At 33.6% G+C, this 72089-nt stretch overlaps 3 protein-coding genes across 3 annotated transcripts; 2 read left to right on the forward strand and 1 right to left on the reverse strand.

The window, feature by feature from the left end:
• The first annotated feature begins 18816 nt into the window (after window positions 1-18816).
• Window positions 18817-20436, forward strand: LOC107926786 (receptor-like protein EIX1). Its single transcript, XM_041104326.1, has one exon. The coding sequence runs from the start codon at window positions 18817-18819 to the stop codon at window positions 20434-20436; it is 1620 nt and encodes a 539-aa protein (XP_040960260.1).
• Window positions 20437-36644: 16208 nt separating this feature from the next.
• On the reverse strand, window positions 36645-37516 carry LOC107926801 (ethylene-response factor C3-like). The gene has a single exon (XM_016857722.2). It carries the CDS (start codon window positions 37478-37480, stop codon window positions 36701-36703), a length of 780 nt encoding a protein of 259 aa, XP_016713211.1. The 5' UTR covers window positions 37481-37516; the 3' UTR covers window positions 36645-36700.
• Window positions 37517-41127: 3611 nt separating this feature from the next.
• On the forward strand, window positions 41128-41843 carry LOC107926802 (ethylene-response factor C3). Its single transcript, XM_016857723.2, has one exon. The coding sequence runs from the start codon at window positions 41160-41162 to the stop codon at window positions 41841-41843; it is 684 nt and encodes a 227-aa protein (XP_016713212.1). The 5' UTR covers window positions 41128-41159.
• The last annotated feature ends 30246 nt before the right edge of the window (window positions 41844-72089 follow it).

Raw genomic sequence — 72089 nt, forward strand, 5'->3', positions numbered from 1 at the left:
TGTACCTGGGACTACGCCGATTTCGATAGCTCCGTATCGTATGGCACCAACCGAGTTAAAGGAGTTGAAAGCTCAGTTGCAAGAACTGACGGATAGAGGTTTCGCTCGACCAAGTTTCTCACCTTGGGGTGCACCAGTATTGTTCGTGAAAAAGAAGGACGGAACCATGAGGTTGTGCATTGACTATCGTCAGCTGAATAAAGTGACGATAAAGAACAAATATCCGTTGCCGCGCATCGATGATTTGTTCGACCAACTGAAGGGAGCCTTAGTGTTCTCAAAAATATATTTGAGATCGGGCTATTATCAGTTGCGAATTCGAGATTCAGATATTCCCAAAACTGCCTTCAGAACGAGATATGGTCATTACGAATTCTTAGTGATGCCGTTTGGGCTCACTAATGCCCCTGCAGTATTTATGGATTTGATGAATCGGATCTTCAGACCGTATTTGGATCGGTTCGTAGTTGTGTTCATTGATGACATTTTGGTCTATTCAAGAGATGAGACCGAACATGCTGAGCATCTGAGGCTAGTGCTGCAAATTTTGCGGGATAAGCAGTTTTATGCTAAGTTCAGTAAGTGTGAGTTCTGGTTAAGAGAGGTTAGCTTCTTGGGTCATGTGGTATCCGCGTCGGGTATTCGAGTTGACCCGAACAAAATTTCAGCCATACTTGACTGGAAACCTCCGAGAAATATTACTGAAGTTCGGAGCTTTTTGGGGCTCGCCGGTTATTACCGACGATTTGTCAAAGGTTTCTCGATGATAGCCACACCAATGACGAAGCTACTTCAAAAGGATGTTAAGTTCGAGTGGACGGAGAAATGTCAGAAAAGTTTCGACCAACTGAAAACTCATTTGACTGAAGCTCCAATTTTGGTGCAACCCGAATCAGGTAAAGAGTTTGTCATTTATAGTGACGCATCCCTACTTGGATTGGGTTGCGTATTGATGCAAGAAGGTCGAGTCGTGGCCTATGCGTCGAGACAATTGAAGCCACACGAGAGGAATTATCCGACCCATGATCTCGAACTAGCTGCCATCGTGTTTGCTTTAAAAATATGGCGACATTATCTGTTTGGTGAGAAGTGCCATGTATTTTCGGATCACAAAAGTCTCAAATATTTGATGACTCAACGAGACTTGAATCTGCGACAAAGACGTTGGCTTGAGTTGTTGAAAGATTACGAGCTTTTCATTGATTACCACCCGGGAAAGGCTAACGTGGTTGCGGACGCCTTGAGCCGGAAGTCATTGTTTGCTTTACGAGCGATGAACGTGCATTTGTCTGTTCTACCAGACAATGTGTTAGTAGCTGAATTAAAAGCTAAACCATTATTGACTCACCAAATTCGTGAAGCTCAGAAAGTCGATGATGAATTGGTTGCAAAACGGGCTAAGTGTGTTCCGAACGAGGAATCGGAGTTTCAAATTGATGATGATGATTGTTTGAGGTTCAGAAATCGTTTGTGTGTTCCAAGGAATTCGAAACTCATTTCGATGATTCTGAACGAAGCCCATTGTAGCCGAATGTCAATTCACCCGGGGAGTACGAAAATGTACAACGATTTGAAACGTCAATTTTGGTGGCATGGTATGAAACGAGACATCTCCGACTTTGTTTCGAGATGTTTAATATGTCAACAAGTGAAAGCGGAACATCAAGTGCCTTCAGGATTACTCCAGCCGATCATGATACCCGAGTGGAAGTGGGATCGAGTCACAATGAACTTTGTGTCTGGACTGCCATTGTCAGCAAGTAAGAAGGATGCGATTTGGGTTGTTGTTGATAGGCTGACTAAGTCGGCTCATTTCATCCCCGTACGTACGGATTTTTCATTGGATAAACTAGCTGAACTGTACGTTTCTCAAATTGTGAGATTACACGGGGTACCCGTTTCTATCGTGTCGGATAGAGATCCGAGATTCACCTCACGATTTTGGAAGAAATTACAAGAAGCTCTGGGTACCAAGCTGCATTTTAGCACTGCTTTTCACCCCCAAACCGATGGTCAATCTGAGCGGATAATTCAGATACTTGAGGATATGTTGAGATGTTGCATCCTCGAGTTCAGTAGTTCATGGGAACGGTATTTACCTTTGATTGAATTCGCTTACAACAATAGTTTTCAATCAAGTATTAAGATGGCACCTTACGAGGCTTTGTACGGTCGTAAATGCCGTACACCATTGTTTTGGACCGAGCTCGGTGAAAGTAAAATTTTCGGAGTTGATTTGATTAAAGATGCTGAACAGAAAGTAAAGGTAATCCGTGAAAGTCTGAAGGTAGCCACGGATCGTCAGAAGTCGTACGCAGATTTGAAACGAAAAGACATCGAGTATCAGGTGGGAGACAAAGTGTTCCTTAAGGTTTCACCTTGGAAAAAGATACTCAGGTTCGGCCGTAAGGGCAAGTTGAGCCCAAGATTCATTGGGCCGTACGAAATCTCCGAACGAGTTGGTCCGGTTGCGTATAGATTGATTTTGCCCCGGAGCTTGAAAAGATTCACGACGTCTTTCATGTTTCGATGCTTCGACGCTATCGATCTGATCCATCGCACATAATTATCCCATCAGAGGTTGAAATTCAAGACGATATGAGCTATGAAGAAGAACCGATGCGTATCCTAGCTCGTGAAGTGAAGGAGTTGTGAAACAAAAGAGTTCTGCTAGTAAAGGTGTTATGGCTCAAACACGGGATCGAGGAAGCTACTTGGGAGACCGAGAGCTCGATGAAAGAACGATACCCAAACCTATTTACCGGTAAGATTTTCGGGGACGAAAATTTCTTAAGTGGGGGAGAGTTGTGACAGCCCAAAGTAGACCCTAGTCGGGAAGTGGTTTCGGGACCGCTAAACCGAGTCACCGAAATGTTTGAATGTGATACTTATTGTCTAGAATATGTAATTATGAATGTGTGAAAATTTCAAGCTTCGATTTGGTTGATTGCATGTGAATTTAGTCAATAGGACTTATGTGAGAAAATTCTAAAATGTGATAGGTCAATGTGTGAGGACCTATTAGTGCATGTGGACAAAGGGGGGACTTGCATGTCAAATTCCCCCCTACTAGTAGTGGCCGGCCATGACAAGCATGGTAGACCAAGTTTGATGGCCAAGACATGTCATAGACATGTCTTGTTGGTGCATCATGGGTGGAAAAAATAAAATAATGGGCATGGAAATTAAATAATGAAAAGGAGTATGGTGAATACAAAAAAAAAAGAAAAATGTGTGTAGTTGTTTTCTTTCCCCCCCTTTTGCCGTGAGCTAAAGAAAAGAAAGGAGAGAATTTTTGTTCATCCTTTTCTCATCTTCATACTTGCCGAAACTAGAAAGAAAAACAAAGAAAAAAAATTTCTCATCCTTTGGTTCATCCTTGGCCAATAATTTTAAGGAGGAAGGAAGAAGAAAGGTGAAGAGGTTCGGCCATGCATGTAGCTAGGCTAAGGTATGTTTGATGATGTTCCATGAGATGCATGCATGTTTTAGTTGTTAGCTTGAGTTCTACCTAGCCCATGGTCTAAATCTTGCTATGTGATGGAAATGACACTTGACCATGGATGCATCATTCTTGGTTGATGTTTGATGTGGTGGTGATGAGACATGAGGATGAGTTAAGATTCGACCTAGGTAGAGGTTGTGTTAATGCCATTGCATGCTAAATATGAAGCTTGTTAATGATGCATGTGATGATGACTTGATGATTCTTGAACCTCCTTTTTAGCATTGTTGTGTGAGCACATATGTGCATTGGTTGCTAAATGGAGAAGAATCGGCTAGCAAGTTGTGTGCTAAGGCCGAATGTAACTTTGCATGTTAATGAGCAATGCATGTGTTAAATTGATGGAAAGGGGGAGGATGCTTTACTAGTGTGTATATGTGTGTATTAAGTGTTGAAATCGACCCCAAAAATAGACATGCATATTCGGCCAAGGGGGAAAAATTAGCTAATATGTTGTGTTGATGCATGATTTCACATGTATGTGACTTTAATGTCTAATGTATAAATATGGGCTAAGTGCCTTGTGTTCATCTTTTCGATGCCTAAATGATGAAATCAATTTATTTGTTTAATTAAGCTCAAGAGCAAAGGGGAAATAGATCCGATAAAGGGAAGGAAAAAGTGGTCGAATAGTTAGCGGAATCGTTCGACAACACCCGAGGTAAGTTCTTGAGTAAGAGAGCTTAAATTACGATGTGATTAAATCATGTTTTAAGCAAATGAAAATCATGCTCTATGTGTGGCTATTGAGCCGAATGTGCAAGGATGATATGTGCCTTGTGTTTGAGTTTTGCAAATGAAAATGAAATACGAATGTGCCATGAATTATTGTTAGATGTGCGAGTTATTAATTCCGGGTTAAGTCCCGAAGGCCTTTGTGCGAGATACTAATTCCGGGTTAAGTCCCGAAGGCATTCGTGCGAGTTTTAAAATCCGGGTTAAGTCCCGAAGGCATTGTATGAGTTACTATAACCGGGCTATGTCCCGAAGGCACTTGAACGAGGAGCTATATCCGGTTAAATTCCGAAGGTACGTGATTTTGGTAATGAATGAGCTTGCTGTAAAATTTCAGCTAATACTCGAAAAACATCCCAATATTGGGATATGTTACGTATGTGTTGAATTTAATCGAGCTCTTACAAATAAATATTCGCTCAGTTGATGAACGAGCTACCGGCCTTCGGCTAAGTTGGTCTTTTGTGTATGTACATAAGGGTTAACGTTGTGAAGTAAGTTTGATATCGGAAAAATTGTGTATTATGAAATATTCCATTTAGCTAAATGTGTGCTATGCTTTCGTTATGCTGGAATTTCTTGCTCAAAACTTACTAAGCATAAATTGCTTACTTCGTTCCATTGCTCCTCTGTTTTATAGATTTTTGGCTCTCCAGCTATTGGACTCGGGATCTTGAAGTCGAAGTCGCCCACACTATCAAAGGCTCTTTTGGGTACTCTTTTGGTTGAATTTTGATATGGCATGTTTAGGACGACCCATTGTTGTTTTTCGAGTACTTTATGTGATGTATAAGTTTTGGATAGCCATGTGAAAATGGCTTATATGTGTTTAAGTATAATGTTATAATCATTTAGTGTGGATATGCTTGACAAGGATTGGCCACGGGGATGGTTAATCACTTTCATAAATTGTGCTATGTATGCAAAAAGGGCTAGTTGAACCATGAAATAGGTAAAGCCTACCTTAAAGGTAGATGCTGACAGCATCAGTGACGTAGATTTGGAAAATCACTAAAAATAGTAGGAATGAAATTAAATAGTGAATAAATTATGTAAACAAACCTTGAAGAATCTACTTTCATAGGAAAGTAACGAAACAATCATACGGACAGTATGTTAAGAGATATTAAGGTTCTCGTGAGACAGGGTCAGAGCGGGTTCTGGGTTCCTTGTTCCGACTTTGGAAATTGATTATAAATTAACCAGAGATAATTAGGAGTCATACCATATATGTATAGATTCCTCTCTGAGTCTAGTTTCTATAGAAATAAACAGCATCAGTATTGGAGCCCTGTACAAGGAGATATCCAAGTCGTAATGCGCAAAGGTCAGGGTAGTCGATTCCTGTAACATGGGAGACTTTAACTAATAAACTGTACTAATTGGCCCGATCAAAAATTCTAGAAAAAAATATGTAGATGGGCATATGAGTCTAGTTTCAGGGAAAAATCACGAAACTGATTTTCGAGTTGTGAAGCTCAAGATATGATTTTTAAAGCGACTAGTACACAGATTGGGCAGTGTCTGGAAATTTTTTCAAAGTTTGTTAACACCTCGTGTTCGACTCCGGTGTCGGACTCGGGTTCAGAGTGTTACATATTTTGCCCATTCCAACCTTTTACATATTATTATATATTATTATTTACATGAAGTTTTTCACTTCCTATGTATTACTTATTTTAAATTAATATATGTATATTATTTTATATATTTTAATTTTCTTTTTGTATAATATTTGCTTCAAAATTCATCTAAATACTATTATTTATGTAGTGTTTATTTTATTAACTTTATTTTGAATCGATCACAAACTCACATATATTGTTTGTTTTAAAACTTTTGTACGTATAATTTATTGATTATGATTTCTCCTCTTGCTATTAATTCTTTAGTGTATCTTTTAAATTTGATTATTAATTCATTAAATTTTTGAATGTTGATATTGATATTGACATAATGTATGATTGAGATTATTGTTGCTATGCTTGTTTGTATTTATCTATTGATTATTTGTTATTCATTAGTGTATGTTATTTACAAATTATCACTTCTCGTTGAACATTATCATTCCATCGCGCTTTATTTTTCTCAAAAAGTTACGTTTAATATGGTTTAAGTTTTAAAATCATTCAAAAGTATTCAAGATAACGCAATACTCGGCATTTGGAATCTTTGAGAGGATTGAGCCCTAACGTATTGGGTTCCAATTTTCCTCGTTGAATCTAAATAATCAAGAATATTCTTTAATCAAAACACATAAATAAAAAGCTCATTCTCGGGAGCTCGATACGTTGTGTCCTAATGCATTGAATATAACATGTTGTTTTCTTGAGATGAGGATTTTTCTAAAAAATAATAAATGCAATATTCAATGTTTGGGATTTTGAGAAATTGTGCCCTAACGTATTGGGCTTCGATTTCTTCATCTGACTTAAACAATTGAATATCCTTTTAAATTTCATTGCATGAGTTTTTTAAAGGACAAGCTCATTTTTGAGGATGTGAAATATCATGCCCTAACCCATTGGGTGTGATATTTTCTCTCTCCGAAATGAGAGGGTCTTAACATTTAATTTGATTTATACAAGTTTTTTTAATACAAAGATCATATTTTAAAATCTTTTCAAATTTTCGACACTAAGACATTAAATAATCAATTTGGTACCAATTTTGGGAGTTATGAGGGTGCTAACCCTTCCTCGTGCATAACCGACGCCCGAACTTGTTTTCTCAAATTTCGTAGACCAAAATCGTTATTTTAGTAAATCAAAATGTTTTATTAAAATCTCAAGGTGACCCGATCACACCTCGAAAAAAGATTGGTGGCAACTCCACTTTTGTTTTTTAAAGTCGACTCTCGTTTTTCAAAATAAAAAAATGGTTTCGACACAACCCTTGTCGAATTTCTAACCACGTGACACGTGCTCGTAATTTAAGACTTCGACAACTTTGTGATCTGAAAATCCAAACTCAAATCAACGACCTTAACCGTGTGGGTCATTTAAATTCGATCACTGTCTCCCTTAGCGGAACCCAACTAGCTTTTCCTACCTAAACACGCCAATTTGTTCGCAGGATTTTGAATATAGCATGGCTGACTCAACTTCCCAATTATACACTAAACGATTCCAACCCAACGCTCGCTTTTTGAATTGAAATCGAATCAACTTTAAAGGACAAATTTGTACTATCCCATATACCAGAGAGACAATGAATATCAAATTGCACAGTATTTAGTGTGGCTTCATATCTCACGATTATTTTGTCGAAGCGGTAATCAGACTAAGGCTAAAAAGGGGTTTAGTTAATCATGAAAAAAATCATGCTTGAAAAAAAATAGTTTAAATGAAATTGTGGAAAGTGGAAAGGGGGGGCTTGGAAGGCAAATAAGCCAAAAGAAAAAAAAATTGAAACTACATAATAGTATAGATGCTAAAAGGAAAAAAAAGAAAAAAAATTATTTAATTTCCATGAGCCAAATGCGTGTTTAATTGGCTATAGTCACTTCCAAAGAACAAGGCTTTTTTCGAATAAGCCAATTCATTTGGGATCCTGCGGATCCACTCTTTTTCCTATTCAAAGATCAACCCTTTGTTTCTGTGTTTTCACACCGAGAATTCTTTGCAGATAAAGAGATGTCAATGGGGCTTCTTACTTCCCAAGCAGATCCTCCCACATCTATATATAAACGCTGGTTTATCAAGAATATGCAAGAAAAGCACTTCGAATTATTGATTCATCGCCAGAGATGGCTCAGAACCAATAGTTCATTATCTAATGGATTTATACACACTTCTAGTGCTAGATTTTTCCTAAATATTATTACTAAATAAATCAAAATTTTAAAAATTAAGTTTAAACTAGAGGTTAAATTGAAACTAATTACAAAATTTTAACAATATAAAAATCCTCAAATCTTTATCCAACCATTTTTTTAAAAAAATCCTCAACCCTTTAATATTTATCCAGCCATCTTTAAATCTTCAATCTTTCAATCAAGCCCTCCTCTTTACTTTTTGTTCTAATTTAGTTCATTTTTGTAAGAGTTTGAATTTAGCACACCAACTTCATTCCCGATAAGAAAAGCTCAAATTTAATAGCATTTTATTCGATAATTAGCCAAAAATAAATATATTAAAAATACAAATTTATCTTGCTATCAAATTCCCCCTACTTAGTTTGTGTTTGTCCTCAAGCATGATATCCACTAAAAATAACTCGTCAATCATTTTCAAAATCAAAGCTCCTTTCCTAGTCAAGCATACTGCAAACAATTAGGTAAATAAAAAATAAAAAAATTGCTAAACTCGATCAATAAGCATTTTATAAAATCTCGAACAGTATGTCAAGTTAAACTATTTTACTAGATTTAGGCTTAATCAAACATGCGAAACGATCATACTCAATATATACTTTTATTTATATTTTTTATCTTTTATTTTTTTTCAAATGTAGTCAAGTCTTTTGACGCAAAGTGAAATGACAACCCAAGCACCTTACCCTGGTTACTCAACTTGACACATTCTCTTTATTTATTTATTTTTTAACGAATTCGAGACATAATCAAACCTTTTGACATGAAACGAGATGACAACCCAAGAAACTCATCCCAGTTACTCAATTTCACATGTCCCTAATCGATTTATTTCTCCTTTCTCAAGGCAGCTCGATTAGCGGAGTGTTACAAGTTTTGGTTTGTCACCAAACCTTTTGACGTGAAATGATATGACTACCTAAGCACCTCATCCCGGTTACTCATTTTGGTCACGTTTTCGAATCTTCACTCTTAACCAAACTATTAGCAAATTTATTTATTTAAATGAGTACTTTCACTAGGCAAGTCGAAAAGAGTTAACAATTTTCATGAAATATTGACTAGCATAACATTTTCAATTCTACAAAATATTTATTGATCAATCAAGCGATAGTTATTCATGATTCACCCACTTATTTAAATAAACTAAACATAAGAATTAGAGGTTTATTTCTGAAACGAATTAAGAAATTATTCTTAGCAAAACACATGCAAAGAAGAAAGTATGACATGATGCCCTTCACTTAGCTCACATTGCCCACAATGTGCAAAAAGAATAATAAAAGTTGGGGCAAAGTGTACTCCCCGTGTATATTTAATGGGTCAGAGGATGGTGGGAGTGACTGCTTTGTAATATGTTGAGGAAGCTTAAGATGTTGGCTTACATTGTTCCGAGGCGAGCTTCAATGCGATGAAGTCGTTCTCTAGTAGCCGGATTGCATCTTCGTCCATGCTCTTGGAAAATAACACGATCAAACAAATTAAAATAATACTTTATTTAATTCTCAAACTAAACTAGAAATTAAATTAAATTAAATTAATTAAATAAAAACAAATGTGGGTTGCCTCCCATAAAGTTCTTTTGTTTAATGCCGTTAGCTCGATTACCTAAAGATTTAGTCATTTGGCTTCTCGAAAAAAATTTCCTCCACCACGTGTACTTGAAAATTCTCGTAAAAGGGTTTTAACCTTTGACCATTGACTTTAAAACATTTTTCGGATTCCTCGCTTTTAATTTCAACTGCGCGCCATAAGGAAATAGTTTAGTAATAACAAAACGACCAATGCATTTGGTTCGAAGTTTACTTGCAAAAATCCTCAGTGTGGGATAGTAAAGTAACATTTTTTGACCAATTAAAAATTTTTCGCGAGATATTCTTTGGTCATGAAATGCCTTGGTTTTTTTTATAAACTTGGGCATTTTCATATGCGTCACGTCGGATCTCTTCAAGCTCTTGAATGTTTAATTTTTGATAACTACCTACGGCGTCCAACTCCATGTTACATCTTTTTACCATCCAAAATGCCTTATGTACTAACTCCACAGGAAGATGACACAGTTTACCGAATATGAGTCGATAGGCGGACATTTTTGTGGGTCCCTTGTAAGCAGTACGGTATTCCAACAATGCATTGTTTAAACATAAGCTCTAGTCCTTTCGATCTAGTTTCACGGTCTTCTCCAGAATTAACTTTATTTTGCGGTTCGAAACTTTTGTTAGACCGTTTATTTGTGGGTGATAAGCCGTGGCTACACGTTGTGTCACCCCATACTTTTTCAATAGAGTATCAATTACCTTGTTGTAAAAATGAGTTCCTCGATCACTGATTAATGCTCTCGGTGTGCCAAACCTGCAAAAGATAGAGTTTGTTAGAAAATTCACTACAGTTTTAGCGTTGGCATGACGGGTAGCTTTAACTTCTACCTGTTTCGATACGTAATCTACAACGATAATAATATAAACACTATTAAATGATAAAACAAATGGTCCCATGAAATCGATGCCCCATACATAAAAAATTTTGTATACATGTATAGGTGTTACGAGCATAGCATTTTTTCGACTTAAATTCCCCACTTTTTGGCATTTTTCACAAGTTTTCCAAAATAAATAAGCATCACAAAATATGTGTGATCAAAACAATACACATTTAAGTACCTTATGTGCAGTGCGTTTAGGTCCGAAATGCCCTCCACAATCATAAGAATGACAAAAAGATAGGATAGTTTGTACGTCGATTTCTGCGACACATCGTTGAATTACCTGATCGGGATAGTGTTTCTATAGGTATAGGTCCCAAATATAATATCGTGAGCCTCTCTTCATTTTTTTCTTTTTCATAACGTGATAAGTTGGAAGACACAATACTTATAGCAAGGTAATTTACCATATATGTAAACCATGGGTAAACTGTCTGTGCTGATAGTAGATTTTCATCTACTAAGTCATCTTTAATAGTAGTGTCGTCTTTTATAAAAGGAATTCGACTCAAATGTTCAACTACTAAGTTATTGCTTCCTTTCTTATCTTTAATCTTAAGATTGAATTCTTGTAAGAGGAGAATCCATCGAATCAGCCTGGGCTTTGCCTCTTTTTCTTTGATCTTATATTTCAACGCTGCATAGTCAGAAAAAACGATAACTTTAGTGCCTAATAAATATGGTCTAAATTTTTCCAAAGCAAAAACAATGATTAATAATTCTTTTTCAGTAGTTGAGTAATTGCTTTCAGCATCTAATGTTTTAGAGGCGTAAGATGTGACGTGGGGTTCCTTCCCAATTCTTTGCCCAATGACAGCTCCTACATTTTGGTCGCTTGCATCGCACATGAGCTCGAAAAGGTAATCGCAATTTGGTGGCTGTACTATAGGAGCTGAAACAAGCTTTTGTTTGAGAGTGTCGACTGCGTCTTTGCATGCTTGATCAAATTCGAACACTTTATCATTTTGCAAGAGATTACAGAGCGATCGTGAAATCTTAGAAAATTCCTTAATAAAACGCTTGTAAAAACTTGCATGACAAAGAAAAGAACGAATTTCCCTCACAGTTGTGGGGTATGGAAGTGAGTTGATAACATCAATTTTGGCCTTATTGACCGTGATCCTTTCAGCGCAAACAATATGTCCCAAAATTAATCCGTTATTTACCATAAAATGACATTTTTCATAATTAAGAATTAGATTAAATTCTTGGAATTTTCCCAAAATTTTAACGAGGTTTGACAGATATTTTTTTGAAAGAATTACGATATACTGTGAAATCGTCTATAAATACCTTAATTATTTTCTCAACATAGTTGAAAAATATACTTATCATACACCTCTAGAATGTGGCTGGTGTATTAGAAAGTCCAAATGGCATCCGTCTATAGGTAAACATGCCGAAGGGACATGTAAACGTTGTTTTCTAAGATACCAGACTCTCCACCCATTTTGGACTCGAGTGAGAACTAAAACTCTTGTTGCATTTTGTATTATGGTCATACCAATTTTCTTAGGTACCATATGAATTTGGCTAACCCAATTACTATTAGAAATTGGATAGATCATTCTTGCGTCTAATAGCTTTTGAACTTCCTTTTTCACAACCTCCATCATTGGCAGATTAAGGCATGTTTGAGATTCTTTCTTTGGGCTTGCGTTTTCTTCTATTAGTATTCTATGCATACAAGTCGAGGGACTTAACCCTTTTATGTCGGGATCGTTCATTCGATTGCCCTTTTGTAGTCTCTCAAGACTCAAATTAAATTCTCCTATTTCAATCCCAAAAGTTTACTAGAAACTATTACTGGTAAAGTGTTCTCATTACCTAGGTAGGCATACTTCAAGTGTTCCAGCCATGGTTTAAGCTTTATCTCTAGGGCTTGTAAAATAGAAGGCAACAATTTAGTTTTAGAAGGAGAAAGTTAAAAGTGTTTACCTTAGCTTCTATGAAATTGAGGAGTCTTCAATAGAATAATGGTTTCTCAAATTGGTTCTTTGAACGTCATTAACTCTTCCAATTTATCCATCGTTTTGAGGTCTAAACTCCTGCAAAACACTGTTTGTAACCCATCCTCTTTATGATACTCAAAATGAAATTTCGTTAATGGTTCAATAATATCAACACTAGAAATATTTGACATTGTGTTGGGTTGGCCCATCACCTCATAAACATTAAATTTTACCACATCACCATCGAATTCCATAGTAAAGGTTCCATTTCAAACATTAATCTTTATACGTGCATTATTTAGGAATGGTCTCCAAAGTAGATATCAGAAGAATTTTTTAAGCAATCATCCTCCATATCAATGATGTAAAAATCTGTAGGAAAAATTAGTTATTTTACCCTTACGAGGACATCTTTCAGCACCCCTTCTGGATATACACAGGACTGTCTGCCATTTGAATAATCACCTTTATTTCGTTCAAAGGACCCATGTTTAGCAATTTAAAAATTGATAAAAGAATTACGTTAATAGATGCTCCCAAATCACACATAACTTTATTTATGCCAATATTTCCTATTTTGAAGGATATAGAAAACATACCTTGGTCCTTACACTTAGGCGGGATTATCCTTTGTAGCACTGTAGAAACGTTTTCTCCCACATTTACCCATTCGTTTCCTTAGAGTTTCTTTTTTTCGATGCACAATTCTTTCAAAAATTTTACATAGCGTGGAACCTGTTTAACTGCATCAAGTAAAAGAATATTGATTTCTACCTTCCGAAATGTCTCAATGATTTTTCTCTTCCTGTTCCTTTATAATTTGGATGAGCCTTCCAAGGAATGAGGGTGGTACGATGAATGGTTTTTGTGGTGTTAGCTCTGTGAGAGTTGTTGGTTTGACTTTTTGTTCTTCTTGTTCAACGTTGTGGTTACTGCTCGTGCCAGGCACTAGTTCTAACTCGTGCCAGGTGTTAGTTCTGACTCAGTTCCATCTTTTACGGTTATAGTAGTCGCATTTTGATGTGGGTTCGACTCAGTTTGAGACAGTAGTTTTCCTTGGTTCTCCAAACGACTAATCGTGAGTGCTAGTTTACTGATTTGTTGATCTATTTCTTGGAAATGGGCTTTAGTCTTTTGTTGGAAATTTTCGGTCCTAATGGCTAACCTCTCTACTGTGGTTTCAAGAGATGACTTTGGAGGTTGATATTGTTGAGGCGAAGGTGGTCTTGGTTGATACGATTGATTGTATTGAGGGTTTGATCCATAGTTTAGATTTGGGTGGTCCCTCCACTCTGCATTGTACATGTTCGAATATGGATCATAACACCTTTGAGGTGACACTGGAAAGTTCCCAATGACATCTACTTGTGTTATTGTGTCCTTAAGTAAAATCGGACATGAGTCGGTAGGATGATCAGGCTTGGCACAAATCCTGTACAACTGAGCTGGGTTTGTCTTTCTTGCAAGCATATATTTAACCACATTAGTAAGCTCGTTAATCTTATTTACTAAGGAAGGAGTACTTAGCTCATGAACCCTTATCGTAGGTTCTATAGATAGTCGATACTATTGAGAATTCGCAACTATGGTTGAAATTAATTCCCTAGCTCATTAAGGAGTCATGTTCACAATTGCCCCTCTATTAGCGACATTAATCATTTTCATTTCCATAGGGAGTAACCCCTCAAAGAAATATTATAAAAGCGACTATTCAGGCAAGCCATGTTAAGTGCAACTTACGCACAACTTCTTGTATCGCTCCCAATATTCATAGAGTGACTCTATTTCTTTTTGCTGTATTACGACTATATTTCTTCTTAATTTGGCTGCTCAAGCTGTTGGGAAAAACCTGTCAAGAAACAACCAAGACATATCAATCCATGTATTAACAAATCCTAGAGGTAAATAAAACAAACATTCTCTAGTAGAGTCGGCTAACGAAAAGGGAAAAACTCAAAGTTTAATTTGATCCTCAGTTCCTCCTTCTGGTTTCATGTTTAAATAGACCATGTGGAATTCCTTCAGATAAGTGTAGGGGTTCTTGTTTTTCAAACTGTGAAAGTAAGTAATAAATGAATTAATCCCGACTTTAACTCGAACAGTGTTTCACCTATCGGATAAATTATGCATAATGGTTGTTGTTTATCTGGTGCAACTGTAAGTTGACATATAGTTTGATCTGCCATTTCGTTTGGTTCGTCGAATGAAAATATATATTCAGTGCAAAATCCTACCTCGAAGTCAGGATGTGGTCATTTACCACGTCGAATAGCTTCTCTTTGAAATGCTCGAGCCAACTTCTCTATTTTCAATTCAAATTCTAGAGTCCCCGGTTCTGAACTAGTCATAAAGAAAACAAACAAAAATTAGAAAATCTTTTCAGTCCCTGACAACGGTGCCAAAATTTGATGGGCGTTGAAACCACCAAATATAAATTCCTACAACAAAATAACACTAAATAATAGTATAGATCAGTAGGATCGAATCCATAAGGACTGGTTATCCAATTTCGCCTTTTCTCGTGACCAGAATTATTGTCGCAATCATAGTTGTGCCCACAACCTGTGCGTAGCAATGCTGAAAAATGAAAGGGGTTTTAGTTGATAAAGATAATAAAATAAATATGTAATGTAATAAAATGAAAACAAATTCGAAATTGTAAAAAAAAAAATTAAACAAATAAAATAAATGGGTAAATACAATATTTTAAAGCTTAGCCTTAGCCTCGATACACCCCGAACTTGAACCGATCCTTAAAAGAAGGTTTTTCCTTCCAACCGATAAGTTGGTTATAGCGGTCGAGGATGCCTCAAACCACCAACTTTTCCTCTTACAGTCGGTTTCAGTACAACATGAAAATTGACCCTTGTCGAATTTGTAACCACGTGACATGTGCCCGTAATTTAAGACTTCGACAACCTTACAATCTGAAAAGCCCAACTCGAATCAATGACCTCAACTGCGCGGGTCGTTTAAATTTGTTCACTATCTCCCCTGATGAAATCTAACTAGCTTTTCCTACCTGAACACGCCAATTTGTTCGCGAGATTTTGAATACAACATGACCGACTCAACTTCCCAACTGTACGCCAAACGATTCCAACCCAACACGCTCTTTTTGAATTGAAATCGAATCAACTTTAAGGGATGAATTCGTACTATCCCATATACTGGAGAGATAACGAATACAGAATTGCAAAGTATTTAGTGTGGGTTCATATCTCACAATTATTTTGTCGGAGCGGTAACCTAACTAAGGCTAAAAAGGGGTTTAGTTAATCATGAAAAGAATCATGCTTGAAAAAAATGATTTAAATGAAATTGTGGGAAGTGGAAAGGGGAGGGGGCTTGGAAGGTAAATAAGCCAAAAGAAAAAAAATTGAAACTACAGAATAGAATAGACACAAGAAAGAAAAAAAGAAAGAATTTTATTTTATTTCTAGGAGCCAAGTGCCTGTTTAATTTGCTGTAGCCACTAGGTATTTATACACACTTCTGACGCTAAAATTTAGCCAAAATTTTCCTAAATATTATCACTGAATAAACCAAAATTTTAAAAATCAAATTTAAACTAGAGATTAAATTTAAACTAATTACAAAATTTTAACAATATAAAAAATCCTCGAATCTTTATCCAACCACTTTTTAAAAAAAATCTTCAACCCTTTAATCTTTATCCAGCCATCTTTAAATCTTCAATCTTTCAATCAAGCCCTCCTCTTTGTTTTTTGTTCCAATTTAGCCCCCTTTTGTAAGAGTTTGAATTCAGTACACAAACTTCATTCCTGATAAGAAAAACCTAAATTTAATAGCATTTTATTCGATAATTAGCCAAAAATAAATATATTAAAAATACGAATTTATCTTGTTATCAAATTTGAAATACGATTTTTTTTTCTAATTTTTTTGAATCAAATCGAATTTTTCTCACCCCTACATGTGGAGTTTAAAATTTCATCGACAATATACCAAATAATTTATCCAATAATAATATACTTGAGTGAAGTAAATTTTTATATAAAAATAAAATTATTCTTGAAAGATTATTTTTCAAAAAATTATTTAAGCTTTTCAAAAGAGAAAATCAATTTAGATAAAAAATACTTATTTACCAATTATCTAAATTTTTACTGGTCCGAAAACTGCATTATTGGGCTAGGAGAAAAATTATAGGTTCTGACAATATCTGCTCCTTTAAAGACAATGCTTAAAACTATCCGTAACCCCTCCCAACTCATAAATAGGAGAATAATAGCTTCAACGCACTCGAATCCACATCCTCCTATATTAACAACAATGCCCATGTCAATCGAGCTAAGGCTCAATCAACAAAAATCAACTTATTGAAACACCACTTATTATGTATTCTTAAAGGGTTTGGCATTATAATATTATTTTTTATTTTTATATAATATTTTTAAAAAATAAAACAATTAAATACTAATAGAACATGACATTCCCACGATGTGGATGAAAAAAAATTATGTAATAAATTTATAAAAAAATGATATGAAAACCAAATATGACTTTGGTTAAAATGATAAAATTTAAGAAAGAGATTTTGAGCATTTGAGATCAAATTCCATCATATTCATGTATTTTTCTAAAATTGTATGTAAATAGATAAAAATACCCTTGAATTTATATTTATTGTTTTATAAAAATTTTGAACTTTTGATAATTTCACAACTAATTAGAATCCTATTGAAAGTACATAAATTCAATGATTTGTGTATGTAATATGTATTTTAATAAAGCCCAATATAAGTATTTGTGTATGTAATATGTAAACATAAAATTGTATCTTATCGATAATGATGTTAGTTGTTTATTAAACTTGAATCAAATCAAAATGTCATTTCCATTTTATGGTTTATGTTCGGGGTTCGTAGATGTCCCTCCTAGTAATGCCATCTACAAGATTCAAACTTGGGTTTAGGGGTGTAAATGAACAGAATGTTTGATGAATTGTTTGTATAACGTTCGTTTATGTTTACTTATTAAGCTAAATAAACGGGTATGAACAAAATTTTTATGTTCGTTTAATAAACGAACAAACACGAACAGAGGTGTGTTCGGTTCATTTAAGTTCATGAACAAGCTCGTCCATTGGCTCATTTATAAGCTCTTTTATTGACTCATTTATTTATTAATGATGTTTTCTTATAAAAATATAGAGCTGTAAATGAATAGAGCATTCGATGAACATGTTTGTGTACATGTGTGTATTTATTTATTGTTTGTTTATTATTTATTAACATTGTTCGTGAACATGTTCAATTATATGTTCGTTAAAATGTTCGATTAAGTTAAATGAACATGTTCGTGAAAATTAAATAAACGAACAGGAACACACATAATTTTAAATAAACGAACATGAACAAAAATTTAAAATTCTTAACAAACTCAAACTGAACACGAACAAACTTAAAAATAAACAAGCGAACATGAACAAATGTTCCTTACCATTACACTTAACCACTTGTTGACAGAAAATTTTTTTATCTTAATAATTTTATTAGAAAGAAAATGTTTAATCTAAATCTCTAAATAAATATTTTTTTTCTTGAAAACTCCAAATAAACATTCAAATGTATAGAATTGAAGCTGAAGCTACTTTAATCTATCAAAATATGAAAAAAATATTAGCAATGTATTTTTTCTTCTTTTAACTTCTATATATATAAGGAAGAAAATATTAGCAAGTAAACAGACTATAAATCCATTTCCTTTTACCATATTTTTGTTTTACCTTACTCTAAATTTACTCTTCTTTTTCTCTCTTAATTAAATGGACATGCCGTGGGAGAGGGGCTTACTCCATTGACTTATGCTTTACTTGACCTCGTTGTCAAGTTTATTTCTATTAGTCAAAACAATGGAACACCAAATTTTTAACGCAACTAGACAATTCGCTTGAAGTGAGTCAATTGAATGCTTCTTGTGGAAATTTAGGGTGTTGGAGAATATTTTCATTTTAGCTTGCTGTCTATATATACTTGGAGTTGCTAGCAATGGTTGCTACTAAGACATTACAATCATGAGAACTGTTACAATCTCCTTACTTCCACTTCTTGTCATAACGACTTTCTGTTTTAGTTTTTGCAATGGCAATGCCAACGTGCTTTGCATTGAAAGTGAGAGAGAAGCCCTTTTGAAGTTCAAGAATGATCTCATTGATCCTTCAAACAAGCTATCTTCTTGGGTTGAAGGTGGTGATTGCTGTGAATGGATTGGTGTCGTCTGCCATAACTTAACAGGCCATGTCCACCAACTACACTTGGCTGCTCCTTCTTGACCTCCTAATGATGATGCATCACTTGCTGAAATGGAAGGTTACGAAAGATCAAAGCTAGGAGGCAAAATAAATCCTTCTTTGCTCGAGTTGAAGCATCTCAGCATCCTAGACTTGAGCAATAACAATTTTAGCACCATGCAAATCCCGGAGTTTTTCGGTTTATTGGGGAGTTTAACATATCTTGACCTCTCTCAAGCACAATTCCAGGGAGAAATTCCTCACAGCCTTGGGAATCTCTCAAAGTTGTATTATCTTGATCTTCGAGGTGATAATTGGTGGCCGAAGGATCTCGAAGCGAACAGTCTTCAATGGGTTTCCGTACTATTTTCCTTGCAGTACCTTGATTTGAGTCATGTGGATCTTAGTGAAGCAACTGATTGGTTACAGGTAACGTTCAAACATCCTTCTTTGTTAGAGTTGCACTTGTCAGATTGCGATTTTGCAGATGATTCCTCTCCCATCAGTGTTAACTCTTCAAAATCACTAGCTGTCCTTGATCTTTCTTGGAACTACAACTGCTTATCTTCAATACCTATGTCGATATTCAGTCTTCATGGTCTTGTGTCCATTGATCTTGCTTCCAGCTCTTTGAAAGGCCCAATTCCAGACTACTTCGGGAACATCTCGTTTCTTGAAGTTCTTGATCTTAGTTTCAACAAATTCAATTCATCCATACCTGACTCCTTGTATAGTTTAAACCATCTTCGATTCCTTAGTCTTAGTTTTAATTACTTAGTAGGTAAAATTTCGAGTGCCATCGGAACCTTAAGCTCTCTTATTCACCTTGATCTTTCGTATAATATGCTGGAGGGAAGATTACCAACCTCTTTGGAAGATCTTTGCAATTTGAAGGAGGTGAATTTGTCATATAATAAAATTGATCAAGACATATCAGAAATCCTACAGAGTCTGTCCAGATGTAGTTTGAATTGCCTAGAGTCGCTGAATTTGGGAACTAATTACCAACTTTCTGGCCTTTTACCTGATAAACTCGGGCAATTTAAGAATTTAGCTTACCTGTCCCTTGCTCAAAACAACATTTCTGGTCTAATACCTATGTCCATAGGAGAGTTATCATCTTTGAAGTCTATTGATGTTTCTGAAAATCAATTAAATGGTACATTTCCTCCAAGTTTTGGACAATTGGCCAATTTAGAAACTCTAAGTTTTGGGCATAATGTGCTGGAAGGAGTTGTATCAGAAACCCACTTTTCTAATCTCACGAGGTTGACAACTTTGTTGGCATCCGGAAACATGTTGAGATTTGAACCAAACTCAAGCTGGGTTCCCTCGTTTCAGTGTGAAACTATCGAATTACAGCGATGGCATCTTGGCCCAAGGTTTCCCCAGTGGTTTAAGTTCCAAAAGAAATTGTCCGGTTTAGATATTTCTCATGCAGGAATTTCAGATGTCATACCAACTTGGTTTTTGAATATTTCTGCTCAATTTAACTATGTAAATCTTTCCTCTAATCAACTTATTGGAGGGATTCCATACTTGAATGTACGAGAGACTCTTGACTTGAGTTCAAACCGATTGACAGGTCCATTTCCAAGAGTATTCCCAACCTTAGAAGATTTAATTTTGTCAAATAATTCATTTTTAGGATTCCTTTCTGAATTTGTTTGCAACTCATCAGAACAAAGATAGATGAGAATTCTTGACATTGATACAAACCTTCTCTCCGGAGAAATTCCAGATTGTTGGAATCGTTGGCAGCAAGTGACGTACTTAAATTTGAGAAACAACAATTTGACAGGGAAAATCCCACTTTCTTTGGGGTATAAAAATCTACAAGTGCTAAACCTTCGAAGCAATAGCATGTCTGGGGAGTTACCATACACATTGCAAAATAGTACGAGTTCGATAATTCTTGATCTTAGTGAAAATTATTTCAGTGGAAGTATACCGGAATGGATTGGTGACAAGCTCTCAAATCTTGTAGTTCTCTAAGTCTCCGCTCAAATAACTTTGATGGTCACATTCCTCATAAAATTTGTGCTGGTCGCTCTCTTCAGAACTTGGACCTTGCCTAGAACAACATTTCAGGAGCTATTCCAAAATGTTTTAATAATTTTAGTGCAATGGCAACAAAAAAAAAAGCTCTGGCGACCTTGAGATTTGGACTACCTTCCAGAGTAATGTATTTCATTTGAGCGCATTATTGGTGCTGAAAGGACGAGAGGATGAATACAGCACCACATTAGGACTTGTTACCAGCATAGATCTTTCAGTTAACAGTCTCACAGGAGAGATCCCCAAAGAAATTGGAAACCTCATCGGACTACGGTCATTAAATTTGTCAAGGAATCTCTTAATAGGAAAAATATCAGACATCATTGGCAAGTTGGAGTTACTGGAGTCTCTTGATTTGTCAATGAATAGACTGTATGGTGAAATCCCTTCAAGTTTCTCTAATTTGAATTTCTTGAATCACTTCAACGTGTCCTACAACAACTTGACATGACAAATCCCAACAAGCACTCAGCTTCAAAGCTTTGAAAACTCTTCTTACATGAGCAATCATCTTTGTGGTCCTCCGGTCATAAAAAACTGCAGCACAAATGGTGTTCCAACTGATGTTACAAATAATGGAGGTAGCAATGAAGGAAGTAATGGGCCTTCTAAAGTGAATTGGCTTTATGTAAGCATAGTTCTTGGCTTTGTAATGGGATTCTGGGCTGTAGTTGCTCCTCTATGTTTCATTAGGTCTTGGAGGCATGCATACTATCAGAAGCTGGACAATGTTGGTAATAAGTTGTATGTGTTTTGGGCTACTAGGCGCATGTAGTTAGATGTAAAAAAAATGTAGAACTAATGTTTGTATGTGTTTGCAGTTAATTATATAGGATTATGATATCAAATTTATCAAAATAACACATATTAAAGGAAATTACATGAATAAATTGATCCAAACCTTTGACTTTAGATTTAATTGATTCATGCATTTCTTTTTGCAAGAATAAATGGAATTTACAGTTTGTATAAATTTTTTCAGGATGAAAGTTTGTTTTGATGCTTAATTGTATTTCATTAATGAAGATGTGATTGAGTTAAAAGAGTGGAATTTCATAAGTTTTGTTGGGTGAAAATTCATTTATTTAGGGATGGATTGTATTTCGGTTTCTCTATTAGAAAAAATGGATAAATGAGCTTTTATGTGTTTTGAAAGGTGTAAATTAAATTAGTTCATCCATAAAAAAAATTTTTTTCTGTTAAATGATGATGTGGACATGCTGAAAATTATTTTTATGGGTAAACTATAAAAATGGCCATCTAACTACGCCTTTTGTTCTATTTTGGTCACCCAACTATTACTTTTTTTATTTAATCACTAAATTTTTTGAAATTAAATATTTTAGTCCTCCTGAGCTTATGTGGGCTTTTTTTATTAGTCTAGTAACAAAATTAGCCCTCTAATGTTTACATATTCTATCAATTTGATCTTAAATATAAAAAAAATTCAACAAATTTAGCTCTCAATATTTACAAAATTTTTCATTTTAATTCTAATTCTAAAAAAATTAATAAATTTGACCCTCAACATTTACAAAATTTATCAATTTAGTCTTAACTCTAATTTAAAAAAAACATTTTTAGCCCTTTATAACCTACCGGCTAACCCATGTGAGATATTAAAATAAGAAAAAAGAGTCTCTTGCAAAAAAACTCTAAAAAGTTGGGATAAAACACAAAAAAGTTTAAGATCCAAAAGAAAATAAAAGCATTAAAAATGTTATTTGTTTGGGTAGTAATGCAACAAATTATTCCAGTTAGGTTCCAAATCAATTGGTTTGATTTAGTATGAAATCTAAATTATAGAAAAGGAAATTGTTGCAAGTGACTTGAAAGAGTGTACTCTTTTTCTTATTTTAATATTTAACATGGGTTAACCGATGGGTTATAAAAGACTAACATTGATTTTTTTTAATTATATATTTTCTGTTTTTAGAGTTAGGACTAAATTGATAGATTTTGTAAATGTTAAGGGGAAAGTTTATTGAATTTTTTAGAATTAGAACTAAAATGAAAAATTTTGTAAACAATGAGGGCTAAATTTATTGAATTTTTTATATTTAGGATAAAATTGATAGAATATGTAAACATTAGAGGGCTAATTTTATTACTAGACCAATAAAAAAAGCCCACATAAGATCAAAGTAACTAAAGTATTTAATTTTGAAAGGTTTAGTGACTAAATCGAAAAAATTAGTAGTTGAGTAACCAAAATAGAACAAAAGACATAGTTGGGTGATCATTTTTATAGTTGACCCATATAAAAATCTTTCATCATGTCCACATCATCCTTTAATAGATGGATTAATTCGCACGTTTTGAAATGTATAGAGATTAATTTATCCATTTCTTCGATAGAAGGGCTGAAATGCAATCCGCTACTAAATATAAAGGCTTCCATGATACTTTTACTTTTTCTGCTTGACATTTAATTTGAAATTCTCTCTATTTTATTTTTTTACGCAAATATGTTTTTTATTAAATATTTAATTAAATTCTACATATGCCACGTTGAGTATTTACTTAATAAATATAAATTCTTTATTTTGGAATAGCAATACAAATATTGTGTTTGAACACCTCCGATCATCGTTTCTGCTAAAATACTAATATTTTTATTCACACTTTGTTTCTCGTTTCATCAACTAACTAAAGAAATCTATTATTGAGAGTTAAAACCAAATTACAAATCTAGTGGTCCTTTAATCCCATTTCTTTTTCATTCTATTTATTCATTTTTTTTAAAGATTTTGGGTTTTATTAAATTGGGCTTTGGGATAGGATATTTGCTAATTAATAATAAATATATATATTTTTAAAATTTTATTGTTGCTAATAACCAAACATAGATTCTTGATCTAACCCTAATCATTTTGAAGGTCTAAAGCATCCCTATGAAAATTGGGGAAGAGGTCCAATCAAATCTTTCTTAAAATGTAGAGTTTTAAATTTATGCAAAAAGTAATAATTTTGTTATAATATTTGGAACCACGTCCAAAATCAATATGGTCAAATAGTTGTTTAAGTATACATACACTTATTTAGGTTCATTTTGGATGTATGTTTTTAGGTTTTTTATAAATTTATTAATAATATTTATGTTTTTATCATTAAAAATATATAAAGGTTGGCCAAACCAATAAAAAATCATTCATTTATAAAATCATCTTCAGCAGCAAAGTCATTAGCATGACCAATAAAAGGATAGGTCTCGAAACCTGGGGCGACAATATAGGAAGTCATTTCATCAACTTCATGAGTTGTGTTCACACCATTTTTTGAGGAAAACGGGTACGACTTGAGTTTTGAAAATGAAAACGAAAAAACGGGAGTCGCCACCAATCCTTTTTTATCTAGGTGTGATCGGATCACCTCATCATTTTAATAAAATTTAAATTTACTAAAACGATAATTTTTGGTCTACAAAATCCAGAAAATGAGTTCGGGAGTCGGTTACGCACGAGGAATGATTAACACCCTCGATACGCCCAAAATTGGTACCTAGTTGATTAATTAGTGTCTTATTGTCGAAGATTGAAAACTCGAAAAGAATTTAAAAATACGATCCCTCTTTATATTGTGTTATTTTAAAAATGACTCGAATAAATCAAAATGAAAAATGCCTTATATCTCGAATTAACAAGATGTCACATCCAGTAAGTTAAGACACGACACCTCGTATTTTTTGAGAGTAAGCTTGCCTCTTATTTTGTATTTGAACCTCATTTATTTCAATTTTAAAAGGATATTCAGTTATTTAGGTTCAATACGAGAAAAATCGAAACCCAGTAAGTTAGGGCACGACTTCTCGAATTTCTAAATACAGAATATTGCCTTTATTAATTTTTGAAAAATCTTCGTCTCGAGAAAACAACGCGTCATATCTAATGCGTTAGGACACAACGTATTGAATTCCCGATAATGAGCTTTTTATTTATGTTTTTTTTTATTAAAGAGGATTCTCGATTATTTAAATTCAACGAAAAAAATTAGAACCCAACACGTTAGGGCCCAATTTCCTCGAAGATCCCAAGTATCGAGTATTGCCTTTATTTCCAAAAATTTTCATTTTTTACTAATTTGGGTAAAAATCGATGTGATGTTAAATTGATGTATCAATAAATGGTTACGTTGATAAATGACAATAATATTAAAATACAAATAAACAATTCATAGTACACATAATGGTAATAAGCATGCAACATACATTATTTAAAGACTAGCATTAAGAGTCAAAGACGAATAAATTAAATAACATATATAACAGTTTCAAAAATGAGTGGTATAGAGCAAATTAAAATAAATAAAATGTAGAGCAAATTTAAAATAATAATAAATGAGTCTTGAATAAATAATATATAAAAAAAGAAAAAAAACAACTATATGCGAAATAATTCAACAATATTATATATAAGAAAATTTAAAATAAATAATAACGTAAAGCATAAAATAAGGAGTATATAAAAATCTTGAAATGGATAATAAATAACTTAAAATAAATAGTAAAGTAAAAAAAGTACAAAACAGTTTTAAAGTAATTAACGTATACAATACATTTTAACATAAGATAAGATAGTATATATATAGCACCTATGATAAATAGCTAAGAAACCCTTTTTACAATATCCTATAAAAGTTTAAAATAAATAAGTAAAGGAATTTGAAAATACTAATAAAACCAGGAATGAGAAGAGATAATATATATATATTTTAAATGTATAGAAACTTAAACAAGTAAAAATAAAACAGTTTCGGAAATAAATAATATAGGGAAGTTCAAAAATAAATAGCCTAGGAACAGTGGGCGTGATTGAAATCAGAATGAAATTAAAGGGGATAATCAAAAATTGCAAAGAGGCGCAAAGGACTAATCCGCAACGCGCTGAAAATATCAGGGAGCAAAAGAGAAAATATCCCAAATCCCCCTTTATGCGCGGCGCTTCAGTGCGAAGGATCGTCCATGGTCAAAGGACCTGATTGAAGCAGACACAGAAATTTCGGCCCAAATCAAAAGAATAAAAGGTTAGATTGCACTTCAGCGCAATATGGAGGGACTAAATGCATAAATTACCCATTAAGGGCAAGAATGCGTTGATTTCCCCCCTCAAACAGCACTGTTTTGCAATCCAAAAAAGCAAAAAAAATGCTTTCTTTTTTTGCCATTTATTTTTAGCAAAGAAACCCCAAAAAAGAAAGTTTAACATTATTTTAAAAAAAAAAACACAGAGAGTCCCCATGGCCTCTCTCTCGCACAGTCCCCTATTCCGACTTAGGGCTCCTACGGTGTTCAACTACGCCGCCGTCGACTTGCGACCGGCGACACGATGGGATGGGCTTTGCAGCCCCGTTTAACGGCGTCCTTGAGAGCCAAGACTCTCTCCACACATGGGAGTCGAAAACAAGGGAGGTTCTCGGCCTCTTGGACCTGATTTGGACGACGGAGGAGAGACCCTCCGATGATGGAACCAAGGCCACTTCCGGTGAGTTCCCTCTCCCTTTATTTTGATTTCGATTTTTTATTAGTTATTTAGAAGAGATTTGCAAAAGAGGAGAAAATAAAAGAAAAATAAAATAAAATAAAACAAACAAATAAATAAATAACTAAAACAAAGTGGAAATAGCAAGGATTCAACCTTTGAAATTTCAATTCGGCTTTTGATTTCTGATGTGGGTTTTTTTACAAAGAAAATCGAAGAAGAATACAAGGATGATATTCTAGGCCTTTATAGCCGAGATTACAACTCTCCATCTCTATTGTTTTTGTTTTTTTTGCGATTTGTTTTCTTCTATCTGCTGTGTGTTTATTGCTCTTTGCAGGGGGTGTCAGAGCATGCGGATGAGGCGATAGGCGAGCCGCGGCAGTGGCCAAGGGCGTGCGGGGAGGCTGAGCGACGCACATGGGCAGTAGGGGCTGCTAGGTTTTCTCTGCTGAAATGTTTTAGGTTGCTTGGGCTAGGTTTTTGTAATTTTTGGGCCTGCTAGGTTTGGGCTTGTAGTTTTTGGTTTAAATTTGCTGAGAATGGACTGCTTTTGTTTTTATTATATGGGTAATTTTGTTGGTATGGGCCCGGGCAAAAATGGGCTGTTACAAGTTGCATTCACATTACACAAATTTTTCACCTCATCAATAGTTGGGTTTATAGGGTTGAAACTCCCCCTGAGAGCATGCATCACGAATCACCTTAAATCATCAAATCATCACCATGCACTATGCACCATAAGGCAGTTTGCTGTTGTTATAATCTCTTCTTCTCATTTATGATCTTCTTTAAATCGTCTCAACAGAGTTCATAAACATTCAATAAATTAGTAAGGATTAAGAACAAAACCAAGTGCAACAACTATAACACCTCAATATCCAACCCAATTGTCAGGCCCGTGCTATAAGGTGCCACATTCATTGCCGGAGCCACTACAATCAAATTACATTCAATTACCAATAGTTAAACATTCAAATATAACTAAAACATGTGTATAAGATGATACATAACCATTTTCGGGTCTTATACGAACTTACGAAAGCTCTTTTACTAACCTGAGGTCATAATATGACTAAACTGTAAGAAGTTCAAAATTTTGGGTTGACATTGTGACGCAGGGGGTTCCTCGTCGCGACATAACTCTCTATTTTGTGCTCATTGTCACCTCTAATGAACGTCTTCCTAACATGATTTTTTGGTTACATCTCGTCTCAATGTTGGGAGTACATCGTTGCAACGTGACTCACTATTTTAGAAATGGATCAATTTGAAACAAGTTTAAAAGACCTGTAATAATCATATAACATCTCATTCACAACCAAAACCACATCATTTCAATAGCATATGAGGAAAAACATACCCAAAATGATACTTCAAAATGACATTAAGTAACTAAGTTCTAAATTTGACCATTTTCGATGCAAATCAACTTAGACCTAGGTATATGCCATTTACAATCGAAAGAGTACTTTACAAACTTTGTTGAGTCAAAAACGATAGTCTAGATGTTGGCTTCAATTTTCCTGGGGCTTCGTGAGACTCTTAAACCTGCATACGGAGAAAACAAATCATACGATGAGTAATAGGACTCAGTGGTACTTCCATGATTCAAGATATTACAAGTTAGTACCAAAAGCATAACATAAGGCATAGAAACTCAAATGTAACCTACATATATCTGTATATATGTACATGAAAATGTGTATAACTCATTGGGCAAGTAAGTTTACTTAACCTTTTAACATTATCATTCATTTTGCACATTTACTAATAAAATTTCAATTGTATACATAAATAAGGCATTAATTCAATCAATCTATTGTGATTTATTTCTTTACTTACCTTATACTTACCACTTAATCCGTTTCTAGAGTCTACTGACTCATCCACATTTGGTTTGGCCTCTAAGGCTCAATTCTTTTTTGCTTTGAATAAAAAGATGCTTACTTTCTATTTCAAATTCATATATGCACATATTAAAAAATTCGAGCACCATATTAGTTCATTTCGATATAAACAATCAAACTTATTATTTTTAATCCCTATTAATATAACTCGAACTTGGACAGATACATGGATTGTCCAACCAACACACCAAACTGATATTGAAGTACATTAATAGAATAACTGAGTAAGGGAAATTGGCACATAACGTGCATACTGGCGTCGAAGCATATTCTGGCACACTAAGCACATACAAGCACACGAAGTGCATCTTGGTGCTTAAGCGTATAAACTTGTACACAATCCAATCCAACTCAACCCGACTAGTAGGGTATTAACATTCAATTCATATTCCATATTCACAATTTGTCATCAATCTATCATGTAAAATAACATATTTAAACTCAATTTTATATCAATTATCATATATCAATTAATCACACAACTGTCTATTCTATTCAATTTACTCCCTATTTCGATATATATAATCTCAACATAACAATTCAACCAAAACATTTCATATTATTGCAATGGACTCATCCCAATAACTCATTAGTCAACAATCATATATACAAAATCAAAGAATTCTATCTTGAATCATAAAAGCACGAACTAAGTTTCGCGCGTCACTCGTCGAAGATTTTTGTTTTTCCTTTCACTCTTGGTTACTCGGTATTGTTGATAGCTACGAATAATCTTAAAACATATCAAATTATCAAATTCTAGCCAAAACATAATTAAATACTAAATTTTAAATATTTTACAATTTATTCAATTTAGTCATAGAACTAGGACAAGCATAACTATCAAAGTAGGCCTTCAGATTATAATCTAATTTTACCAAAACTCATTAGGGACCCTCTATTTATATCCTTACCAACAATTCATGACAATTTTTCATTGTTTTCAATTTGGTCCATAATGTACAAAACTAACAGTTAAGCTTTACAATTTAGTCTTTTTCGTATACTAAGCTTAATTTCTAACAATTTAACACCTAAATTATTCAATTCTCAACCATGAAATCTTTCTAAAACTTTAAAAGTTTCACAAAATGGTACATGGGTTAGATAAATCAAGCTTCCATGATTCAATTTCCCTAAAAATTAAAGAAAAATGGCTATTGAAATTAAGGCCAAAAAGCTTGAAAACGTTACAATGGCGTCCTCCCATTTTGTTTCGAAGTTTTGGATGGTTGGAGAATATGAAATTCTTCTCTCCTTCCACTAATTTCATATATATATACTTAATTAAAAGTTAATTAGTTTAAATGATCATGTTTTAGTTAATTTAAACTTTAATTATGTAACAACCTATTTTTAGTGGTGTCAGAAATAATGGTTTCGGGACCACGATTTCGACGAGAGAGTTAATATTTAATGCTTATTTAATGTTTATAGGATTATTTTAAGATTGTATTAAATTTTTGTTAAGAAATTTAAATGTTTAACTAGTTAATTAAGTAAAAGGGGCTAAATTGTAAATGGGGCAGAAGTTGAATTCTATTAGATAAAAGAATTGAATAGCTATGAAAATTTTAAACTAGTGGACATGGATGGTAATTAAAACATATTTTAAGATAGTGGATTGTGGTGAGAAGGTTTTTGTGTGATTTGAATAGTTTTTAAAGGTTAATTGTGTAATTTAATAATTAAATTATAGGTTTAATAAAACAAAAGGTAAAAGAAAATTTAGATCATTTTCTTCATTGCCACATCAAAATCGAATACACCATTAGAGAAGTAAACAAGTTTCGGCTAGCTTTGGTTTCATTGCATGGTATGTAAAATTGTCCCGTTTTTAATGATTTTTATGTTTTTGAGCTTGTTTTAATTTAATCTACTTGGTCCGGGGGTTAATTTGAAAAATAATTTAAGTTTTAAGGACTTGCTTGGATTGAGTTTGAATGTGTTTTGATGTAAATTGGTAGATTAATAAACTTGATTGTTAAATAAACTTGTTTTGTTAAGAGATTTTTAGTGATTTTAATATTAAGTATTAAATTGCTGGAGGTGTAAATCCATTGGTGTTAATGTGAAAATTTTTGGTATAAAAATGGGCTGTATAAAATCCCTAGTAATATCAGTTAGTATGATTTTGGTTTAAAAATGGTGAAATTGCAAGTTAAGGGTTTAGGGACTAAATTGTTTGAAAGTTAAAATATTAGGAGTAAAATTTTAATTAATGGTGAAAGGAGTTATAAGCTGGAATTGGTTGTTTTAAGCTATTTGAAATATGTAATTGAATGGAATTCATATTTAGATCAAAGCTCAAATCAGCCGGATTTAGATTGAGGAAAGGCTAAAGTGCTGGAGTAGTCATTGGCCTTGTTTTTTTTTTTTTGCAATTGCTTTGTCGAGGTAAGTTCGTGTTTCATTTTAAAATGTTACAATTGAATTGAGAAGATTATTTAATAATTTTATTTGTATCTATGTAATTATACTTTAATAGGTGAGATTACTATAAATTATGGAAAGGAAAGGATCGAGACCAAAATACCCCACGGTATTACACTTGAAAAGGAAAAGACCATGGTTGAAAGACACCATGGCACCATATTCGCTAATTTCAAATTATTGAAAAGGTTGAAAAGGATACATCTAAAACGAATATCTAATGAAAATGTTGAAAAGGATATATCCGAAAGGAATATCTATCGAAAAGGTTGTTACCCTAAAGGGTTAACAAATGAAATGGATGTGTTGAAAAGAAATTATGGTATGAACCATTTTAATAGAGGTTTATATGTGATTTTGAATTAGTTATGTATTTAGTTACTAACTTGTGATGTTGTGTATAGGAATAATTATGCATATAGAGACTTTAATGCTTGATAAGTTAATCATGAATTAAATACTTGGTAAGTTTGAGTTCTCTTAGAAGAACTTACTAAGCATTGTTTGCTTATGTATTTTTTTTCCTTATTTTGTAGATCATCGGAAGCTCGATTGGTTGGAACATTATGGAGTCTTATCACACTATCCAACAATCATTTTAGTAGTTTTTAGTTATTTTGAGCTATGGTTATAAATGGCATATATAGGGTTAATGTCATTTATACTTTTGTGTGTTTTGGTTACTTTTGTAAATGGTTGTTGTAATAGGCCAATTTAGCTCGGGCTCACAAAAAAAAAACCCAAAATAATAAAACAAAGTGCAAGTCCAGTCCAAAATTATATCATTTGGCCCGATCGGAATGGCCCATTACTTGAAAAGGTTGAAGGTCCATCTACAAGCTTGATGCATATGGAAACATAATCTTCAAGGATATGCAATTTTAGATATGATATGCAATCTTAGAAGATATGATTTTGTAATCTTAGAGATTTAATTTGTAGATACCCTTTAATCTTAGCCGTTGATGTAATTGATCTGTACCATTGGATTTGGGGAGGCTCAACTATTAATAGAGGTCTCTCCCTTCATTGTAAAGATTGGAGTTGGGAGCAATAATAATTCTTAACAGCATTCACTCAAATTTCTCACTCTCTTGCGTTCTTATTTTCTGTGGCTTGTTCTTATTTTGTTCTTCGTTCATCTTCGTTTCTTTTTAAGTTGCTTTCATTTGAGTTGGATTTTGGTGGAGGAATGTCGTTGAATCTTCATATTGTGAGAGTTAGACTGACTTAAGCATTTTTTAACCTTTTTTATTTATCCATTTAATTGTTTAATCATTAATTATTCTTTTACTTTTTTATTTATCCATCAACTTTCTTATTTACATATTGTTCATTCATTTAACCATTCTTATCATTCTTTTATTTTCTTCCATTAATTATATACTTTATTTTTTTTTAATATTATGTCACACATGTTGTTTATTTTTTAAAAACTCGTGTTATAAATCATCCATTTTAAATTGTTTGATTATTTGCTTTAAATTTTTGTTCCATATAATTCATTGCCGTTTTTTTATCAAAGTTTTTACGCATCGTTTTAATATTGCGTCAATTTTCCCCAATTTTAAAAAAGAAAACTTTTAAAAATAAGGCAATATTCAGCACTTTGGAGCTTTGAGAAAATCGTGCCCTAACTTATTGGGTTTCGATTTTTTGATCCAAATAACCGAATATCCTTTTTAAACTTTAATGCATGAGACAAGCTTAGTTTCGAGGGTTAAAATGTCATATCCTAACTTACTGGATGTGACATCTTATTACTTCGGGACAAGAAGGCCTTAACATCAGATTCGATTTATTCAGGTTTTTAAAGAGGATCGTATTTTAAAATCTTTTCAAATTTTTGACATTAGGACGTTAATTAATCAATTAGGTACCAATTTTTGGGCGTTACGAGGCTGCTAATCCTTCCTCGTGCATAACCGACTCCCGAGCTCGTTTTCTCGAATTTTGTAGACCAAAATTATTATTTTAATAAATCAAAATGTTTTATTAAAATGATTAATCTCAGGGTGACCCAATCATACCTCGAAAAAAGATTGGTGGTGACTCCATTTTCGTTTTAAAAGTCGACCTCGTTTTTCAAAATAAAAATGGTTTCGACAGTTGTATGCACATATGGTGTAGTTGGCTTGTTTATAGATTAAAGGCTTTATGAAAATGGGCATGTTGGTATGCTTATTATGAATGGTGAAATGGATTGATAATGGTTGACATTAAGTATCTATTTTACCTAAATTTGGTGATTGAAAAGTGGCATTATAGTTTTATTCTTAATGGAATTTGTTTTGGTATGAAATGAGATGCCTTTAATTGGCATATTGGTTAGAAGATTTAAGTTAATTGAGTTGGTATGTTATGAATGTTTGAAGTGAGTTTAGGGCCTTTGAGTTTGTGTGCAAATGGTTTAGCTTGTTGGGCATGATTTGGTCTTAAAATGGCTTGTTTTAAGGGTTAACTATGAAGCACACGACCTGGTACACGAGCTGTCACACGACCGTGTGTCACTTTTAATTCTAGGTGTAGGGTACACATGGTCTGGTACACGGTTTGAGACACAGCCGTGTGGCCCTATTTCAAATTTACACACGGGTAGACATACGGACTGGGACATAGCCGTGGGACCCTACTTCAAAGGGCTATGTCACACGACCGTGTGAACCCTGTTTCCAAAATTTTTAACTTTTTTTTTTCAAATTTTCTGATTTGTTTTAAATTAGTGTCGAATTGTTTATAGGGCCTCGAAGGCTTGATTTAAGGCCCAAATGAGTATGATTTCTAGGTTTGTAATGAGTTTTTGGTAATTACTATTAAATGGCATTATTGATCTGTTTTGAAGTTAATTGTTTTGATTTGTTCGGTAATGCTCCGTAACTCTAATCTGGTAATGGAGACATGTCAGGGTTGGTACAAATTACTTGAACTAATTAAAATGCATCTTGTCATCTACTAACATATATATATTTAAAATATGTATATTTTCTAGTTTAGTCCTTTGGTTAATTGCTATTTAAGTCATCAAGCCTTAACCTAATTAAATTATATAGCGATTAGACTTTTACAATTTAGTCCCTAAGTCATAATTTCTCAAAATTTTAATTAATTCACTTAACCAAATTTCAATTCATCAATACTTTAACTTTGTAAATATCTTTAATATATACGGACTCGATTTATGAAAACAGGGTCTCGAAACCTCTTTTTTCGACACCACTGGAAACTAGGTCATTACAACAACAACCAACTCCAAGTTTGAAAATAAAATATGCACAAAGTGAATCCATAAAAAAAATAAAAGACTGCAACTGATTAGAAAGAGCAACAACTAACAAACAATTTAGTAGCATATTTGTTGATATCATCTTTTCTCTATGCTAGTTCATAATCTTGCTCTTTTTTTCAAACAAGTCTCCCTTAAGAGATATAACCATGCTCGACCATACACTCCCCTTATCAATATGCTTATGTCACAAGGCTAGAACTTTAGTCTCACAATCCGTGTGACCTTAGGTGATTCCTTCGATTCGAATGTGCCTAAGTCAACCTAACTCCCACAAAGTGAGGATTCTCGTAAAATTCCTCTAAGACACCAATTTATATAGTGGAACCAACTCTAGCCAAAAGAAGGCTCAAAGAACAGAATAGCCATAGAAAATAATGCACGAGAGGTGTTTCAGTAAATGCTCTCAATTGTATTCACTTTCAAAGAATACAAAAACAATGGATCCTTTACAACTGATGGGGAGACTATCTATTTATAGTTGAGCTCCCCCAAAACTGAAGGTATAGATCGAATTACATTAATAGACGAGATGAAGCCTATCCCTACAATTAAAGGATTTACAAGATTTACATAATCAAATCATATCTAATCTTAAAAGATATTATTCTACTTAATCTTCTAAGATTAGTTTCCTTATTTACCAATGTATTCTAACTTTCCATATCTGTATCATTGGGCTACCCAAGCTTTAAATGTACAGGCTTCTCCAACAGTTCTTTGAATTGTGCCAGCTCTTGTAGGTCAAATGAGCCCCATATAACTGATAGGCTTCCATAGGATGCATTTTGTGTGATGGTCACAGGCTTTAAACTGCGACCCATGACACTTGTTCATCACATTGTCCATCAAGCATACACACATTCTCCAAATTAATTTCAAAGGATATAGAGCATGACAAATAAATCGAACATAAATCATTTAGTATCCAACAAAAACAACATCAAGTTGTATAAAGAGATCATCAAATAAACAACAAATCAACATCTATTATTCACTACACCATGTCAACTCCTTTGACAAAACATAAACCAACAACTATCAATATTACCTATATCAGTTTGATACAATTGTCGCCACTTTTCCTTAGCCCTACAACACCGACTATGAGAGACTCCTCATCTGAATTTTCCATTGGACTAGACTCAACAATAGGCTTCCTTTTCGCTACTTTCTTCACGCTCACCATATCCGTCAAATTATTTTCATAAATTTACCACATCATACAACACATAATTTTCAATATGGTGTGCCTCCAAGATCTACTCTCAAGCCATTAAATGTAGCACCACATTTTTTGACCAAGCCTACAAAACATCGATCAACTTCATTAACGCAAACTAAACACTAGATTGTCTTCAAATAACTCTCGAAGCCTACTCTGATACTAATTGAAAAATAATTAGTTTGCAGATATGATAAATCAACTTTGTTTAGCGTTTGTTATAACAAGAATTAGAATGAAAACAATTAGTGAAAAAAATAAGAGCAAAAAAAAACTGACACAAACGATCTCTGTTAATGCAGTTAAGATTCTCCAATCTAACATCTACGGAGCTCAAAGAATGATTTTATTCACCAATTTTCTAGATCACCTATTGGCTTAAGCCCAATCTACCCTTACACAAAGAAGTAATTGTAACTTCAATACCAACCCCAATGGTACAAATCACTCTCCTCCAAATACCTCACTTTACATCATTTCTCTCCATAATAAATCCCTACACAAGAGTATGACAGAGATACCCCGCATGGCTGAAGATGAATATCGATCAACAATCTATTTATAAGCTCTCCAACGTGATCAATAACCAGTGTTTTGATAGGCTTGAAACACTCATTTAAAGGTTGATTTTATCCATTAATTATCTTTATTTTTTATCTCATAATAGTCTTCATAAACAAGTTCCCCAACAGCTTGAAATACCCCTTAAATAAATCTAACATAGATTTTTAGAAAATAGCGCTTCAATCACCAAGAGATAAAATTCTTTCATGCTTATCAAAACACCTCAAGGTGTTCGACTGAAAGACTTAATATCCAAGTCGATCCATGTTTTTGTTTTATCAAATATGTCATACTCAAATGGACCAAATTCAGCTTAAACAAAACCTGAACAAGGCCCAAAACGATGAACTAAGTAGAAAAATAGGTTCATTATAACATAACATGCAACGAGCAGGTCAAAAACTCCAACAAAAATAATGTTAGTGATTTGTAAAAATAAAAATAAAATTTTAATATATAATTTATCAAAATTAATATATAATATTAGAGGTCAAAGATTTATCAATAAATTTTGTAGATTTACTTGCATTTAATAAATTTTCGGGTCACCGGTGATGAATTCCAACATCGACACTCTTGACTTTTCTATTGTAATTGCTATAATTTCATTAAAAACAAAAAATCAGTTATACCATAATAAATGTGACATCATTTTTCCTTAATTAAGTTTTGAATCCTTTCAAGTTTGAACACTAGAGTGAATCGTTTCAGCATTGGCAGCACCACGCCCCACCGTCCTTTTGAAAGACGTAAAGCTACTAAAGTGAGAACCATATAAATGCTTATCATTATAGCGGTTGAATATTTCAAAAAGTAATGCATTTTAATTACAATGATAATTTATTAAATTTTAATTTAATTCGCATAGCAATGAGTTTAGTACGTTTAAATTCATTATTCCTCTTCACATAAATATAAAAAAAAGAAGTAAAATTCAATTAGTTTGCTATTGATAACGTTGACTGAAATTATGCATATAGCACACAACTTTGATTCTAAATATCACCTAGAGATTTACAAATTCAAGCAAACAATATCCCCCAAAAGGAAATGGTCCTTTCTTCTTCACCATCCCAACTGAAATCAGAAAACATAAAATATTGGTGGATGAACTCAATTGTTCACCAATAAGAGTTGCAGGTTCCTCCAAATAATCTGCTCCTAAATCTTCCAACACCAGTCTATTTTCCTTCTCATCTTTCTTCATCATCTTCTTTTTGCTCGATCGTCTGGTTTTCATGGAGTACTTCTTTTTCGTAGTCAAAACAGGCGAGCAGCCTTCTTCAAACCCATAGTTCATTTCTTGAAGTGATTCGTAGACTTTATCCATCGGGAAATTGAGTATGGCCATTGGACCTCGCATTGCCAATGCAGCTTGATCGTAGGCTAAAGCTGCAGACTCTTCAGTATCAAAGGTTCCAAGCCAAACTCTAACACCATTCCTCGTTGAGTCCCTTATCTCAGCTGCGTATTTCCCCCATGGCCTCTTCCTAACTCCTCTGTAAGAAATCTCCTTTCCTGTCTCCTCTTCGACAGGCTTGGAGTTGACTTCATGATCATCTCTGAAACTAGTGAGAGATGTGGTGTCAAAGGAGTGTGCTTCTGGGGCTTGATTCAGGACTCCCAAAAGAAGCATTTCTTGAGAATCATTTTCATTGAAAGGAAGAGCCTGCTTTCGGGCATAGCTGAATGAAGAGTGTGGTGAGAAATTTTCTTGAGAAATTTGGGAAGAAGATGATTCAGAGGAGAAATGGAGATTTGGGTATTGAAAAAAAGAAGAATCCATGTATGGAGATCAAAGCAGTATAATAAGTAATATCTGAACAAGCTGTGTTTGGTCATAAGAAGGAACTGAAATGAAATTTGAAGGTTAGGGCTATTTATGGTGATGGAGGGAGGGGAGGGAAAGGGCTAACATCATTCAAATATTCTCAAAAGAGGGTAAAATTACATGAACAAATATTAAGTGTCAAACATATCATTATTTGGTCATTAGTGGAAACCATCCATGGACGTTAATGCACATGAGTCAAAGGAACTTTTGGTGGGGTGGAGTGGGGCATGGCATGGCGGCCTGGTCAACTTAAAAATTCTTTCTCACTTCATCACCTTCACGATTTCCCTTACCAGATTATATTTCATTTAATTACAACACTTAAATAACAGTGATTACACCTTTGGTTAGATTAGATGGATCAACATGAATTGATTCTTAGATATATATATTTGGGATATGTTTAAGGTTAACCTTCTCCATTTTATGAATGATAGTAGATGAATAATCCAAACTTCATTGTCCGTCTTCCATTGGAATTAAATTTGTTTTTGTATACATGCATAGAGGTCAATTGTTGCGCTGATTGGCAGTCTTTGTTTTGGCATAGTATGTGATTTACAAGTTTAAGGCTGTGACATCAACTCTAAAGTTAATATGTATTCTGCTATTAAAAATATCATATATTTTATTACCGCATTTTCACTTATTAATTTTGTAACATGACTTTTATCAATTTAATAATATATATTTGAGGGATTGAGTCTTTAACTCAATTGACATGTATATTGTTGCCAATGCAGGAGGATGTGTGTTTGAGTGCACTGAAGCGCATTATTCTCTTATTTATGGGTTGAGGAGGGGCTATGGGTAATTTTAGATATTGTGTTAAAAAAAGCAGATATGATAGAATTAAAAAAAATCAACATTGTCATTATTCTACTCCAATAACTAAGTTGTAAATTTTATTTTAAATAGAGACACCCGGTCATTATTTTTTTGTAAAACTTTTATATTTAGAAAGATTTTTTTGGTAGAATAAGAAAGATAAAACCATAACTAGACTAGGCGAGGCCAAGTCATTCTAGAGTAGTCATCACGTAGCTTTTGAAGAATTTCATCCGGAAGTTGCATATAAATACACCTGTCCAGAGGTCTTGAAAAGGCCATTGTTGCCAGTCTATCAGCTACTCGGTTACCCTCTCTAAATACATGTGTAACTTGAATCATCCAAGGACGTTGAAATATATCTTTAATTGCTTGTATCACGACTGAGTGGTGGTACTCAACTGACGCCACTTGAAGGTACTTTACTATGTTTTAGGTTAAAATATGTCATAAGTCCTTATATATATATATTAAAATTTAGATTTCAGTCCATGTACTTTGATTTTAAGGAATTTAGTCTTTTTACTTTACAAATTTCAAAATTGAAGCCCAACTATTGATACTATTAATTTTTTTTGGTTAAATTTATGTTAATTGCAACACCATTATTTTTAATTACATGGCTACCAAGTGAGTATTTTTTTTATTTTAAAGTATCACACGAACAAATTTAACAAAAAAAAATGATGTTAACTGTTAAATCTTAACACTAAAATCTGATGAGTAGAGAGACTAAAATCCCAAAAATAAAAGGATATGGACTAAATTCTAAAATTTTGAAACGTACAGAGACTTATGACATATTTTACCTATATTTTAAAAGGAAAAGTTTTTTTTTGAGAAATAGAAATTCCATTAATACTCAAAATTAGGGGCGAAGACAAAAAAATTTATTGGGGCGAAATTAAATTGTATATTCTTATGAGAGCTAAAATGCAAGTTTACAATTTCAATAGTTTATATCTTTATAAAAATTAAAAAATTAAATCAAAATTTTATCATTTTGAAGAGGGTAAAATGTAATTTTACCTTTTTACTAAATTAAAATCTTGTAAAAGAAATTTTTAGTGGGGGTAAGACCCCTGACTTCACACTTGCTCAAAACAATCATTATTAAACAAAAATTACATGTAATTTTAATTAAATTACCTTTTACCTTTTACCTTTTACTAAATAAATAAATAAATTGGTCTCATCAATTTTTAGAGCCATATAAATTTTCTAACTTTTATTAAATTAGGAAAGAAACTTTTCCAAAGTTTATTGGAAAAAAATCATCACCAATCAGATTTCCGTTCTAGAATGATATATTTCTACTTTTATACTGCTGACTTAAAGCTTTAATCTCATTTCTATGCTATTATGTTCTTGATATATTATTTTGTTTTATAGCCAATTTTTTTTTACTCTTTCTCTACTTTTCACTTCTATTTTTATCTACTTCATTTTTTTTAGAGTTTAGAACTCGTTATTAACTAAAAGTTGTTATTATTTAAAGATTGTTCCATAAATAATGGTTGTAAAAGTTTTTTATTTTAATACTCTATTGCTCAATGGATTTTAAAGAGAGTGTAAGCTTTCTTTTAATTTATCATAAGTTTATTTTTATTCCCCACACAAACAATTACACAAAATGAGGTACTGTGACATCACATTATGTTGTTGGAACAACTCAGACTATTTTAAATAATTTTTTATACAATGCCTAAAACTATTTATAACCTCTCCCAAACTCTTAAATAAGAGGATAATGTGGTTCAGTGCACTTGAACTCATGTCTTCTTACACTGACAACCATGCCGTTACCAATTGAACTAAGACTCAATCTGCGACAATTTTAAATCATTCCAACAATAATATTGTCGTTTAATCATATTAAATACCATGCATACTCAGTTTCATGAACAAACATGATTAGTCCATAACAAATAATCAAACAGAAAGTGTTTTGTCACATGGTACAACCCTTACGTGTCATGTGACGAATTTAATGGCAAATTAACGGTGTCAAAAGACGAGGGCTTAATTGATTGCTTAAATTCAATTAAGAGTTTAATTGAGTGCTTAAAATCAATAGATAGCTCAATTGAGTGTTGTTTTCGATTGAGAGTTCAATTGATTAGAATTACTTTCAAAGTGCTTTTTTTTGTATAATAAGCATAAAATAAAATCAACTTAATATTTTCTACATTAAATGATAAATAACTAGCTACTTATTTTATTAATATTTTTTATTGACAATATTATATTAAATAAAGAATTAAAATGATTATCAAACTCATTTAAAATATTAAATGGTGAATATTTTTTAATAAAATAAAAAATTTCAATAATTTATCAAACACATTCTCAAAACAAATTCTGGATATATATATGTAACAACCAATTCATGTTGATCCATCTAACTAAGCAAAGGTGTAATCACTGTAATTAAGTGTTGTAATTAAATGAAATATAATCTGGTAAGTGAAATCATGAAGGTGATGAAGTGAGAATGGATTTTTAGCTTGACCAGGCCGCCATGCCATGCCCCACCCCACCCCACCAAAAGTTCCTTTGACTCACGTGCATTAACGTCCATGGATGGTTTCCACTAACGACCAAATAATGATGTGTTTGACACTTAATATTTGTTCATGTAATTTTACCCTCTTTTGAGCATATTTGAATGATGTTAGCCCTTTCCCTCCCCTCCCTCCATCACTATAAATAGCCCTAACCTTCAAATTTCATTTCAGTTCCTTCTTATGACCAAACACAGCTTGTTCAAATATTATTTATTATACTGCTTTGATCTCCATACATGGGTTCTTCTTTTTTTCAATACCCAAATCTCCATTTCTCCTCTGAATCATCTTCTTCCCACATTTCTCAAGAAAATTTCTCACCACGCTCTTCATTCAGATATGCCCAAAACCAGGCTCTTCCTTTCAATGAAAATGATTCTCAAGAAATGCTTCTTTTGGGAGTCCTGAATCAAGCCACAGAAGCACACTCCTTTGACACCACATCTGTCACTAGTTTCAGAGATGATCATGAATTCAACTCCGAGCCTGTCGAAGAGAAGACGGCAAAGGAGATTTCTTACAGAGGAGTTAGGAAGAGGCCATGGGGGAAATATGCAGCTGAGATAAGGGACTCAACGAGGAATGGTGTTAGAGTTTGGCTTGGAACCTTTGATACAGCAGAGTCTGCAGCTTTAGCCTACGATCAAGCTGCATTGGCAATGCGAGGTCCAATGGCCATACTCAATTTCCCGATGGATAAGGTCTACGAATCACTTCAAGAAATGAACTATGGGTTCGAAGAAGGCTGCTCGCCTGTCTTGACTATGAAAAAGAAGTACTCCATGAAAACCAGACGATCGGGCAAAAAGAAGATGATGAAGAAAGATGAGAAGGAAAATAGACTGGTGTTGGAAGATTTAGGAGCAGATTATTTGGAGGAACTTCTATGTTTATCTGAGACTGCAACTCCTTATTGGTGAATAATTGAGTTCATCCACCAATATTTTACATTTTCAGATTTCGGTTGGGATGTTGAGGAAGAAAGGACCATTTATATTGGGGGGATATTGTGTGTTTGAATTTGTAAATCTCTAGGTGATACTTAGAATCAAAGTTCTGTGCTATATGCATAATTTCAGTCAAACTAATTGAATTTTAGTTTTAGGAGAATAACATCTTATTTTCGTTATTTTGTCAAGCTTAATAAATTATTATTGCAATTAAAATAAATGATTTTTTAATATTTAACTGTTATAATAATAAAAATTATTTGTGTGGTTTAAGTCCACATTGACATCATTTATTTCAAAATTATGCAACACTCTAGACTAACTGTTATAATATTTAATATTCTCAAATTTTCGATTCAATATTCTTAATTCTATTTTTATTTTATTTTTCGTTTTCAGATCCAAACATTTAATTCTATTACTTTCTTATTTTTTTTCAGGAACGCAGGTTTTCTTGGGCAAGATTCTGCCTGGGATTTTACAGAATAAGATATTGTGTAAATTCAGTTCCTGAGGATTTGACTCTACTTCCCTTTCTTTTTCATTATTTATTATAGGGATATGATATTTTTGGTGCATCAAAGTCTATATTGGCATCACTTATTTCAAAATTAAATAATTTGTTATATCTATTTTAAAATCTGAAAGATTTAATATTGTTGTACTCCTAAAAATAAAATTCAAGTTATATGATTAAAAAACCTTAAAATAATTAAGTAAAACAAGTATGACTTAAGTTAATAATTTTGTTTTTTGTTCCAGCTAAAACATATACTTGAATATAACATTGCATCCGCTATTTATATTCTAAATAACCAGTGTTTCTATATAGTGGTTAAAATTAATTTTATTCTTAATTTTTGTTAATTAGGACATTTTATAAAGAACACAGACTAAATACAAGTGCAAAAAATGAATGCATTGACTTTCCAAGAAAAACTTAGTTAATTGTATTTTTCATTAAAATATCATATATACTAATAATATTACCAGAATTTTAATCAGCTTGTCATTGAGCAGTGTATGCGAAGGCAATTTGGCAACTATTTTGAAGTGGCTAAGGACAAGAAAGAGGCAGCGCTGTTTGTATGATTTTCTCATTTGTCTTTCAAAGGGCGGTGGGGTGCTCCCAATGCTGAATTAATATAAATGAAAATATTGTTACCTTACACCTTGCATTTTTCCAATTCTATTTTAAAAATGTAAATTAGTCCATTTATATTAAATTAAAGAGTAAATTAATATTTTTATTAAAAATTTATCTATTTTTATTGTTAAAAATTTACCCTTATACATTAGCGTGAGGTGCACATGGCATGCGATGTGTAACTTTTTGATTATTTTGTCAATCACGTCAGTTTTTAACAATAGAAATGGATGAAATAGAAAGAACTTGCTTACTCTTTAATCTAACGTACCGGAATTAATTTGCCCGTTTTTTGAGTGAATAAGACAAAATGCAATCTAACTCTTAATACAAGAGTTCCCATGATACTTTTACCCATTATCAAAATTTTATAATAATTTTTTATACAATATTAAGGGTTGGGATTAAATCATGCGGTTTGAATCTATGTTAAACAAGTGCCTGACAAAAACTTTAATCACTGTCAAAGGTGAATACAAGGAGGAGAGAGTGGGCAAGAGCCCTAGCCTCCAAAATGGGAAATTGTAGTTTTAATTCCTTATAAATGATTAAATTATAAATTAATATAAGATAAAATTACACTTTATCTCTCAATGAAAATAATATATTTAATCTCTTAAACTATAATAAAATCATAAATTAATATATGATAAATTTTAACCCCTAAAATATTTCTAAATTCACAGTCTGACCAGTGTTTCATATAAATGTAACACAAATTTTACAATTATATGAAAGCATTGAGTTAAATCTGGCAGGTCCAATTACAATGTTTGGTCTGCTTGAGCAGATAAAATATTTGCTGATAGTTTAATAATCCAATAGCGAAATATCTATTGAATTTTCTGGATGGGTTAATTCATGATTTAATTAAACAAATTTACTAGGTCGTTTGAATGAGAGTGACAGTCATTTTAAGTGTCTGAAACCTTGTTAAAACATGGGGCGGCCTTGTTTTTTCTGGTAATTACGTCATTTAATTTGAATTAAAATTAGTGGACGAGATTTTATTTCCTTTTGTTTTGTAGTCATAAATTTTTTAATTCAATTTTGATAATTGTACCGAACCAATGCTTCATAGACTATATTATTGAGTATGATCCTTCCAATTTAAAGACCAAATTTTAAGAATTCGATATCTAAAATATATAAAAATAATTTCATATTAATTTCTCTGCACGGTGTTATGGGAAGATCAATTAACAAGGTCCGTCGCACTGTGAGCAAATATGGGGAAACGCATTTCTACAATAAGTTAATCGATGCACTTTTAAAAAAATATGGGATAGTGCAAAGAGTTTTTACGGCTTATTACCCTCAATCAAACGGTCAAGCAGAAGTGTCAAATTGAGAAATCAAATTGATTTTGTAAAAAACCGTTAAGCCAGATAAGAAAGATTGGAGTTTGTGACTAAATGATGCACTGTGGCGTACCACATAGCTTATAAGGAACCCATAGGTATGTCCCCTTATCGACTTATATTTAGTAAACTATATCATCTTCCTATAGAATTAGAACATAAGGCGTTTTGGGCTATTAAGTAATGCAACATGGAGTTGGACGTTGCAGGTAAGTATCGAAAATTATATATTTAGGAACTTGAGGAAATTCAACGAGAAGCATATGAAAATGCCCAAATTTATAAAAATAAAATCAAAGCATTCCATGATCAAAAGATAACTTGTAAACAATTTTTGGTTGGACAGAAAGTACTACTTTATGACTCTACACAAAGAATTTTTGTAGGTAAACTTTGAACTAAATAGTTAGGTCCCTTTGTTATTACTCACATATTTCCTCATGGTGCAGTCAAAATCAAAAGTGAAGAATCCGAGAAAATCGTCAAAGTCAATGGACAGTGTTTGAAACCTTTCTACGAAAATTTTCAAGTGCACATGGTTGAGGAGTTAATACTTGAAGAAGCCCACGTGCCCGTGTGCCAAGCAGTGTAACTCCTTGAGTTTCGCCACATGCCCATGTGCCAGGCCATCTACTAGGTCGTGTAACTCACTGACTTGTATACAAGGGAACTCTTATATGGCATACGGCTGTGTCACCAGGCTGGGTGCTATACACGACTGAGACACACACCCGTGTCTCAGGCTGTGTGTGTAACACCCCTAACCCATGTCCGTCGCCGGATTGGGGTTACGAGGCATTACCGAACATATCACAGTTCATACAGATATTCATTACATTTCTCAACTCAAAATTTAATCACATCAAAGCTCGAAACTTAATCAAATATCAAATTTATAAAAATAATCATAACATTCAGAAACATTGCATAGTTAAAACATAATCCGGCATCTACCTAAACATATCATATAAAGAACGTATAACCAAACTACTATTCCCTTAGTCGTATATTAAATTTATTATTATAAATATATATAAACTCTTGCACATATACAATTTAAACTTCAAACAAACCAAACTTTACTATTAAAACTTTCATGTATTCATTTATACAACATTGGTAATATAAAACATAACCAAACATACTTTATTTACTATAATATCATGCGCATATTTTCTAATGTCTAAACCATATCTACACATAATAACCGAATCAATATTAACTTATTCCATTAATTGACCACACGGCATACTAGTCATACATACACATATAATCATTTAAACAAGTATCATTTCAATGACCAATTATATTTCTTTTCTTGACACAAGTTCATGCGTAAATAATCATATTGATTTGAACCATTTGAGCACAAATTGCACTAAAAGGACACTAAATTCGCATTCTTTAAATCCATTCACATAACAAATACAACCAATTCCAAATTTACCAACCGTACCTATTTAACCAATCATTCAAGCATAACATATATGAATACATTACTAATACAAACCTATTCAATATAACCTATACACATTCGGACTTATAAACATCCAGTCCATACACATTCGGACATATAAATAACTTCTAACCTTTAAATACATAGCTCATTTTATAAGACATAACTAAGCTCATTTAAATACTAAATCCATATATATATATCAAAACATTTACCATAATATTATCTAACATAACAATCATATACTGCATAATTAAGCCATCGTCAAATGATAAAACCAAACACATTAAACATTTAAACAAAAACTCATATGACCGAACCTAAACAAAGTCATCAAGCCATTTTCGTATGGCTTTATATATATATATATACATGCCCAAAAATCAAACATTTCAACTATGCTATACATGCCATATGCCCAAAATCAACTTAGTAAAATACCAAAAGAAACAGTAGATAGTGTGATAGGCTTTGCTGACGATCCCCGAGCTCGTAACGTGACTCCAAAATCTATAAAACAGAGGTAAACAAGAGCACGCACACAATAAGCCATTTAAGCTTAGTAAGTCTTAAGCAAAAACATATATAACAACAATTACATATTAACATTTTGTTAACAAGGCCGAATTTGCATAATATCAAATACAAGTTATCATTTACTAATAGATCACATTTTAACGTCACATATATATACCATATGGCCGAATATAGTCAATCATATACATATATATATTCACATTTATTATTACAAACATATCAATAGGCCAAATCAATTATATGTTCAACTATGCTAACACAAAATCCATATTCACATAACTTTATATCATTTCAAGTAATCAACTTACCTTGTTTCCTTATAAACATTTAACTAGCACATACTTGAACCTGTAATTCGATTTCACATTCGGTCTTTACTTCACATTGCCCGTTGAACCGTTCGGAATTAAAAAGGATACGCGGATAGTTGGAAAGCTCATACAATGCCAACGTCCCAGACGTGGTTTTGCATGTAATTACATATCGATGCCACTGTCCCAGACAGGGTCTTACACGTAAATCACAAATCGATGCCAACGTCCCAAACGTGGTCTTACACGATAACACACAATAGAATCCTATGTCATGACATATGTATCCTAACTATTCCTAAGGTTCGTACAGGACTTTCAGACATCGTATCTCGATCGAATCGAACTCGAAAACATTGCTCCCAAGCATAAAGTCATTCGGCCAACACTTATATAATCAAGAATTCAATTCAACCTATATATAATTCAAATGTAATCAAAGTTAACAACATTTAAAAATGCTTATAAACTTACCTCAGATGTCGACGGACGGAAATAAACGACTATTCGATTATTTTTGTTTTTCCCCGATCCAAATATGTTTTCTTTGGTTCTTGATCTAAACATATTCAAATTAAACTCATTTAAGCATAATTTTATTCAATTTAGTCTAAAAACACATAAATGGATAAATTACCATTTTACCCCTGACATTTTACACTTTTTACAATTTAGTCCCTATTGCATAAAACACAAAATATGCAAAATTTAACTACACTATAGCTTGGACAAATCTTACACATGTTTTTCCAAGTCCACACATTTTATTTATTTCACATTTTAGTCCCTAAAAATATTGTTTTTGCAATTTAGCCCTAATTACTCAATTTCATCAAAAACTCCAATACAAAACATAGTAATCTAAAACATATCTTTCATTATTCATCATCAAACATCACAAAACACAAATATTCATCAATGGCATAACTCAAAATATTCATCAATATAAAAAAATTCAAGCATAGGTCTTGTAGTACTCAAGCAATAATTACAAAACGTAAAAATTATCAAAAAACGAAACAAAAACTAACCTTAATCAAGCTAGATAAGTGCCAAAACCCTAAATGCCATGGATGTTTTCTTTCTTTGCAACATTCAGCCAACTAAAGATGATAATTGCTTGTTTTATGTTTTGTTTTATTATAATATACATTATTTATTCATTTACTTATTTAACCTTTTATTTAATGTACAAAACATATACATATATTAAGGTTACATTAGTCCTTTGCCTCCCACTAACTTATATAATGTCTTAATTTCATCATAAAACCTCCAAATTATAAAGACAACAACAATTAGTCACTTTCATATTTAACCATCAAATTTTTATTTTACGCGATTAAGCCCTTTTTCTCAAATTAAGCACACAAACAATAAAATTAATTCACGAAACTTTCACCCATGTCAATTCACACATAATCAACACAGAAAATAATATTAAAATATTTTTTAGACTAGGATTTGTGGTCCTGAAACCACTATTCCGATTAGGGTCAAAAATCAGGCTGCTACAGTGTGGACCCAAAATGAATCTTAAACAACAAATTTACCAATTCAAGCTTACTTGGAACCTAAGTAAACCATTTATCAGCCAAAAGACCTATTCAAAGTGACCTTAAACAAGCTAAAAATACCACAAATTCATGCTAAATCATCCATCTAACATTCAACCAATATGCCACACATAGGCACCTTAAACATATACAAATAATACTTACTTAAACATACCAAAAATACCACAAATTCATGCACCATATCTCATTCCATGTTAAACTTAAAAACACAATATAATTGACCATTCTCACTCCAACACTTTGTACCAAGATGCTTTATACATCCACTATTAAAAAAGTGTTCCAAAAGGACTTATCTAGTCATGCATCATAAGTCCAATACCATTCATTACCAACAAGCATAACATACTAAATTTTAACATTTACAGATTCACCAAAACATCATAATACCAAGGAATTCTCTTGTTACATCTCACTTTAACCAACTATAAACAAGTACCCAAATTGACTACCACGCTGATGATAATAATGTGTAAGCTTCTGAGCTGATCCAATCAAATCAACGATTCCAAGAGTCCTACAAAAATCAAATCAAACTCATAAGAACAAAAGAGCTTAGTCAGTTCAATAAGCAATCTCATTTGCTATAAAATACCAAATTTCCAAAGGATGTTAAATTTTATTACACCAACAATAAGCATGCTCGGCACAAAGCCTAAATAACACCAGCACTAAGCCTGCTAGGCACAAAGCCTGAAAAACAATATACTTCAACACTTAAACATCATTCCATAACAGAATCTAAGAATTAGATCACTAACAAGGAATTTAAATTAACTAGGAATAAACATAAAATGAACTTACAGGACTAGTTTGTAGTAATTGCAACGCACAAGAACTACTCTGAAATCTTTCCTTTTCCACGATCGTTAACTCATTCATGATCTAAAACAATAGTTTTATTCAATTGAGTATTTCCAAACTTCAATTTAATCCATAATTCATTTTTATGCAAAATTATCATTCTACCCCTAACATTTTATCTTTTCACAATTTAATCCTTAATCTCATAAATTGAAATCTAAGCATTTTAATCCACCATTCAAGCTAACCGAATTTATTCAGGACTTATATCAACCCAAATAAACCATCATTTCATAAATTTGGCATGAATTTTTACCATTTTTACAAGTCGATACTTAAATGCAAATTTCATCAAAACTCACTTTACAAAACTTGTTTATTTATCAATAAGGATTCATAATCTAGCATTAAAAATTAAGAATCAATCAAGACCATTCATGGTATAACCTTGAATCTTTAACAGTTTTACAAAATAATCCCCAGGCTAGCTAGATTAAGCTACCACAATCTCAAAAACATAAAAATCACTAAAAACGAGGCTCGAAAACTCACCATGCAATTAAGCAAAGCTTGATTGAACTAAGCATTCATCCATGGTGTTCTTTCTCTTCAAAGTAGGTTTTTAGGTGAAAAAATAAAAGATGATACACCTTATTTCTTTTCTTTTGATTTTAGTTTAATTACCTAATTACCATATTAACCTTTAAGAACTAACAAAATTAATAACATGCAATGCACATCCACTAACCTTATGAATGGTATAATTACCATTCAAGTCCATTAACTTCTATTTCCATATTCATTTAGCCCTTTTAATTATTAGAACTCAACTTTTACACTTTTTATAATTTAGTCTTTGTTACTTAACTAATCATGCAAACGTCAAAATTTCTTAATGAAATTTTAATACAACTTTAATAAAATTTTGTAGACACTAATTAAATAATAAAATAATAATTTACTCGTCAGACTTGTGGTCCCAAAACCACTATTTTGATTTCACTAAAAATGGGCTGTTACAATTGAGTTAACGATGTTAAGCAAAAGCGCTTTTTGAGAGGCAACCCAAATTTATTTTCATTTATTTAATTTTCAATTTTAGTTTAATTTAGGTTGAAAATAAAATAAATAATAAGATTATTATTTAATATATTTCGTGTTATTTCCTAGGAACGTTGATAGAGGCTGTCAGTATTCTAATAACCGGATACCGATCGGGGCATGGGCACATCGTGCTCAATACTGCCATTTATTTTCTTCACAACAACACCTCAAACCCAAGAGAAAAACCCACACACTTAACCCAAATCCATATAACCCACAAAATAAACCCAATACCCAAAACCCAAATATAAAAATAATCAAACCCAATCCATTTTTCTTCAAATAAAAACAAACCCAAAACATAACGTAAACTAAGGCCCAAAAGAAAGAAGAAAGAAAAAGGAAATAAGAAGGGCCGAACGACCAAACAGGCCCAAAAAATAGGCACAAAATAAATTTTTTTCAAGAAAATAAAAAAACACCCTAGCCCCACGAAACCCGATCCCAACCTTTCCCATTAATTTCTTCTTCTTCTTCTTCTTCTTCTTCCGTTCTTAACTACAAAATCTTAAATCTATTGAAACCACCATGCTGTCGCTGTCCTCAATGCCGTTCAATTCACCGTTGTTTACCTTTTCTTTCCACCACCGTTTGATAAACCCTCCTCAAGCACAACACTACCACACTTCCCTAGCACCAAGTCGCTACCGTCCTATGCACTTAAAAACCTATAACACCACTAACCTTTCATAACACCAAACCCCCACATTTCCTCCATTAATGCCACATTCCTCAAAACCCCAAAATAACCTTTTTTAGGAATAGTCACAACCCTCCACACAACTGCCGGAACGTTGCTCTCCACCGTCGCAAGCCAACACAATCGTCCGCCATTATTCACCGTTATGAGCCACCACTAAATAGTCGTCGTTGATTAATTTTGAGCTTGAGCACATTCCATGGTTCGAACTAGGAACCAAGTGGCCGACGGGTTCTCAGTTTCTCTTAACCGTGACCAGGATTAATTTTTGGTTCGAACTAAAAACCCTCTACGCCCCTATAAGGTGAATTGTCGCGCTTATTAGGAATCGCTACCGATGAATCCCAACTCTGATCAAGACAAAATGCTCACACAACAGTCTTGATACTTCTGAAAGGTCGAACCCTAACTTACAACCTAATTTACCTTTACTAACGTACTATGTAGGTTGTACAAACGAGGCCGAGATTTCTAACGACTATAACGAAGGTCCTTCGAATAGAAATGAACATTTTCCTCAGCATCAAACACGGTCGTCCACCAACATATCAACCACCACATAGCAGTATTAAAGCTACTGGAAATTTAAGTCCACCATCTGACTCGCCTGAAGAAAATATTCAGCCACCCCGAGACGGTCAACGTAATAGGCAAGGTTGTACCTACACTATGCCAATAGAAGCACGACTATGAGGGTCTTTGAATTTTGCAACCATAGAGCATCGCGTAAGATACGACAACATTCGACAACGGCCACTCTCGATCTATAAGGAAATTGATCTTTACACTCTTGATATGTTTAATATAGGTGATGTCGTATTGAACTACTTTATTGCCATTGGTTGGAATTCATTTGCAAATATTTCATGTGTTGCATATTATGAACTAGTCTATGAGTTCTATGCAACATTTAACTTCAATATTTAAATATGAAGTATGTGTATTAAAATATTTCCTTGCAAGTTTTTTTTATTAGTTTTTTTCCCTTCAACTTTGAATGTAGAGTAGAGGTTCAAACATGCATAGTGATAGTTTGATTTGTTCCTGTTTCAGCTTTCGAGAAAAGAAAGAAAGAAATAATGGAGGAGCTAATTAATTGCAAAAATTGGTCTTCAACCTGTTCATCGTCAATTATATCAAGGGCGCCGCCGGTCCTTGATTTTGGGTTCTTACTATAAATATCAAGGCGTGTATGTATATTATATCTTACAAATCTTATTTTATTTTAAATATAACTATATGCATATCATAGCATAGCATAATTACAATAAATAAATCTAATAATTTATAACTAGGATCAATATGATGAATGCAGATGATAATTTAAATAAAATCATTAGTACATTAAAAGATGTTTGATTAAATCCTGAAAGAAAATTATATTTAAGCCCCCAATTAACTTTAACCTCTTACTTTTGACCAGATTAATGTCTCTGATTTGGGAACCTTTCCCACTTCTAAAGACTTTCAAATCAGTTTGATTGAAAATAGACCACCTCAAGGCCACAGTGCCTTCACTTCTTCCTATTATTTTATTCCTATAAAACCATCTGCCTCTACATTTTAAAATTTATTTCTTGACCAACTTTTGGAACCATGACTCTCTGCCTGCATCCATTCACTTGCATTCTTAATCTTTTTTTTCTTTTATGGTAGAGATTGCAATAATTTTACTAACATGAACGAATATGTTAAAATGATCAATAATAATTTTTTATTTCAGTAAAATAAGATTATTAATATACAAATCTGCATGATACGTGAAAATAACTCTATTATTATAAATTTGAAAAATTAAGTGCTAAAGAAATAAGAGTTAAAAATTTAAATGTTGAATTTAAGTTATAAAATAAGTTTGGTATGTTATTTAAAATTAAATATTGAATATAATTTTATGACTTGATAAATGATAATATAATTTTAAATGAAATAAAATTAAATAGAAAAAAATTAATTTTATTCTTTATTAAGTGATACGTAGGTTCTATCTACTTACCGTTTTCAACTCTTTTTTTGTAAAAAAAATTTTTAGGTTGTAATTTATCAAACATATCTAGAAAATTAAATTGTTAAAAATATTAATTTCCAATTAAATTATCAAACAGAGTTTTAGCGCCAACAAATTATGGGAAGAGTATTCTATTGTATAGCATCCCATTCTCTATCTCTAATTATATAAAAAAAAATAGAGACCACTTCGGAAAATATTGGAAATATTGAAATACAAACCTCTAATTTTAAAAATTGATGAATTAGTCTCTTTGTTTAAAACTGTCAAAATTTAATTATTGTATTTTACGAAAACTGAAAAGTTAATCCAATTATTAATAAATACATGAATTTGAATTTTCATTAACTTCTTGCAAATATATTATTGAACAATTGATTTTACTAATTCCGTGTATATAAATTGTTCTACCGGGTGACTATTTGTTAAGTATGACTCCTATTTTCAGTTAAATTTGAGAAATAATCTTTTAGTTAAACTCTAATTATTTGTTTCAGACAAACACTGATTAGTTTAAATTATTTTATTATTATTTGACATATGAATTTAGCCTATAAATAGGCTCTTTTACAATCTTAGTAAAAACACCCATTAGATTAGAACTCATAACACATTCAGAGAATTTTGTGTTTACGTTTTGAGGGTTCTTTGTTTTTCAGGTTTTCGGGGTTTAGTTTTATCTCCATCTTTTATACTCTTTATTCTTTTGCCATTATAGTAAAATTATCTTTGCCTGTGGTTTTTTTATCCTCTTTGGAGGGGTTTTTCCACGTTAAATTTGTGTGTTCATCTTCTCGATTTATTCCGCTATTTTTGTTACTTGTTGCTTTAATCGGGACGATCCATAACAAGTGGTATCAGAGCTAGTTCAATTTTCATAGATCAGCCCATTCAGATATGGCAACAATAAGATTTGAAATTGAGAAGTTCGATGGTGAGACAAATTTCAATCTGTGGCAAGTTCGGATGATGACAATTCTAGTTCAATTCGGTTTGAAAAAGGTTATTACCGGGAAAAAGCCTGAGAATCTGAATAAAACAGAATGGGAAGAGCTTGATGAAAAGGCCTTGTCTGCAATCCAGTTGTGCCTTGCGAATACAATATTGCAGGAGGTATTGATGGAGAAGACCTCATCCACCTTGTGGAAAAGGTTAGAAAGTCTTTATGCGACTAAGTCTTTGGCTAACCGTTTAGTGTTGAAACAACGTCTATTTACGTTTCGCATGAACGAATGTGAGCTTTTTAGAGATCACATCAGTCAATTCATTACTCTTTTAAATGATTTAAAGAATGTTGAGGTTCATATTGATGATGAAGATCAAGCTATGCTATTATTGTGCTCTTTACCCCCTTCATACAAGTCTTTCAGGGAGACCCTGATTTATGGCAGAGACAAAATCTCGTTTGAAGATGTGAAGGGTCATTTGTTGAGTAGAGACAAACTCGACAATGAGCTTCATTTGGATAGTAAGGCAGATAGGCAAGCTTCCCTTTTGGTAGTATCAAAGAAACGAGACAAAAGGTGTCGCTATTGTAAAAAGTTAGGTCACGTCAAAGCAGATTGTTATAAATTGCGAAATAAAAGAGCTATTGAGAGTAACGAGGAAGATGTAGCTGATGCTAATTTGGCCGATGAAAGCGGTGATGATTTCTTGTTAGTGTCAACGAGCGATAACTCCAAGCTTACGTCAGAGTGGATCCTAGATTCGGGATGTTCTTTCCACATGTGTCCCAATAGAGAATGGTTCTCTACATACAGTTCGGTTGAAGGTGGAGTTGTGCGCATGGGAAACGATTCATCTAGTAAGGTAATTGGTATTGGTACTGTTAAAATTAGGATACACGATGGGACGATTAGGACACTCTCAGATGTCAAGTATGTACCTGATTTACGAAAGAATCTCATCTCCTTGAGTATTTTAGACTTGAAAGGATGCAGAATCAACATCTTGTCAAGCGACATTAAAGTATCTCATGAAGCTCTCGTTTTGTTAAAAGGTAAAAGAACTAGCAGTCTTTATATTCTGGAAGGTTCTACAGTGACCGGTGAAATCGGACGTCCCTCATCCGTTACAGAGTCGAAGTCAACTCGTTTGGAGCAGAGGCAACTTGGTCATAGGAAGGAAAAATGTATGACCGTTTTGTTGAAGAGAGGTTCTCTTTTGGATGCAGGTTTTGAAAAGTTAGGGCACTGTGTTCGTGAAAATCAGACCCGATTTAGTTTTGATGTGGCAGTGTACAAGTCGAAGGCTAGAAGTCTTCCAGTTTCTAAGCACAGATTCGACTCAATTAATTCCCTGCATAGTTCAAGACAGGCTCGTGGCGGACTTTGGCAAAGATGGCGTTGTGGAAATATGAGTCAAGGTGGAGATTTGTTAAGTATGACTTCTATTTTCAGTCAAATTTGAGAAATAATCTTTTAGTTAAACTCTGTTTATTTGTTTCAGTCAAACACTGATTAGTTTAGATTATTTTATTATTATTTGACATATGAATTTGGCCTATAAATAGACTCTTTTACAACCTTAGTAAAAACACCCATTAGATTAGAACTCATAACACATTCAGAGAATTTTGTGTTTACGTTTTGAGGGTTCTTTGTTTTTCAGGTTTTCGGGGTTTAGTTTTATCTCCATCTTTTGTACTCTTCATTCTTTTGCCATTATAGTAAAATTATCTTTGCCCGTGGTTTTTTATCATCTTTGGAGGGGTTTTTCCACGTTAAATTTGTGTGTTCATCTTCTCAATTTATTCCGCTATTTTTGTTACTTGTTGCTTTAATCGGGACGATCCATAACAAGTAGTATCAGAGCTAGTTCAATTTTCATAGATCAGCCCATTCAGATATGGCAACAACAAGATTTGAAATTGAGAAGTTCGATGGTGAGACAAATTTCAATCTGTGGCAAGTTCGGATGATGACAATTCTAGTTCAATCCGGTTTGAAAAAGGTTATTACCGGGAAAAAGCCTGAGAATCTAAATAAAACAGAATGGGAAGAGCTTGATGAAAAGGCCTTGTCTGCAATCCAGTTGTGCCTTGCGAATACAATATTGCAGGAGGTATTGATGGAGAAGACCTCATCCACATTGTGGAAAAGGTTAGAAAGTCTTTATGCGACTAAGTCTTTGGCTAACCGTTTAGTGTTGAAACAACGTCTATTTACGTTTCGCATGAACGAATGTGAGCTTTTTAGAGATCACATCAGTCAATTCATTACTCTTTTAAATGATTTAAAGAATGTTGAGGTTCATATTGATGATGAAGATCAAGCTATGATATTATTGTGCTCTTTATCCCCTTCATACAAGTCTTTCAGGGAGACCCTGATTTATGGTAGAGACAAAATCTCGTTTGAAGATGTGAAGGGTCATTTGTTGAGTAGAGACAAACTCGACAATGAGCTTCATTTGGATAGCAAGGCAGATAGGCAAGCTTCCCTTTTGGTAGCATCAAAGAAACGAGACAAAAGGTGTCGCTATTGTAAAAAGTTAGGTCACATCAAAGCAGATTGTTATAAACTGAGAAATAAAAGAGCTATTGAGAGTAACAAGGAAGATGTAGCTGATGCTAATTTGGCCGATGAAAGCGGTGATGATTTCTTGTTAGTGTCAACGAGCGATAACTCCAAGCTCACGTCAGAGTGGATCCTAGATTCGGGATGTTCTTTCCACATGTGTCCCAATAGAGAATGGTTCTCTACATACAGTTCGGTTGAAGGTGGAGTTGTACGCATGGGAAACGATTCATCTAGTAAGGTAATTGGTATTGGTACTGTTAAAATTAGGATACACGATGGGACGATTAGAACACTCTCAGATGTCATGTATGTACCTGATTTACAAAAGAATCTCATCTTCTTGAGTATTTTAGACTTGAAAGGATGCAGAATCAACATCTTGTCAAGCGACATTAAAGTATCTCATGGAGCTCTCGTTTTGTTAAAAGGTAAAAGAACTGGCAGTCTTTATATTCTGGAAGGTTCTACAGTGACCGGTGAAATCGGACGTCCCTCATCCGTTATAGAGTCGAAGTCAACTCGTTTGGAGTGGAGGCAACTTGGTCATAGGAAGGAAAAATGTATGACCGTTTTGTTGAAGAGAGGTTCTCTTTTGGATGCAGGTTTTGAAAAGTTAGGGCACTGTGTTTGTGAAAATCAGACCCGAGTTAGTTTTGATGTGGCAGTGTACAAGTCGAAGGCTAGAAGTCTTCCAGTTTCTAAGCACAGATTCGACTCAGTTAATTCCCTGCATAGTTCAAGACAGGCTCGTGGCGGACTTTGGCAAAGATGGCGTTGTGGAAATATGAGTCAAGGTGGAGATTTGTTAAGCATGACTCCTATTTTTAGTCAAATTTGAGAAATAATCTTTTAGTTAAACTCTGTTTATTTGTTTCAGTCAAACACTGATTAGTTAGATTATTTTATTATTATTTGACATATGAATTTGGCCTATAAATAGGCTCTTTTACAACCTTAGTAAAAACACCCATTAGATTAGAACTCATAACACATTCAGAGAATTTTGTGTTTACATTTTGAGGGTTCTTTGTTTTTCAGGTTTTCGGGGTTTAGTTTTATCTCCATCTTTTGTACTCTCATTATTTTGCCATTATAGTAAAATTATCTTTGCCCGTGGTTTTTTATCCTCTTTGGAGGGGTTTTTCCACGTTAAATTTGTGTTCATCTTCTCAATTTATTCCGCTATTTTTGTTACTTGTTGCGTTAATCGGGACGATCCATAACACTATTTATATAGCTTATCCTAATTATTAATATATTACTAAATTATTTTTAATATCAATTTACTAATATATTAAATAATAAATATTATTCTCATGAGTTCAAAAAATTCTTAAAACTCGTTTTTTTATGTATACTAGTTTTAAATATTACACACATTACATATAATTTTATGTGTTTATTTTTAATCATTAAATAATGATTGGTGTAATTTATAATAAAATTTAATTAATTATAAAAAATAATTAAGAGAATAAACTACTATTTTGAAAATAATGAAAATAAAAAAGAGTGAAAAACAACCGATAGTAAAAAATTAAGTAAATAGTTAAATAATTAGTTTTCCAATATAAGCCAAAATTTCATTTACAAAGAATCAATATTTCAATGCTTTATTGTTTTTGACATAATATTTCTAAACATAATATAAGAAACCATTCAAGATTATATAAGTATTATGAAAATAAAATAATATCAAATAAAAATAAAACAAATGATAACAAATAATAATGAACATCAATAATTTTTATGGTGATGATAACAAAACCTATTAAATAATATTAAGATATGATTTTTCTAATAATTCGTTAAATGCTATTTGATTAAAGAAATTAATAATTCTAAAAAATTAATTTTTAATTTAATTATAAAATATATTTATTTTTTTTAGAGTTTTGACATCTTAATTAAAAATATATAAACTATTAGGTTTCCAATATATTGGTGTTATTTTTTTATATATGTAATGTTAATCTCATGCATTTAACTTCTATTAATTATAAAATAAATAATTTTAATATGATTAATTATAATCACATTTAAAATAAAATTGTATTTAATTAAAACATTTATTTGGAAGAAATATTAATTATTATTATTTTTAATTTATCTAAATACATTTAATGATTTTATAGATTTTAAATTTTATTTATTAATATATTATTTTATTTTTAAATAAAAATTTTAAAAAATATAACATTATAATTATTAATCATAGATCATAGATAAATAAAAAACATAAATTGAAGAATATATTCCCTTTTCCAATTTGATTGAATCTGTGTAGTCAAAATCTTACGTATACAATGGAATTGTTTTCAATTAAAAATAATATCTAAGATAATGATACTTCTTTATTTTTTTATTTTCCTTCTCCGACATGACTTTATGTGAAGAATCAACAAATAATGAATAGTTGTCTTTGACGGCTTGACATTTTCCACTTTCTTTGCACATTTTTTTTTCTTTTTCAAACATATATCATTGTGGATCAGATTTTGTATATATTATTTTTTATTATAAGTAGGGTGAGAAATAGGGATTGAATTCAATTTCCCATTTTTATAATATTATTCTCTTATCATTATTGTATAAAATCATTCTATTTCATGGAATGCCCATAAAAATTAATGATAAAAAAAAAGTAAAACGAAAAAGGTTAGTAAACAACCTTTTATTTATGTTGATATAAAGAAGCAGGATGGGTGATTGATGACAGTTATTTCAATAGTAGTGGGGAAAGCTGTAAATGAGTGGAAAGAGGCGCTCGAAGGAGACGAAAGGAATGTTTTAGATGGGTAAATAGTAAGTAAAGTGCTCTTGCATGATTTTCTAGATTGACGGAAGGCATATGTATACATAGGTACTAATACGGGTCCTATAGGATTAATTGTCTCACTAGATAGTAGATGTATTTAGTCATGGTGAACCCTTAATACGTTCCTTTGGAGGTTATAGAGGGTTTTGTTTTTGGTGGCTGCGAGGTTATAGAGGGTTTTGTTTTTGGTGGCTGCCTTAGGTCAACCCTAATGTGATTGGATGAGGTCAACATTATAAAACATATAAGAAACAGATATCAATAGTCATGTAAGGTAAAATGTAGTCCTATGCGAGTTATTTTTAGTAGGTAAATTTCTTTGATCAAAGTAGTTGACTTGAAAAGGATCTTGAGACAAGATAGAATCATACAACAATTGCCCCTAGAAGAAGGTTTTAAAGCAACCTTCCTTAAGACACAAGTTGGTGTGAGTGTCACAATTAAAACATTTACCGTGGCATGCGTGAAATACATGTAGCACATGTGTAGCATCCTTTTTATTTTTCTGGTATCACGCAATTTTTAATAAATAGATATCCACATGTAGTTCTCGCATTGGTAGGTGATTGGGGAAACTTTTCGTGTTTTTTAGAGCTTTTTTAAGTACATGAAACATTTGACACCTATAAAACGGAAGTTTAATGATTTATACTACTCTCTTTTTTTCATCAACTAAGAAACTCTTTAAAATTTTCTTGCCAAAACTTTTCCAGTGTTTGTTGTGTTAAGACGATTTAGTGAAGCAAGGTTTTCTTGTGAGTTCTTTGCTTTGCTTTTGTTCGTTTCTTTTTTAAGGTTTGATTCACTATTTTAGTTTGCAATGTGTTTTTAAGGTCTGGCTTGCTTTTTTGTTTGTAAGAGTCTTTTTTGGTTTTTATTTTGTACTTAAGAGTTGTGGTGGTTGACTTTTGGGTAGAATGGCTAGTGATAGTAAGATAAAAAGAAAGAAAAAGGTTGTAAGGAAGGAGGCAAAGTAGGCATAGAGTTTTAGGGAATTTGATGTTCTCATGGTGAGAAATATATTTAGTTGTAGGGCTAAAGATGAAGTGATGAGGAGTATGCTACATGTAAGGGGAATCATAGTGCTTAAATACGAATTTTAATTTTTGATTCCTTAATGTGAGAATTGAATGAGTGATGTGGAAGAACTTAGTCAGAGTTTTCTTTCTTCCACTTTACATGTTTTATGTGGCATTTCATCTACCATTGAACCAAATTCTTTTTGCAATGCCTTAGATGAGTATGAAATAACATTTTCTATCAATTACTATTAAGTGAAGGGAGCCACCCATGTTATGTGTCTTTTGAAATATTTATTGGCTTTATACGACAATGGGTAGGTACCAAAAGGGGATGGTGTTTTTTTATGGTCCATCAACTAAATGACCAATATTAGTGAACACTACGAGCAACTTTCGCCTTGATAAAACAAAGTATATTTTTATAAGGCATAAATTCTATGAAGTAGTTGGCTTTCAAACAAAAATTGACTCACCCTTTGGCTTATCTATGCTAGATGATCCTTAATTTAAAGGACAACTATGCCAAAAAGCAATATATGAGATACCACAAGGGTAGCCCTTTGAAAACTGATTAGGTAAATATGCTTTAATATTTGTCAATATTATTTGGGACAAAGAAATCCAAATGGTTTGAGGGACATTGACATATAAAGGGGTTTTGCTAACCTTAATGAATGACTCATGTATGACCAAGCTTAACCCCACAATGACATAGATAAAGTAGGTGGAATCTTAACTAGCAAAGAGGTAGAGTCTAAGGATTTTCTCTAAGCATATTGTAAGTGTTGTAAAGAAACTAGAAATATAGGGAACCCCATGGTAGGACTTAGTGGTACTAACATGATTTAAATCAATAATACTAATAGAAATAAGATGTCAAATACAACCAAAATGTGATCCAGATATCAATTAAATTAAAATTGCATTTCAAGTCTCTTGTGTCAATCCTCATACCATATTTCATTTAGCATATCATATATCAACATATAATATCTTCTATCATCAAATCACATTTACATATGTTTCATAGCATGTAACTAAATCATTTCATATTCTCATTTTTATCTCGAACCTATCGATTCATTTCTTATCCATATCAGCCCTCAGGGCTCATTTAACTGGTTCGCATGATCTTTTACATGCTATCATTTGTTACTTAATATTAATGTACAAGATATATCATTTAGTATTAACATTTCATATAAAATACCACTTACAAAGGTAAATGTTTTATTGTCCCTATTACCAGACTCAGACTCAAGATGAATACACAAATAATCCAACCATCACACCAGTATATTTGACACCTAGTGCCTCAACGGAACGTTCGAAGTATAATTTGCACTTTGCGCCTCATTGGTATAATCAAAGTTGTTACAAGCCCAAACTGCCTGGGCCCATTACAAACCAGATCAACCCAGTCCCCAATTAAATAAAAACCCCAACCAGGCCCAACACCTAACCAGACCCAAAACCCATTAGTCAAACTATGGTTTCAGCTTTTCTGAAACCCTAGCTAGTCTAGTGCCGCCACCGTCGCATCATGGGTGCAAGTGGTGCACCTACCCTCTGCCGCCGCCGCCCACCCTTTGCCACACCACCATCAGTCACCTGCAAGAAGAAAACAAACATGCAAGCAGCAAAAAAAAGCAAAGCAAAAAAATTGTAACAAATTGGCGATAAAAGCCGAAGATCACTTCTGTAATTTTTTTTACAACCACGAAGGAATCGAAATAGCAGAAAAAATTAAAAGGTGTAGATGTAGATTTCATTTTTTTACTATTTTTCTCTTTCCGTTTTATTTTTCTATCCATTTTTATTTTTTTACTAATCTAATTCAAGAAAAATAAAGAAGAAAGGGTTACCTGAATCGGCCCGTAGCCCCATCGTCGGTCGCCCTCTCTTCGTCGACGGGTTTGGACTCCAAAGGTGGTCGGGTCCTTTTTTCTTTTGCTTTCCGCGCTGAAAGAATTCAACTCTCGGGTACGCCGTGAAGTAAAGGCTGAAAAGCCCGTTTCCTGCGGCTCTGGCCACTAGCCACGGAGGCGACGCGGCGGAGGTTGGGGAACCAAAGGCCGGGCGTTTGAGAGAATAGGGGAAGGGTTTTGAATTTTTTTTTAAATGGTGGCTGAAATTATGTTTTTAAATTTTTTTTGCTTAAATACCATAAATAAAACGGTGCCGTTTAGCAACTAGGGGTCAGGTGCCAAAACGATGTCATTTTGACCCCAACCCGCGACCCGACCCGTCCACCCACAGGATCCTCCTGTTTCTGCGGTGAAGGGGATACTTGCGCGTGAGGTCCCTCCTCTTTTGCGCCTTACTGCAATCTGGTCCCATTTCGACTTTTTAATTTGGCCGCATAATTTTTCGTGCGTTTCATTTTAGTCCGCATTGAAACGTTGTGCGTTAGGGTTGGGAATATTGCCCAATCAGACCCTCGCCCCTTTAGCGCGTTCTATTTATGTCCCAGACCACTCCTTTTTATTTATTTATAGATCCCCCCAAAACTTTATTTCAAGATTCAATTTAGCCCCTTTTTTGTTGTTATTTTGGTTATTTTATTATTTAAATTAATAGGTTTGATATTATTATTATTGTTATTATTACTATTATTATATTTCTATTTATATTTATGTATTTAAGTTTAAAGATATTTCGGTTTTACTATATATTATTGATTATTTACTTATATCTTTTTATGTTTTGGATTGATTCACTATTCTGTTATTAATATTATTATTTTATATTTACTTATATTTTCTTTTAATTTCAAACTATGTTATATATATACATACATATTTTTTTATAAGTTTATTTATTTTCGTTATTGTCATTATTGTTTTACTTGATATTTAATTACTTATTTATTTCTATCTCCATTATTATTATTATTTTTTGAAAAAATGTTTTAGTTTTTATTTGTTTATTTACTTGTTATTGTATATATAATTGATTCGTCTTATTTATTTATTTATCTTTTTGTTTTGCTCGTATTATTTTTACTTACATTATCAAAATTGTTATTCTGTTATATATAATTTTTACCCAAAATCAAAAGGAAAATGTTTCTAAATAAGGCAATATTTTGCGTTTGGAAATTTGAGAAAACGTGCCCTAACGTGTTGGGTTTCGATTTCTCGTTTGACCAAATAGCCAAATATCCTCTTAAAATTTCAAAGTATAGGTTTTGGAAACCATAAGGTGATCTTGGTTTGGAGAGTTTAAAGTATCGTATCCTAACGTGCTGGATGTGATATTCTTTCGGAACAAGAGAATCCTAAATTCCAGCCCATATTATTCAAAAAAATTTTAGGATCGTATTTTTAAAATCCTTCAAAGTTTTCAATCTTCGACACTAAGACACTAATTAATCAACTAGGTACCAATTTTGGGCGTTATGAGGGTGCTAATCCTTCCTTGTACGTAACCGACTCTCGAACCCGTTTTTCTGAATTTCACGAACCAAAATCGTTGTTTTAATAAAATTAAACCGTTTATTAAAAACAATTATTTTACGAGGTTACCCGATCATACCTTATCAAAAAAGATTGGTGGCGACTCCCATGTTCGCTTTCGTTTTCAAAATTCAAGTCGACCCCGTTTCCACAAATAAATGGTTTCGACAGCTTGGCGACTCCACTGGGGATTCAAGAGAGTCAAGCCGTAAATTGACTAATTTTTATTCTTTTTGTCGAAAGTTGAAATTTTGGTTTTAACATATGATCCTCTCATTGCATTTCCTTTGTTTTGAGTTATATTTTTCATCATGTTCTGTATTTTATTTTTATATCTCCGCACACTGCATTGCATGACCGTTGGTGACACCCTTTTAAGTGGGAGTGAGAAGCTTCTCCTTCGTAAGGTTTTCACCTCCGTCCAGGATAGTGGATTGCTTTCGGATACATCTGTACCTATGTCTTCGTGAGATTTTCATCTCCGTGCAGCCATAGGGAAATGTATTCCCCTGAACCAAACTTGGTTCGTATGAGCCTATAATAGGTGAGGATCGAGGAACCTGCTGGTTCGAGTACCTTTTCCCTAGAAGCCAAACCACATATAGTGAACCTCAGGAACTTGCCCTAGGTAGAACTACACCGAACCCTAGTAGTTACCCAAATAGGTGCTTTATTATTTCTTGTTTGTATTGAATTTTATTGTTATACATTATACTGACTTGTTGTGTTGTGTTTTGGCTGCATGACATTTTGACTACATGGCATTTCATTATAAAAGGCGTTGATTCACATTCGGTTACTAGATAGAAAGCTCAACATGGAAAATGAATTTCTTGATAAAATGGAAAGTAATGCGGTTGTCCGAACATGGTCAAAAAAACGTAACTCGAGAAAGGTGATAGTCTGACGAATGGGTACACATCAAAATTATGAGACTTCACTTGTATCAGCGTAACTTAGAACAATCTCCAATAGTTGAAAGAAATATGGACCCAATGGGATGATGAAGTCAAACAGTTATTTTACTGTAATTATGGTGATTTGCCCTATTTGCTCGACATTAAGGTGGATGAGCATTTATTTCGAGCTCTGGCCCAATTTTTGGAATTTTGCTTATAGCTGCTTCACCTTTGGGATGGTAGACATGGTGCCTACTATGGAGAAGTATGCAACCTTACTTCGTTGTCCGAGGATCCAAGCAGATAAAGCTTATTCTAGAGCTGTCAATGTCCTAAATTTTGTAAAGAAGTTAACGAAAATCACCGGAATGAGTAACCAATGGGTCACGGCATGGATCAAACAAAAAGGAGAAAACAAATGTATCCCTTGGAAAAGTTTGCGAGATCCAATTTTGGCACACCCTGATACAAGGAAAAAGGTCAATGTTTTTACTTTGAATATTTATGGGTTGATTATTTTCCTTGTTAGGATATGTAGATGAAACAGTTATAGATTTGTTCGATCAGCTTGATAGGAGGGTCACACCTGTCCCAGCAATTTTGGTTGAGACATTCAGATCTTTGAGCGCGTGTCAGAGAACGGGTGAGGGAAGATTCATTGGTTGTGCACAACTCCTGTTAGCTTAGTTTTACAGTCACTTCTGGAAAGTGGATAAGGTTTCTTATCTAGTATTCTCTAAAAATTATTCTCTATTGAAATAATTAGCAGCGACACCAAGACGCGACGACATTACAGAGGAAAGATGGATGGCGATCCTTCAAAATCTCCAAGATGAAGATGTTGAATGGAAAGCTCCTTGGATAGTGCCTGACGAGATTCTGTATCGATGTGGGAACTTTGACTGGGTCCCTTTACTTGGAATTTAGGGAGCTATTAGATATACCCCTTTGTTCGTATTAAGAAAATATAGATCAAGACAGTTCATACCGGTAACACAAGGGCTGGCTCAATGTGAGTTTTCTTATAAGGATGATAACTACAAGAGAAAGATTCGAGAAATGTCTAGCGCTTGGAAACAAATTCACCAGATGAAAAGATTTACCGTAGGAGCAATGACAACTCCCGAATATTATGGATGGTGGAGTAAGAAGGTAAATGACAACATCTCCAGGCCGAGAGAAGAAGGCGTTCGATCGATAAAAGAATATCTGCAAGTGGTCCCATCTGAGATAGAAATCATAAAACAATATTTTGAAAAGAGAAATTCAGAGCTAGGAAAGAAGATAGAACAGTTGGAGGAAGAAATAATGCATTTGAGATTAGATGTTGATGTTCATACGTTAGAAACTGAGAAATTAAGAAAAAGGGAAGAATAAGGCCGAGGAAGATCTAGATAGTTTGAAGATAGACTATAAGAAGTTGCGGCCATCGATGAAAACTGTTGGGTTGAGGAAATCTTCAGAGCAGTGGTGTCAAGAGATTCGAGAGGAAAAGATCAGGGCCGATAGGTGGGAAAGGAAATTTCAGGAGGCTCAAGCGCGAAATGAGGTTTTAGAAGAGGGTTTGTCAGAAAGTTGAAATGAAAAAGGTGAACTAAAAGCTAGAGTGGCTAAACTTGAAAAATCTCTTCATCATTATCGAAATCGTAATTCTGCAATAGAGCTAAGAGCGAGCTTAAGCAAGATCGAGGAAATGAAAAGTAGAGTAGAATAATTAGAGGTGATATTACAAAGCTATGAAATCCGGATTGAGCTTCTTGAAGCAAGTAAAGAGCATCAAAAAGAACAACTTCATTTTTTTCAGAACCAGGTTAGAAACAGAGATCACATTATGAGAGAAGCCATGGCTCAGATTTGGGAGGTAGCCGATCACTTAAAAACTTTGACGGTGCAGACTGATGTACTAAGTGTAAGATACGAACTGGAATCAGACCGGGGGAAAGAGCTAGCTACACTACTTAAGAATATTAGAGTTTTGAGCATTAGGGCAGAGCCGTATATGTAATTAATCTGTTTTATGTAAAGAATTTTGTTTTTTTAGTAAAGTTTTCTAAATGGAATCGAATCAGAGTCGACGTCTTTTTTGCATTCATTTCATGCATTTACGTTACATGACATCATATGCATTAAGAACCATTAAAATGCCCTAATTGAGTAAAATTATTTCAGTTAATCTGGAAAACCAACACCCTTACGGTACTCGGACAAAGTCGAAAAACATGGATTAAATTTTGGAAATACTCGAACAACTCTAAAAAGAGATGCAAGACCAAATGCGAGAACGGCTAAAAAAAATTCAACAAGATATGGTGGAAAAGATGATGGAGTCCTAGAAGAACATGATGACACAGTTAACAAAGCTGTTGGCTGGGGGAAATGACAAAGGAAAGGACCCCATGGTTAATGTTGAAGAAGGAGATAATGATGGACCCCTCTACCCTCCAGGCTTTACTCATTCACAAGTACAGCCCCAAGCTGATGTACACCCATGCAGGTCCGCTGTCACAATCAGGCCTCAACAATTTCAGGATGGTACCTCAGTGCCAATGAACTTCCAAGCCAGATTAGGTTCTAACCCCGAAGAGAAGGAAAAAACCAAGGAAGAATTGCCAAAACACCTAGAGGAAAGATGTACTCGAAGAAAAATTCAGGGTAATGGAAAGTATTGAGAATTATCAGGGGATTGATGCTAAAGATTTGAGTTTGGTCCCGGATTTGGTACTTCCCCATAAGTTCAAAATGACAGAATTTGAGAAATAAAATGGGACCAGTTGCCCTGAAGCTCATATTACCATGTTTTGTAGGCGTATGACTGGATATGTTAACGATTACCAACTGCTTATACATTTATTTCAAGATAGCCTCATAGGGGTAGCATCTAAGTGGTACAATCAATTATGCCGTACCAAGATTAGTTCATAGAGGGATTTAGCGCAAGCATTTATGAAACAATACAGTAATGTAGCAGATATGGTCCTTGATAGAATCACCCTGCAAAATATGGAAAAGAAGCCAAATGAAAGTTTTAGGCAATACGCACAAATATGGAGGGAGGTTACCATTCAAGTTCAGCCACCGCTCCAGGAAAGAGAAATGACAATACCCTTTATTAATACACTGAGGGCACCATTTATCACACATATGTTGGGAAGTACCACAAAAAGCTTTTCTAGCATAGTTATGAATGGTGAAATGATTGAAAATGACATAAGGAGAAGGAGGATTGATGTTGGAGAAAGTAACCGGAGATCGGCTCCGAAGAAAAAGGAGAATGAGGTGAACAATATGAGTACATATAACAAGGGTTACTCAAATTCGATTACGATGAACCAGCCAAGAAAGGTGGCTACTAACCAACAAGGTTCATCAAGAGAAGAGTCAGGCACAAGACAAAACATTGAGAAGCCTCAGTTTACGCCAATTCCTATGCCATACAGGGAGTTGTATCAAAGTTTGTTTGATGCACACGTTGTTTCCTCTTTCTACTTAAAACCCCTGCAACCTCTGTACCCCAAATGGTACAACGTGAATGCACAATGTGACTATCATGCGAGGGTTACGGGGCATTTAATAGAAAATTTCACAGCCTTCAAAAAGCTGGTTGAAAGGCTGATTAGTATGGGTGTTGTCAAGATTGATGATTCACCTAGTTCAGAAAATCCATTGCCTAACCATGCTGATAAGGGGGTAAACATGATAGGTGGAAACGTGGGGAGAAAAATCAAGGCAGATATTACAGAAGTAAGAAATCCTTTGAAATGGGTTTGGAAAAAAATGGTAAAAAGAGGGTTAATCAGTTCGAATGTAGAAGAGAGATGTAAGGAGACGAGAAATTATTGTGAATTCCATCATGAAGAAGGGCATGAAATCCAAGAGTGCGCAGAATTTTGAGACTTGGTTCAAGGCATGATGGATGTCAAAGAAATGGAGTTTTACGAAGAAGTTCAGGAAGAAGGAAGCATATGCGCGTCGGAACAAACTGCAAGGGTTCCGAAAGTAAACCATCCTGTGGTCATCATCTCGTGACCAAGGACTAACGAGGCGAGAGTACTGATAATGCCAAAAATAATAATCTAGAATGACGCAGCCTTCTCTTACAAGGATAACAAAAAATGTCCCGTGGAACTATGAATGCAACACAACCGTCTAAGGAAAGGAAATTTTAGCTGGTACTACAAAAAAGGATCATGGCATAGGTTCTTATACGCGTAGTGGGAAACGCTACGATTTGATAAGTCCTCCAGCCGAGCCGGTAAAGGCCATAGTGACGAAACAAAAGAAGAAAAAATAGTCGTGGAGCCAGTAAAAGAGGAAGAAGCCAAGGGATTTCTCAAATTCCTGAAGCACAGCGAATATAGTGTTGTAGAGCAATTGCATAAGCAACCAGCTCGTATATCCGTGTTAACCTTGCTCTTAAGTTCAGAGGTACATCGAAGGGCGTTGATGAAAGTGTTAAATAAAACCTATGTGGCCAATGACATCTCTGTCAACAAGTTAGATCGGTTGGTCAATAATATAAACACCGACAACTTCATATTCTTTAACGATGACGAGATACCACCTGGAGGCATGGGGTCCACTAAGGCTTTGCACATTACCACCCGATGCAAAGGGTATACCTTACCAGGAGTTTTGATAGATAATGGGTCAACATTGAATGTATTGCCTCTATCCACACTTAACAGATTGCCTGTGGATAGTTCCCACATGAAGACATGCCAAAATATAGTGAGGGCATTTGATGGCACAGACAGAAGGGTCATGAGAAGAATCGAGATACCCTTATTAATCGGCCCAACTATTTATGAGGTGGATTTTCTCATAATGGATATCAAGCCCTTATAGAATTGCCTATTAGGAAGGCCATGGATACATTCGACGGGGACTGTACCATCATCATTACATCAGAAGCTGAAGTTGATGCCAGAAGGTCGGCTGGTGACAATAAACGCTGAAAAAAAAACATCATAGCGGCTGTAGCTAATGATGCGCCATACATGGAAATTAATGATGAAGTAGTTGAATGCTCCTTTCGATCTTTGGAGTTTGTAAACGCAACATTTATTTCTGAGGGGAGCAAAATTCCAATACCAAAAATATCCAAGACTGCGAAGATGGGGTTACAATTGTTGGTGGGGAGAAGAGCCTTACCCGGAAGAAGATTAGGGAAGTGTCTCCAAGGAAGAATTGAGACTCCAGTCCTGAAAGAAAAATGAGATCTCTTTGGCTTAGGATATAAGCCAGACATAAAGCAAAGAATGAATGAGCTAGAAAAAAGGCAAGAAAGAAGAAGGGCACGCCTAAGTGGGGAGGAAATTACATGGGAACCAATGATAATTCCCTACATATCCAAAACCTTTGTATCAAGGGAAATCATTCATCTTGAGAGAAGTGTGCCGATAGGAGAAGACATCAATTCCATACATGAAGGTGCAAATAAAGAAGGGATTCTGCTAGATATCCGTCCTTACGAACTTGTGAGTTTTCTAAATAATTGAACTGCAGAAGAAATACTTGAAGTTTTTAGAGCTTTCTCAAAGTAATATTCAAAACATGCTTGTTGTTTTAGCCTAGAGACAATGAGAACTTTTTTATGAAATGGGAATATGTCTGAATATCGTTATTTTAATGGAATATATCTTTGAAATTATTTTTGAGCAGATATTCTTGTAAGATTCTTTCATTATTTTCGTACAAATAGTCATTTTGGATTCTTTCATTCTCTTAGATTTTCTTCCAAATCATTCTTTCATTAATTCATAATCTTACCATAAAAATAAGTATTCTTAAATTTATGCATTCTTTGTATATTCTTTGGTACCTATAACAGGTCCCCTTATATCAATGACATGAGTGACTCTACTATGAACTTGGAAAATCCTTTTGAATGGGGTATGTGTTTAGAGGGATCTCATGACTTTAAAGATAACATAGATTGTAACCTATATCCGGACTTGTTCAGGATGGTAGAGCAGAAGGAAAAACAAATCCTACCTCATAAGGAGACGGTGGAGACTATGACCCTAGAGGAAGGAAATGTGGTGAAGATCGGAACATGCATAATTGAAGAAGTAAAACAAAACTTCATTGAGTTACTTCAAGAGTTCAAAGACGTTTTTGCTTGGTCATACCAGGATATGTCTGGGTTAAATACTGATATTGTAGTTCATCGTCTTCCTATAAAAGAGGATTGCAAGCCAGTTTAGCAAAAACTCCGGAGGATGAGGCCTGATGTAGTACTAAAAATAAAGGAGGAGGTTCAAAAGCAATTCGATGCTGGGTTCCTACAAGTGGTCAAATACTCAGAATAGGTAGCCAATATTGTACCCGTTTCTAAAAAAGATAGAAAGGTACGAATGTGTGTAGATTACAGAGATTTGAATAAGGCTAGCCCGAAAGATAATTTTCTTTTGCCTTACAACGACACCTTAGTGGATAACACGACAGGACACTCACTATTTTCCTTCATGGATGGTTTCTCGGGATATAACCAAATTAAGATGCATCCTGAAGATATGAAGAAAACCATATTTATAACCCTATAGGGGACTTTCTGTTATAAAGTGATGTCATTCGGGTTGAAAAATGTGGGAGTCACATACCAGAGAGTGATGGTGACCCTCTTCCATGATATGATGCATAAGGATATTGAAGTGTATGTCGATGACATGATTGCAAAATCCCAGACGGAAAAAAAACATGTGCAAGTCTTTAGAAAGTTGTTCTTAAGATTAAGAAGGTTCCAACTCAAACTCAATCTAGCTAAATTATCTTTGGAGCTAGGTTAAGAAAACTTCTGGGGTTTATAGTCAGTGAAAAAGGGATCGAAATCGACCCAGACAAAGTCAAGGCAATTCGAGATTTGCCTCCACCACGTACTCAGAAAGAAGTTCAAGGTTTCTTAGGAAGACTGGATTACATTGCTCGATTCATTTCACAATTGACTTAGAAATGTGACCCCATATTCCATCTTCTGAAGAAACATAATCCAGGTGTGTGGGATAAAGAATGCCAGGAGGCTTTTGACAAGATAAAACAATACTTGTTCAATACTCAAGTGCTGTCGCCACCTAGTCTAGTGATCCTGTATTTAACGGTGTTCAACAACTTTATGGGATGTGTGCTAGGTCAACATGATGAGACGGGGAAGAAGGAGAAGGCGATCTACTACCTTAGTAAGAAATTTACTGAACGTGAAATGATATACCCGCCCATTGAAAAATTATGTTGTGCCCTTATCTGGATGACACGGAGATTCAGGCAATACATGTTCTATCATACGACTTGGTTAATTTCAAAGTTGGACCTTCTAAAGTATATGATAGAGTCAACCACGTTGAATGGGAGGATGGCTAGATGGCAGATCCTATTCTTCGAGTTTGATATAGTCTATGTAAATCAAAAGGCTGTCAAAGGGAGTGCGATAGCAGACTTTTTAGCCAGCAAAGCCTTAGAAGACTATGAACCTATGAATTTTGATTTCCCGAATGAAG

The sequence above is a fragment of the Gossypium hirsutum genome, chromosome D11 (genome assembly GCF_007990345.1).
Source record: "Gossypium hirsutum isolate 1008001.06 chromosome D11, Gossypium_hirsutum_v2.1, whole genome shotgun sequence".
Classification (NCBI taxonomy): Eukaryota; Viridiplantae; Streptophyta; class Magnoliopsida; order Malvales; family Malvaceae; genus Gossypium; species Gossypium hirsutum.

Excerpts from the sequence above, each read along its gene's own strand:
- LOC107926802 (XM_016857723.2), top strand. The coding sequence starts at position 41,160 with ATGGGTTCTTCTTTTTTTCAATACCCAAATCTCCATTTCTCCTCTGAA.
- LOC107926801 (XM_016857722.2), bottom strand. The coding sequence starts at position 37,480 with ATGGATTCTTCTTTTTTTCAATACCCAAATCTCCATTTCTCCTCTGAA.
- LOC107926786 (XM_041104326.1), top strand. The coding sequence starts at position 18,817 with ATGGAAGGTTACGAAAGATCAAAGCTAGGAGGCAAAATAAATCCTTCT.